Genomic DNA, 72,089 nt, shown 5'->3' on the forward strand with positions numbered 1-72,089 from the left:
GGAAATGATGGTGTAATTTTAAGGGGAATATTTATAGCTATGGGTATTAATTTGTTCTTTCAAACTGGCATGATATTTAGAATTAGTCTAAAATAGATCAAGGCTACCGAATTTATAGTGGGTGATTATTTGTTCAGCTTTTACAAATGTGCAGAGAGGTGAATTAAACTAAACCCACAACTCCAAATTCTTACATGCCTGGGTTCAAATCCCAAGCTTGTTATCCGTCCAGGAAAGGTTGCCTAAACTTTCTATCATTTTCTCAACTATAAAACAGGAATATAGCACTTTCTGTCTCTTCTGAGACACCTTGCGACCTTGAAAACAATTCGAATTCTGCAGAGCAAAGAGCAGGCACTTACTGCTAGCCTTTGAGTTCTTTCTGTTTTTATGAAGCGGTAGCTGCAGGCCTGCTGTTTCTTAAATAACTTACCTTCCCCCCTCTCTGTTCTGAGCCCTTATATCATCTTTCATTTCCAAAGCCATTGTGGTTTTTCCCATAATTATTTGGCTTTTATTTTTGTGTTTTGATTTTTTTTTTTTGGACTTTCATATGTGAGCACATCCTTTTGGTCCCTCCTTCTGATCTTCTAAATCCTCTCAAGAACCTCTAAATTCTCTCAAATTCATAACCCCTTTTTTATGTTTATTATTGTTATATACACTACCACCACCACCACCACCACCACCACCACCACCACCACCAGCTTACTAAGTTCCAAATAGTGCTGCCCAACTGTGCTTCTATTTAGGGTTGACCATCTGGGATTGGGAAACCTACCCAGGATCTCTTCCTTGGTGTTCATGAAAACTGATCCCCCTCCTCTAGCAGTCACGAGTGGGGACTCATTAACTCTCTCTCCTCCACTTCAGTATATCAACTGCAGCTGTGCAGGTCTTGGGCAAGAGCTCTCGTTGAGAGTTCGTGTGTGCACCATCCCTGTCATGTCTAGAAGATGTTATCTTGCAGCATTATTTCTCATTCTTTGGCTCTTAGATCCTTTCCATCTCTCTTTACAGATATTTTCTGAGCCTCTCTAGTTTTCATTACCTAACACACTGACTTCACAGAGGTATTCTCTAACTGCTGGATGAATGAATATATCTAACGTTTATTTGTCTGCAGTCCCCTCTGGCTCTATTCTGTCCTCTAAAAGACAGCGGGCCCTCATCCTTGCTTTATTAAGTAATCTATGTCTGCTATTCACATATGAGGATGGATTTCCTTCCGTTTTCTTCCAATTCAAAGGATTTCCTTTGGTACATAGGGACTGGTAGGCACCAGAATGTGCAAGTTTTTGTATGGTAGTGTCTCTCACCGGCTTCCAAAGAAGTTTGCCACACTATATATAGGTCTGCAAATGTTTGACTTGAATAAGTAAGGAAATAGGAGAGTCACGCTGACTCCTCTAGAGACACTAGATGTTCTCCGCCACTACTCAGGTTCCAGAAATTATAAACAGCACAGGCGAGCTGACCCTGGAAAGCATGGCAGAAAAGCAGCAGCAAAGAATTCTACTTGTTTTTAATTAGTGAAAGAACAGATCATGCAGCTGGAATCTATTGTAGCCCCTTGTTCCTGAGTGAAGAAACTAAATCCATTAGTCCAGATCTACTACATTAAAGAACAATGGGGAAGAGAGCTCAGGTCCTGGTTTATAGGCTATGCTCATTCAAGTGCAGAGATTATGACAATTGATAAATAAACATGTACTGTTTTTTTCTTATTCATTATTTTTAATGAAACCTTTGTTTGGTTATAATAACCTCCCATATGAATTCTTTAACTGCCAACATTGTTAAAGTCATATATGTAGCATTTATTAACAAGTATTTTAAGAGCTTCAGCAGCTTGCATTTTAGAATCTAAGTACCTGCTGGTTTCTCTATCTCAAATCTTTTCCCTTTGTGGGAACCACAGTTGGCTTTCCCATCTACCAGGTTGCATTGTGGAAGTTTCATGGACAATGTCCAGCCTGCCCCAGGCAAAGTGGCCTTGTATACACACTGCAGAAAATCTCTATCAAGAGTAGGGTAAGGCTCACATAGAAAATAATCAAAGCAACTTCACTGCAGTGCGGCTTGCCTAGAAGGCTGCCAACAGATTCCTCCTGCCTGCCTGCCTTCCTCCCTACACTGCCTCGGGATCTGCCCTCCCTGCCTCACTCTTCATCAGCCTTCTCTGTGATTCTGTGAGCTCAACTATAGCCTCCCAAATGACTTGTTTAATTAAGCCAGAGTTTGTTTCCATGGCTTGGAATCAAGCTCTAGAAGTCATCAGGCTTTTAGGTTTCACTGTAGTTCCTTTTTGTGGGTTTAAAGCCTAGTTAAGTTCTGTGAGTAGCAGCACAAAAAAATAAAGGCAGAAAAATATTGTGTGTGTGTGTGTGTGTGTGTTACTTCCTAAGTCTACAACTGTACAAGAAAAAAAGACTTTGTATTGTAATGAATACAAAAAGAAAGACAGCCTTGGCTTTATCATGTAACTCTATTTGTCTTAAGGTGGTCCGCAATTTAAATTATTCAAGCAAATCTTTTTTGTTTGTTTACAGTTGATACAACTGTTTTATGAAAGCAAATACAATATTACTAGGACTCTGTGATTATAAATTTAGGTGCTCTGTGAACTGACGACACATATATTTCCTTTAAAATTTAACATGGAAATTAATCTGTTTATGTAGGTAATGATAAACCAAATAAAAAAAGACCTAATTAATAAATTAGAGAAAACTGTATGTAATTATATTTTAATTTATTCACATTAAGCCATAGATATATTCTGTTTCATGAATACATAGACACATCCTGGGTAAATCAGACGATAATTGTAGCTGTTCTTTAGTTGTAAGCTGTACTTAACAGGTTAAGTGAGAAAATTCATAAGAGGTGTTCATTTTAAAAAGTATGAAACAGGATTTTTTTTTTCTTTGTCTGGCCTGCCCTTTCCAGAGAACTGGGTGAGAGAAGAAACAGACAGAAGAGAAACAAAGGAGAACTGGATGGAGGGGCAAAGGGAAGTGGGGAGGGACTGGGAAAGAGAAGGGATGGAAAATGGGTTGGGATTGAAAATAGTAAACTACTTACTACTGCTGCTACTACTACTACTAATAATAATAATAATAACAACAACAACAATAATAATAATGGGGTAAAAATGAATGAAACATTTTTAAAAATTAACCCATCATAATAATACATTTATATACTTTCTGAAAAAAACAGTCATTTTTGAAAGAATATAAAACAAAAGTTTAATAATATAATATAAAACAATAGCGAAGCTTTATTCTCCCCCACCTTTTTAAATAACAATTCAGGGAGACAAACCCCAGGCTTCATGCTTACCATGCAGAGACTTCCGTAAGTTCCCCGGGGCTGGGCTCTTCAATCCTTGGGCCTCTGCTCTGCAAGTCCCACCCCATGGTCCCCACAGAACCCTATATTCTACCTTTAATCCACCTCAGTGCTCAGAGAATCTTTCTTCAGTCTGGGAGAGGTGGAGGAGCCCTTTCCCCAGAGCTGCTGGGGTTCAAACCTATAACCATGAGCACACTCATGGTCTGCTCTAGCCATGGCCTATTTCTATTCTATTTTTATTTTTTGTTTGTGTTTTTGCACAATATTAGAGACAAAATGCAGGCTTTTCCCATTCTAGGGAACTGTCTGCCACCGAGCACAACCTATAGCAGAGAAACCTTATATTTCATTTGTCTAAATATTTTTGCCAGTACTGAAGCTTAAATCGTTGACACTCAAAAGCAAGGAATTTGGTCTCCGCAGTCCACCGTCTCAATCCTTCTATCAGATATATTCTGTTTCATGAATACACAGACACATCCTGGGTAAATCAGACGATAATGACTACTAGAAATTGTAGCTGTTCTTTAGTTGTAAGCTGCACCTAACAGGTTTGGGCAATAGCCCAAAGGAAAGGGTTCGACATTGTGTATGGCCGGGGCGGGGCCAGTGGAATGCTATCTCATAAAGTCCATCTCTGGCTCACCACCGGAGGGTAACATCTGTTCTTCTAACTTGTGAGGAGGGTGCAGAGCTGCCCTCTCACATTCCTGCCCTGTGACTAACAGTTTTAGTCCTCCAGGACCTAGGAATTTCCTTTAGTTGATGGCAGCTGCCCTTCCGAACCTCTTCCCTTAGGCTAAAGCTTCTAAAAGTTCTTCCTGTTGCAACTCTTTTCACCTGAGGAATTTCTAGATGACTTTGAATATACTGATATAGAAAATAAGGGTTTACACCCGTTACGCCTTGACTGATAATAAATCAAACAAATATTTTAAATTTAGGATGCACACAATTTTAGCATTTATTAAAGATGAAGGCAAATTTGCATGCTAATGAGTCAGATGTGCTTTTTATCCTCACATAAAGAATTAAATTTTAGCTGAATGTTTAGTGGTTCAGGACATTGAGCATCTTCAGCATTTCCCAGGGTTGATGGATATTTTGATGGTCTAATCATCAGTGCCGAGAACATTGCAGCACACGAATACCTACAAAATGGCTCAAATCTTTTCAGGCTTATTTCAGAAATGTTGGAAATTCAGTATTAATCTTATGCCAAATTCATTTAATGATTTTTTTAATGAATCTGAATTCAGTAACTCATATAAAAATTTAAAATCAGACTTTCTAACGCAGTGTAACTCAAAGACATACTCTTTGATGAATACTAAGCAAACGTTAAAGTCTGTTTCCACGGTTGATGCACTGTGTTTTAATAAGAGCATAAAACTTTCAAGAAGCACAGTGAAAGTGTTTTAATCTACAAGAGACAACAGCTCAAATCTGCATCTGTGTCTGCATTGGTACCTGCATCCCTGTCTGCATTGGTGCCTGCATCTGTGTGCTTCAGTATCACCACAGTATCCACTGGAGTGTGTGGTACAACAGCATGTGTGCTACAGCGTGCACATGTGCATACTGTGTGTTCAGGCCTGCAGTGATCTAGAAGGATAAAACTCTGGCACTCCCAGAAACTCCTCAGATGCCTTATGTGTTTGATTTTGAATTAATTTTTGATTCTTCCATATTCAGATCTTTCACTATTGCCAATTTTTGACATCACCAAATTTAGCGACATGATTCCATGTGGCATCACAGGCCACAATTTGAGAAACTGGAGCTTAGGTATCTCACATTTAGAGTAAAGGTTGACTCTGCCCTAACACACAGGTGCTGATGGCATCTTGTAATGTCATCACAGACCATCTTCCTTTTTTTTTTCTTTTTTTTCTTAGATATTTTCTTTATTTACATTTCAAATGTTATCCCCTTTTCTGGTTTCCCTTCTGAAAACCCCCTAGCCCATCTCCCCTCCCCCTGCTCACCAACCCACACATTCCTGCTTCCCTGTCCTGGCATTCCCCTATACTGGGACATCGATCCTTCTCAGGACCAAGGGCCTCTCCTCCCTTTGATGTCCAACAAGGCCATCCTCTGCTACATAAGCAGCTGGAGCCATGGGTCCCTCCATGTGTACTCTTTGGTTGGTGGTTTTGTCCCTGGGAGCTCTGGGGATACTGATTGGTTCATATTGTTGTTCCTCCTAGGGGCTGAAAACCCCTTCAGCTCCTTGGGACCTTTCTCTGCCTCCTCCATTGGGAACCCTGTGCTCAGTTCAATGGGTTGACAAATCCACCTCTGTATTTGTCAGGTACTGGGAGAGCCTCTCAGGAGGCAGCTATATCAGACTCCTGTCAGCAAGCTCTTGTTGGCATCCACTATAATGTCTGGGTTTGGTGACTGCATATGGGATGGATCCTTAGGTGGGGCAGTCTCTGGATGGTCTTTCCTTCAGTCACTGCTCCATACTTTACAGACCATCTTCTTAATGGTCATCCATCCTGCTTCCTTCCTCAGGTGTTGATCCTCGAATAATCTCCAGTAAACCTTTTGTATGTAAATCTTTGTCCAAGTGTTACTTCCAGAAGACATTTCCTATATTAGTTACCTTTAAACACTATAATTTTATACACACACACATACACACACACACACACACACACACACACACACACACACACACACACACACTTTCTTCCCAGGTCCAAGGATCTAGAAATCTAAAACAGTGGGAGAATTTTAGGTTGCTTAGAGGTTTTCTTCAAAAAGTCACATGTGAAAATTATAGGTTATTTCCATTAATTTTAGAATTAGGGAAATTGGCAGGGATGTTGATGAAAGGGATAAGAGAGGACGATGAAGACAAAGCCTCTTATACTCCTGCAGCGAGAACTAACAAGTAAGACAGGTGTTTGTGCCAGCTGGTGGTGGTGCACGCCTTTAATCCCAGCACTTGGGAGGCAGAGGCAGGAGGATCTCTGAGTTCACGTCTGAGCCTGGTCTACAGAGCAAGTTCTAGAGCAGTCAGGGCTACACAGAGAAACCCTGCCTCAAGAAACCACAGAGAAGGAAAGCAAGTTGCTTAATTTTGTCAACTTGACACAAAATAGGGATACAACTGAAGAGGAAACAACTGTCTCCATCAGAAGGCTTGTGGGTTTGTGGTGTTTCCTTGATTGATGGTGGTCTGGGTTGTATAAGAAAGTAAGGCAAGCAATCCATTAGAAGGAAGCCAGTAAGCAGCATCCCTCCACGGTCTCTGCTTCAGTTTCTGCTTTGAGTTCCCAGTCTGACTCCCCTAGGTAACAGATGGCCTGTGACGTGAAAACATGAGTCAAAGAAACCTCCCTGAAGTTGGTTAGAGTCAGTGCCTTATCACAACTGCAGAGAAGCTAACCAGGACTACAGAAAGTAACTTTTAGATAATGTTTAAGTATAAAGAATAAAATTACAGAAATCTCCAATGCACCTACCATTGTGATGATGAACAGAGATGATGTTTGTGTCGCCAACTGTGGAATTCCCAGGACTCTAAGACACTTAGTATTACTCTTCCATACAAAGTTGAAAGATAAATTAAGCAGACAAAAAGGCAACGGTGAAAAAAATTGTTGCCCTTTTCAGTGCAGAAGGATTGTAATGGTGCTTTCTACTAAGGGTTGGAGGCTTAAAAATCAGACAGTCCAAGGCTGTGGCCACTGCTGGATGATCTCCTCTTAGTCTTTCTGGTTTTACTTAGAACACATAATTATATTTCTAGTACTCATTTTATTATCTTTGCTTTGAAGTTTAACAATCATGGCCAAGCTGGAGAGATGGCTCATCTGTTAAGAGTACTGACTGTTCTTCCAGAGGTCTGAGTTCGATTCCCAGCAACCACATGGTGGCTCACAACCATCTGTAATGGAATCTGATGCCCTCTTCTGGTGTGTCTGAAGACAGCTGCAGTGTACTCATATGCATTAGATGATAGATAGATAGATAGATAGATAGATAGATAATTAAAAAATACAATCATGGCCACATATCCTGAGACCTCATACACTACACTGTGTTTTCCTATTCTTTGTGCTAATATTGATTCCTTTACCTATCTTTTATTTAACTTGGCCCTTGGGATTTATTCCACTTAGTTAGGACAGTGTCTAAAGTAGATTAATTGATTTGCTTTTGTCTGCCCTCAAACTTGTACTACACTTAACCTATGTTCATGATTGTGCAGAAGGCTTCTCCTGGCTGAGTGCTATGAAGCTGAGGTGGACTATGTCCAGCTAATGCAGAGTAATAACTCTTGCTCATTGCCTTGTTGTGTGCAAATTATACTCTCAAGAAAACATCTGAAATTTCTTTCTTGGGTATGTGTGTACTACTGAGTTAGAAGACAGAGCTAAGATGCCTACCCTTGACATGTTATTATTTTATTTTGCCTTTTTATGAGCATAATAGAATGGTTTTATTCAGACTATAGACAGTAAGACAAAACAATAGCAGCTCCTTTTTATAAGTGTTTCCTGTGTTCAAGGCCCCATTGAGTGTTTTATGTGTGTCTAGATACTTCAGGCCTCCTACCCAACAAGCAACTATTAAAGGCATTCTGTCAATAAGAAAACCCAGGGTCAGAGAGATTTAAGGAATGTGTTTAAATCACATGGTTGGGAAGTCATAGGTAAGATGTGATCACGCTTAGCAATTGGTTAAAAATCATGATAATTGTCACTTCAGATCTTGTCTGGCTTCAAAAACAGTCTTTTTGTCCTCAACTTTGCCTGATTCCCTAACCCAGTTCCGTGCTGTTTTCCTCCTGGCACAAGTTTCACCTTCCTTTGCATCCACAATCCTGTCATTCTCTCAGACTTCTCTCAAGACTCTGTACTGAATTTCTGATCCCCTCAGGAAGGAGCTGCCAAAATCCACAGGAAGGATCATGCCCTTGGCCTTCCTCTCTAGCCTTGGCTCCACCCAGTTTCTCTCTTAGCATGTGTTCAAGCTCTCAAGGAACTCTCCCCAGGGAGGCTCAGGAGCTAAAAATACCCCACTGAGTGTGCTAGCACCTAGCGGAGTTTCCGGGGCTATGAGAGACTAAACACAACAAATGAGGAAGAATGACTGACTGTTGGGAAAGCAAGAAAGGGGACACCCTACACACCTCTGCTGCTGGGATGGTGGACTCGCCAGGTTCAGTTCTCAGAACTTTTAGTACATTGCAACAGAGGATCTGGTACACTTCCTACTCAGAGAAAATGTACTGTTCCAAGGGCATCAAACAACACAGTAGTTGAGGAAGAAATGTAATTTCAATTGTTATCAGGAAGAAGGCGGAGACACTAAAAGCTCAACTGAAACTGCTCCATTACCATGGTGTAAAGCATATTTAAATGAATACTAATATCACATTAATTTATCTATTTATTTGATAATCTGCTTTATGATGAATGTCTACTATAATAGTTCACTTTATAATTATTTGTTATTAAAATGTTTTGAAAACATAACTAAGCTCATTGCAAGTTATTGGAGGAAAATTTTCTCTTACATAAAATATTTTGGGAACGATTCCAAAAAAGAGTACAATGAAAAATGGATAAATCCATACTCAATCCAGACCATCCTTATTAGGCAAAACTTTTACCCACATCAGAAAGGGCTAGATCATTGTGGTGGCAAGTGGCAATATTAGGAGGCGTGGCCTTATTGGAGGAAATGTGTCACTGTGAGGGTGGGCTTTGAGAGCCTCCTCCTAGCTGCCTGAAGATGCCAGTCTTTTCTGGATACAGTCGAATCAAGATGCAGAACTCTCAGCTCCTTCTCCAGTACAGCATCTTCCTGGATGCTACCATGCTTCCTGCCATGATGATAATGGACTGAACCTCTGAAACTGTAAGCCTGCCCCCAATTAAATGTTTGCCTTTATAAGAGCTGCCTTGTTTGTGGTGTCTCTTCACAGGACTAGAACTCATTACTAAGACTTGCTAACTGTGGTGACAATGCCTGTAATTTCTAAAAATAGCTCATTCGGTGGAGAGTTTGTTTACCCTGTGAGAAACCTTAGATCAGTGATTCTCAACCTGTGGGGTCAAGTGACCCTTTTAAGGGGGTTGCCTAGGACCATCAGAAAACACGGATATTTACATAATGATTCATAACAGTAGCAAAATTATACCTATGATGCAGTAATGAAATAATTTTAAGGTTCAGGGTCACCAGAACATGAGGAACAAAGGTCACAGTGTAGTAAAGTTTAGAACTACTGACCTAAATTCAGTCTTCAGTTCCACATAAAGCCAACATGATAGCACAGCCTGTAGTCCTAACTCTTCTTTTCTTCCTGAAGGCAGGCAGGTCAGAGGTTCAAGATTGTGTTCTGTGTAAGGAAGAAAGTAAGACTCATACAAACTCTTCCATGCTTAAAAAAAAAAATCAAATTGTGAAAATTCCTTTGCATACCCATCCCTCTGCCTAAGCCAGCTAACTCACTCCTTCCTAGCCATGGGGTTCACAGTGAATCTAGCTAGAGCCATTAAGAGTATGAAAACCCTTGCAATGCCTTACCTCAGTCTATTCCCAATATGTAATATATAAATATATAATTAGAGCAATATATTTCATGTCATTTATTATAATATGTACTATATAATATGACATATAATATACTTCATATATTATTGTATGTATAATATAATATAACATATGTTACTTTTTTGAGGTTTTACTATTTTATGTTTTTAAAACTAATATGGTACTTCACAAAGGATAAGAAGTAATGGTTCAATTAGTTTTTCAAATAAATCATTGATTTGCTACTTACTAATGTGTGAATAAAGTGCTTATTTCCTGAGCTACTCTCTCCTTCACATGAAATATGACCTTCAATCTAGAGCAAATTCCCATGCTTACTGCAGTCTTGTTCAGGCTCCTAATCAATCAGTCTATCCCTGAGGTAATACCCAATCATTAGTTATGCTGACTTTGTACGATATTTTAACATTCCGACAAGGACTCTCATTATTTTTCATGTTCACATATTTCTTAGCTTCTTTTGGACATTTGCTGTTCCATGCAAAATGTAGGATAATTCACTTTTCTTATACCATAGAGATTTTCGTTAAAAGTCATTAAATATACATAACAATTTGGGCAGATTGATGTATTTGTAATAATAAGTCTTCTCATGTAGGAAATGGGAGTGTTTTTTTTTTTTTCTATTTTGTTAGCCCTGGTGCAACCCTTGAATAAGATCTTATGACTCTTTTCCCTTGGGCCCTGTACTTTTCTTATTAAATTTATTCATTTATTATTTTACTTTGCAATATTGCTTGTACTTTATTTTGTACTGTTTTAAGTGGATTGCATTTTCTATTCATATCTGGTTATCTCTAGCACAGAGCTGCCCCTTTTTAGATAAGCAGCCCATACATTTAAATAAACATCACAGCCCATACACAGGTGGATTATGGAATTCCCAAAGAAGGCTTTGTAAATGGAATCTGCAGCCGTGTTTGTTCATGTATTTGCATATGGGATTTTTATCATGTTTAGGTGGTTTCCTTCTATTCATATTCTTTGTAGAGTTATTATAATAAGAGTTTCTGTTGAAATGCCTTTTAGCATCCACTGTGAAGTTACTCCAATAACAAAAGTGTATTATTGAAAGGTCTCTGACGCGAACTATATTTAGATCTTGGCAACAAAGGTCATTACTGATACCCTACTGGATTTTGCTTTTAGCAGTTTTTAAGAATTTTACATCATATTTTGATAAGTGAAATTGAACTGTTGCTTTCTTTCCCTGTTATTATCTAACTTTAGTGTTAACATTTTTGATGATTTTATAACATTGTAGTGAGATGGATATTGTTTGCATGACTTCAGATAATTCAAATAGCATTGGATTTATTTATGTTTCAATAATCTTACATGTGGCAGAGGCATTTACATTATTACACAATAAAAGATATAGACAGATTTTTTTTTTTTACAGTTTAGAATACATATACTCCAGAAAGTTTATAGCCAATGTAGAAACAAAAGTGGGTATGTGAACTAAAGAAAACCAAACTAAATGCAAATTAATTTCCAAGAAATGCTGGCTCACAGTGAATATACTTCCACTCATTCCTCTTAGGATACTTCTTACTCTATTTTCCCATCTGTCATTAGTGGTTTTTCATTTTCAAAAACATCTTAGCCAAAGTGGCTGTGAGACTCCTCATTCACATAGGTCAACAAATTTCACTTCTTTGTTCATCTCCTCCTGATAGATTGAGATTTTTTTTTAAATTATTGTTTTATTTTATTCTATGTGTATGTGTATGGATGTCTTGCCTATGTGTATGTCTGTGTGTGTGTGTAATGCCTACAGAGGCCAGAGTTACCGATGGTTGTGAGCTGATACGTGGGGACTGGGAGTTGAACTCAGGTCCTCTGGAAGAGCAACCAGTGCTCTAAACCTCTGAGCAATCTCTCCAATCCTTGATGTAGCTCTTTCTTGATGATGCATTCTCTAAAGCATGTAAAAGGAGAGGCCGTTCAGTTTCTCATGCCCTCTGTCTTGGCTACGAGTTGTAGGAGTGGCTACTGAGCTCTGGAAGCTCATGCCATGGAGTGTCATGAGCTTTTCTCCAAACCTCCTACTCATCACTGGCTTCGTGTTTTCCTCGTCTGACTCCAGCGTCTTGATAGCAGTGCCCACACACTGATCATCCACCAAGATGATCAGAGCCTTTCTGTGTTCACGGCACCTCAACAGCCACATCAGCATACACCCCATCCATGACCGCTACTTGAAAACTTTATGCTGAGTATTACTCTAGGAATTTTAGGAGTCTCCATTCATTTGGACATCTATCATAAAACCCATTGATGTAGGTTAAATTTTCTGATGAAGAGCCTCAGGTACAGGGGGGAAACATCATTAACTAATCTAGGAATAGAAATGCTGGAAATGAAGGAAGTTCTTCTCAAGTACTTCATTACATTTATAGCCTGTCCAAAAATAGCCCATTTCTGCACTCACAGACTGGCCCTGTAATCCCATCAAAATCTCCAGTTTCTTGCAGAGGACTTTGCCTTCCCTTGTTGATTCCATGGCCCTCTGTTTGGACTATCAGTCCCTTTGAGATGCTTTTCCAAACTTCCTTAGTAGTCTAGACTGCCTCTTTGCACAGTAACTTTCCAACCCCAACTACATACAGTATCATCTTTTCCATGTTTCTTCCACAATAGCAAGCACTGCTACAGCAAGACCCCACCCAAGGACAGGGAAAGAAAGTCTGGGAAATTGCACAGGAGCTCTTCAACACTGCCTCGGGCCAGAAATAACACACGGAACATCTGTTCACAATTTATTAGTCCGTAACTTGTCGTGTGACCTGGCCTAACAGCGAGGGAGCTAGAAACAGACTTTTCCTTTTCTGTGGAAGGAACTGTGTTCAAAAGACTTAAGGACCAAGTAGACCTTCTCTGTCCTTTTCTCTCGGGAGCTTTCCAGACATAACTGTTACAGACAGACAGAAGGCTCTCTGTCCTCAATTTGTAAATATCAATTAATATGCATTAGAGAGTGTTATAATTATTTACATAATTTCTTGAGTTTTCATCTAAACCATGCAATATTTAAAAGAATAATTTCATCATACCCATATATTTCACACTTTATACAATAGTGCCTGGTACGCAGAAGTCTCTTGGTGAATGTTTATTGAATAAAAAGCTGAAACAAATTTAAAAAGCTGTATGTAATTATTCACATGAGAGTTTTAGTTGGTAGCAAAAGTAGAATGAATAAAGAATTATAAGTATCATTGTAATATACCACTAAGAGACATTGAAGAAATGTAGCATGACACAAAATACATTCCAAATAACTATTCAATGTGGCGAGTTAAAATATGACTCAGTTTTCATGAGACGCTACCTTAACAGCCAGGGTGCTGCGCTGTGTCACCTGTGACAGGTCAGAATGCTCAGGCCTCAGTAATGGAAAAGCACATTTCTCTAGGTATGCCTGAGGCTTATAAATCAGCATGTGGCCTCTATTATCTAATACTACTGATGAAAAAGAGGTGACATTAATATCAGTAGTAAAACTTACCACAAAGTCATTTAAAGTATCGTTATAAGTTTATAATTACTCATCGAGTTTCTTTACATTTAAATTTTAGATAAATGACAAGGCTTAGGCTGTGAACAAAGCAAATTATTAACCATTATAATACACTGATTGTGGCAATCTGTCATCTGAGCTGTGTTCCTGTACAAACTCTATTATATTCTGTGTCTTTTTCTTTAGTCAATAATAATAATAATAATAACAACAACAACAACAACACAGACAAGGGGAACTTGTCAAAGACAGCAGAGTTTGATTCACTCACATCACACAGGACTTAAGCAGTGAGTGCTAACTTAGCTTGTTAGAAAATGCTCGTTACAAACTAGGGTCCTTTTATATCTGAGGCTCACCACCTGCCTCCTAGATGGAGATCACCAGTTAATATTGTGGTGGGATCACTAAGGATCCTGGCCAGTGACACTCTGAGACAGTGTGGGAGAAGCCAGAGTCATCAGAGGGGCAGCAGCCCAGGCAGGTCCCAGCTAGGAGGTGTCCTGCAATGAGCAGGGATCCAGAAGAACTCAGGAGCAACCAAGTGAACAGGGGAGCAGAAGGAGCCCAAAGGCTAGAGCCAGGCGGAGAGGCAGGTCTGAGACTAACAGGCAGGGGTCCGGAGGGGAAAGTAGAGTCAAGCGGAGTCTAGGAAGTGAAGTAAGAGGACAGGCATGGGACAAAATAGAAACAGTGCGAAAGAAGTGGGCAGGATTACAGAGAGCAGAATAGAGCTCAGGACGCCCGCTCCCAGAAGTTCATCATGCTTCTACTTCTGTGTAGTCCTATTGCAAGCCTTGAGGACACACCACACACACACACACACACACACACACACACACACACACACACACACACAAACCACACCACAAGCCTTGAGGGCACACCACACCACACACACACACACACACGCACACGCACACGCACACGCACGCACACACATACATACACGCACGCACACACACACACACGCACACACGCATACACACACGCACACACCACACACACACACACACACACACACAATAGCTTTTGAGGCTTTAATTATTTCAAATATTTTTTTCTTAACAAAAAAAGCAAGCATCTTAGCATTGTTTAGATCTAGAGGTGAAAACATACAACTGGGAGGTTTGTTTCTTTTTTCTATTTTAACAAAGCGTTAGTCTTGAAAATGCATGGAAGCCTTTCTTCTCTACATGTTATTTCAAATTCTATAGTTCAGGAATATAACTCATATACATATGTATGAATTTGTCTATATCTCCTGGAAGCCAGTGGTCAGACAATTGTCAGTCACTGTGTTTGATTTATTCTACGTAAAGGTTTAATTCATTTCCTACTTGCTACTAGGAATGACTAGAAAGTGCTTTTTTCTCTTTTTTCACCATTCTATTTGGTTAAAAGATTATGGAGACCAGTGAACTATATGACAGTATTTGCCAGCAAGGCTGAAGACCCAAGTTAAATCCCTGGGACTAAAGAAGAAAACTGACTACTGCAAGTTGTCCTCTGACTTCTACACATGTGGCCTGGCACACAGTATGTGCACACATAAACAGACAACTAGATAGATAAAATAGTTCAGCTGGCAAGATGGTGTAGTGGGTCAAGGTACCTCCTACCAATGACAGGGATGACCTGAGTTCAATCCCCAGGATTCATTTGGTAGAGGGTGACAACTAGTTCCAGCAGTTGTCTTCCAGTCTCCACTCACATGGCCAGTTCACACATAGCCCCTAATAAATGTAATCTTTAAAAAGAAAATTACGGTAAAGTAACAGAAAGCACAGATATGTCTACACAGCTAATGGTCCTGGCTTGCAGTTTCTGTCACCTTGTGTGATGCTTACTGCTGTCAGTTTGACAGAATCTAGAGTTACCTGGGAGATAGGCTTGAGAAGGCCTGGGGAGGGGGGTAATCTTGATTGAATTAATTAAGATGGCAAGCCCCACCCACTGTGGGCAGCACCCTTCCCTGGCCAGATCCTGGACTGTATAAGTGGAGAGTGGGAGCCGAGGAGCTGTATGCTTGTATCGTGCTCTGGTTGGTGATTGTGCATGGGATGTGACCAGCGGCTTCAAGGCCATGCTGTCTTCCTTTCCGTGACAGACTACGTTCTTACATCGCTTTCGTCAGGGCATTTGATCACAGCAGTAGGAGAAGAAATTAAGATACCCTGGAAGTTACGGTTTCTGATGTGCTTCCCAGAGTAAAGATGTGCTAGGAATTCTTCCACAGCTTTCTAGGAAAGCGTGTTGCAGGTGAGAAGTATAGCGGTGGGCAGGAAGTGGGCGGGGTCAGCTCTTCTGAGTGAACCAATCAAGTGAAGCTACAATGGCTCCCGCCCCCCACTGAGTATATTCATTACTCTCTGGCTGTGACAAAACATGTGATTAAAGAATTAAATACTTCTATTAACTTGCAGTTTATGAAGGGTTACACCCTGGGCAAGCGACCCAGTTTAGCAGTTAAAAACGATTGCCGTGCAAGTCTGACAACCTGAATTCAATCACTGAATCCCATAATGGAAAGAATCAGCTCCCAAAAGTTGTCCTCTGACCTCCACACGTGCATCTTGTTATCTGCAAGCCCCGCCCCAAGAAATAATTACAGTACAATTCCAATGTTTAAAAAGGGAGCTCCAGCCCGTCTCTGTAGGGAAGACACACAAACAGTAAGACTGCTCATGTTTCCTCCCAGGTCAGAAAGCAGAGTGGACAGGAAGTGGGATGGCCCTCACCAGTCACCTGATTCCTTCAGCAAGGCTTCGTGTCCTAAAGGTTTCATATACTTCCAAAATAACACCACTGTCAGGGTATTATATGTTAAAACACATGATACAGGCCATGCAGTATAGCCCTGAATAAGGTCCAATACAAAATAATGATTGTGGAGTTGGAGAGACAGCTCAGAGGTTAAGAGCCCTTGCTGCTCCTACAGAGGAGCCAGCACCTACGAGGTTGCCCATGACCTTTTATAACTCCAGTTCTGAGGAATCAAATGCCCTCTTCTGCTCTCCATAGGTACCAGGAAGCTATGTAGTGCACATACACATATTTAGGTAAGACATTTATATACATACAAATGAAAATATTTTTTCAAATAGCATCACATTACTAAAAATATTATGATTATTCACAGCCTTTTTTAGTAATCCTTATAAGGGTCTTGAATGTGAACTTTAGAGAGTATTGTTGCACAGTGTCAAATGGTTGGGCCGTCCTGGATGGGGGCATGCACATTCAAACCACACCAGGCATGTTTGGTAGCAAGCATGTTCTTGAGCTTGGGTTTTGATGGTTAAATTAAGATCCTGGTAGTGAGCATCTAATCATTTAGGCATCACCAGCAGACAGGTTAAAATAAATACAAAAATTCAGAAAAGTTTAAAAATTCATCAAAAGAAAACCTCATGAAGCTATTAAATGACCATAGAAGAGTAACCGAATTCAAGGCTAATATGCAAAAGCCAATTGTTTTCTGCATAATAAAAATGAACAGATAGATTTCAATAACAAAAACAAAAACCAAGCAACAACAAAACACCATTTCAGCATTGCTCAAGAACGGTCCCCATTTCTCACAACGCTAAATATACTCTTTCCATACAAACAGTTGTGTTCTTCCACACTTACTCAAAGGAACTGAAAACCATTTCTACCCAAATCCCCACAGATGTTTAAGGCAGCTTTGTTTGTAATTGCCAAAGTTTTGGAGTGATCAAATGTTCTTCAGTAGGCGAATGGCTGTACTCTGGTATATCCTAAGAATGATATAGTACCCCTATCCCTCCCAAAAAAGCTACTGAGCCATGAAGGGTCACGGAGCTTTGGATGCACATGAATAAGTGGGGAGCGGGCATCTGAAAGAGCTGCAAAGTTTGTTTGCAACTATGTGACATTATGAAAAATGTGTTGACATTAGAAAATCAGTGGTTGCCTGGGATTAGTGAAGAAGAAGTGAGCGGGAAGAGCTAGGTGAAATTTTAGGACAGTGAAACTATTCTATAAAACACACAGCGCTGTGTTCATGTCATGAGAGACTTGTCTGGGCTTTGACTGATAAGGATGTGCCACGGCGAGGTCACCAAAGGTGCCCCTCTAGCAGAGTGTTGATAGTTATTTAAGTGTGACAATATTGATGCTAATGAATGTTTCGATAATAAGTTCATGGACAGCTGGGCAGTGATGGTGCATGCCTTTTATCTGAGTACTTGGGAGGTAGAAGTGGGCGGATCCCTGTGAATTCAAGGCTAGCCTGGTCTAAAGAGAGGGATCCAGGATAGCTACAGCTACATAGAAAAACCTGTCTCAAAAAAAAAAAAAAAATTGCAGGCTATTGAGAAGGCTCAGGTGAAGGCACTTGCCAAGAAATCTTTACTACCTTAATTCCCTAAAAGAGAGAATCAGCTCTACAAAGTTGTCCTCTGACCACCACATATGTACTGTGTCGCGCACGCATGCACACATGTAGGCACACACACACACAAACACACACACACACATACAGACACACACACACAGACACATTTTTTAAATAAAGAAATTAGAGTTTTTACTCAATAATGTGATTCCCATACTGAGTAAGTTGTAACCTATTCTGTGCTTTGGTTTACTCTACATTGAAGAAAACCAAAATATCTTTAAATCTAGCACAGATCTTGGAGTATCAATGCAGAGTATCCAGAGATAAGAACTTCAAAATGAGAGCACAAATGACAAATGCACCAGACCTCCTCCAGACAAGAGGAGCACAGGAGTCACCGGCTAATTTTCACAGTAGCAAGGTCTCTCTGAGAGACACTAGGAAGTACAGTTTAGGGCACACCAGGAAAGTGGGAATGTCAACTTCTGCCTCGAGGTTGCTGTGAGAAGCAGGGCGTTCCGCCGGGGCTTCCACACAGTAATCACCGGGATGTGTTTTAAGTGATCGGCCTTTCTGTCATCACTGCAGGAAGGTTCTACAGCAGCCCTGGAGTACAGTCACCAGAGTCAATGATGCTATTGAGATGCTGTCACTAGAAGCTACAATGTCTCTTCTTTTGTTCTGTTGTGTTAGCCTTACTTTTAATCGGAAATAAGATTACTTCAAAGCTTTTTTTTTAATTATACCTATTTGCTTTTTTTTTTTTTTTTTTTTTTTTTGAGACAGGGTTTCTCTGTGTAGCCCTGGCTGTCCTGGAACTCACCAGGCTGGCCTCAAACTCAGAAATCTAACTGCCTCTGCCTCCCAAGTTTAGGCGTGTATGATTAAAGGCATGGGCCACCACCGCCCAGCTACCTATTTGTTATTTTGTGGCCACGCAGGAGACTAGGGCTTGGGTGTGAATGAGGTCAGGATATAACCAGTGTGGCTCCTCCTTCCATTATGTGGGCCCTGGGGATCAAATTCCAGTTATCAGGGTTGCTGACAAGTGCCCTTACCTGATAAGCCAGCTTATTGCCTTCCCCCCTTTTAATTTCTTTGTGTTGAAAACATTAAAAACTCTTTCTAAGAAATATAAAGACATCACCACTACCTATCTTCTTCCTACTGTGCACCAGAACACCAGAAAGTTTCTATTTTAATTAAGCAAAACTTAGTACCTATTGTTTAGTCCCTCCATATCCTTCCTTCTCCTCTCCAGCCGCTGGTAACCTCCTCTTTACTAAGGTCCAAACATCTATCTAGCTTCCTTATATAAGTCAGAAAATAGGATTTTTTTTCTTTTTCTGTGCCTGGATTATTTCACTTAACATTGTGACTTGCACAACTTCCTTCACATTGTTGCAGATAACAAGATTTTATTCTTTCTATTCCACAGTCTATATACACTATTGTTTTTTTTTTGTCCACTTATCAGGTGAAGGACTTTAAGTTCTTCATGTCTTGGCCATTCTGAATAGTGCTGCAGCCAGTCGTGATGGTCTACACTTTTAATCACAGCATTCAGGAGGCAGAGGCAGGCAGACACCTGTGAGTTCCAGGCCTTAAAGAGAGACCTTGTCTTTAAAAAGCAGCAGCAGCAGCAACAACAACAACAACAACCCCAAAAACCTATAATAAATAAATAAATAAATAAATAAACAAATAAATAAATAAATAACTGAAGAGTGCTACAATACACATGAAAGCCCAGATTTAACCTTGGCAAAATCATTTCATTTCTTGGGAGTGTATGTTCAGTAATATAATTGATGGGTTAACTGTAGTTCTAACTGTAATTTTTTGGAGGCACCTCTGTACCTTTTTATAGCTGTGGCATGTTACCAACAGCAGTGTGTCTTTCCTTTCTCTATTTCCTTGTAAGTACTCATTTTCCTTAGTTTTTTTTTTTCAATAGTCCTTCTGAAGGGAGCTGAGACACCTCTTTGTGGTTTGGGTATTAGACTTACACCATGAGCATCTTTTTTTTCCTCCCCCCCACCCCACCCCCCAAGACAGGGTTTCTCTGTGTATCCCTGGCTGTCCTGGAACTCACTCTGTAGACCAGGCTGGCCTCAAACTCAGAAATCCGCCTGCCTCTGCCTCCCAGAGTGCTGGGATTATAAGTGTGCGCCACCACCGCCCAGCCTTTTTTTTTTTTTATAAAGATTTATTTATTCATTATATCTAAGTACACTGTAGTTGTCTTCAGACATACCAGAAGAGATCTCCTTATGGATGGTTGTGAGCCACCATGTGGTTGCTAGGACTTGAACTCAGGACCTTCAGAAGAGCAGTCAATGCTCTTAACCACTGAGTCCCACTGAGCCATCTCTCCAGCCCCACCATGAACATCTTTTTCAAGTTCTAGTGGTTATTTGTATGCCTTCTTTTGACAAGAATACCTTTAGGTCTATGTGAAAATTTTAATAAGAATGTCCCCACAGGCTTATGTATTTAAATGCTTAGTTACCAGGGAGTGACACTCTTTGAAAATGATTAGAATGTGTGGCCTTGGTAGAGGAAGGGTGTTGGCCTTTGGGGTTTGAAAAACCCTTGCCAGGTCCAAGGACTCTCTCTTTCTGCCTGTGAATCAGGATTTAGCTCTGAGCTACTGCTCCAGCCTGCCTGCCTGCTGCTCTGCTCTGTTCTCCCTTGGTTAGAGTGGACTGAACCTCGTAAACTACAAGCAAGCCCCAATTAGATGTTTTCTTTAAGCGTTACCTTGGTTGTGGTATTTTGTCACAGCAACAGATGTGTGGCTAGGACAGTCTGCTCACCATTTTGCAATCTGGCCTGCTGATGGGAGCACTACGCTGATGGGAGCACTACGCTGACGGGAGCACTACGCTGATGGGAGCACTACGCTGACGGGAGCACTACGCTGACGGGAGCACTACTGACTTGTTTACATTGCTCATGTGTTCTGCGTATTATCTTTTCTCAAATGAACAGTTTGCAAATGTTTGCACCCATCCAATAGGTTGTCTCTTCATTCGGTTCATCATCAGGGGATTTTCTTGTTGTTTGACATAATCCTGATTGTGTATCTTTGCTTTTGTTTCTAGCACTTTTTGATGTTTTATCAAAAGAAGAAAATACCATTTCAGTGTCATGATCATTTCCCCCGTGCTCTCCTCTAGCTGTTTCATAACTTGAATCCTATGTTTAAGTCCCATCTATTCTTAGCTGATCTTTGCAGGAAATGATAGGGGTCTAACTTCATTCTTCCTAAGGAAATCCAAGTTCTTCGGTGCTTTTTACTGAAGAGGATGCGCTTTCCTCGCTATGTGTTCTTGGCATCTTCCTCAAAAATCACCTGGCTTTGGATGAGGGAGTTTTCTTCTAGGATCTATATTCTGTTCCATTGCTCCATATGGCAGTTTCTATGTTAATCTCCTGCTGCTTTCATTACTATAGTTCTACTGCATATACATATACATATATATATGTGTGTGTGTGTGTGTGTGTGTGTATGTATATTTACATCCGTATATTCTAACCTATAAATACTTTTTCCCAGTGCTTAGGACTGAATGCACAGCTTAAGCATGCTGTCACTGATGTCAACAGAATTCTACCAGAAGTGTCAGGTAGCATGACTCCCCTTTTATTGCTTTTTTTTTTTTAGATATATTTATTTATTATATGTAAGTACACTGTAGCTGTCTCCAGACACTCCAGAAGAGGGCATCAGATCTCATGATGGATAGTTGTGAGCCACCATGTGGTTGCTGGGTTTTGAACCAGCAACCTTCAGAAGAACAGTCAGAGCTCTTAACTGCTGAGTCATCTCTCCAGTCCTCCCCTTTTGTTCTTTTAGCTAAAGATTGCTCTAGATACTCAGTTATTTTGATTTTTAGCTTTTACTGGTAATTCCACATGTATTTTAGTTTTTCATTTGGAGTTAGATTTTTAGTTTCAGGAAACACGAAAACTATTATCAGAAATCTAACAGGGCAGTTTCACTTTTGATTGCTTGAGAAGCCTCTACCAATCTCCGTTTCTGGGGGGGAGGGGAGGAGCAGGGGGGCAAAACACTAGTGCTTCTGATCATAAATGTTTTTCCAGCTCAAATAAAACAATTGTCTTAAACATGGGATTTAAATTATATAAAATAAAAGCTTTCATCGTGTCTCATTGCCTGGAGAGTTTTGCTTGAGAGGTTCCATATTTCTAAGCGTTTTTTGCCAAGTTACCATCAGGATTCTTGATTCTGAAGATAAGACTGCTGAACATCAGCATGTGCTTGTTGAAAAGGTCAGAATGTCTGGAGGTAGAACAGGACCTTCAAGGCCTCAGCCAGATTTCCCTCCTCCTTTAGACATTAGTGAGCTCTGGGTATCACAGAGCCTGAGAACGCCATCTTCCTTCCATGCATAATTTGGATCGCATGAACCGCGCCCTAAAAAGAGTTAGAAACAGAAAAACTCAGTTCAAAGGGACCCCCCAAAGGCATCATCATCATCATCATCATCATTAGCAGGTTAAGTAGACACTGTAGACAAATGACTTATCTGTGATATATTAAGACGCAACTTATCAGAACTAGGTCAACATACCCAAAGCAAAAATGGAAAATATAGCACGAAATGAGTTACTGATAAGGATGACTATATGCAAATCGAGGAATTGCTGATCAGATGACCCACGGTTTGGGATGGTGTGGTCACAGAGGGAAAGTTCAAATCACATTACATGTGCAAAGCCAGCGGCATTTCATGCTTTAGTGAACAGGAAAAGTAAAACGTTTTCATAGCTCCATCAACCATCCAAAAGATCATGCTCCTACTCAGATGATGGTACTTTCACAAAGATCAAATATGAATATCCTTTCAAAAAAAAAAGGGAAAAATGTAAGTTGTTTGTAAGGGCATAGCATTTAGAAACAACATATGTTCCCTGTAGTCAAGAATAGGTTCCTTACATCAGCTGAAGACATTCACAAAGGCAGGAGCTGGAGGAAATAGTATCAGAAGCAGGCGGGGGAAGTTGTCATCTCTCTTCTTTCTGTTCTTGTCATCTTTGCCTGCCTGAAAGTAATTTCCATTTTGTATTGCTTCAAGATGGAGAGCTTTAAAAATGTTGTCTCAATACGATGTCCTCTGATATCCCTATCTTTTGTGGAGTTTTATGGTGTATTTCTGTTAAGACTAGGTCTCAGAGTCCAGGCTGTCTTAGGTGTTGCTGTGTACCCCAGATAGTACTCAATTCACAGCCCTCCTGCCTCAGAATCCTGAGTACTAGATTTACGAACTATGGCTCATTACTTATTATTATTAATGTTATTGGTGTAGGGGGCTATGTCATCGCATGAAATGTAAGTATGTCATAATTCATTCATGCTGGGGTACCTTTCCTGGCCCAGGTTAGGCCCTCAGTCTTAGCACCTACTTTGCTTTCACGATTATAGCCTGGCTTCAGGACAGAAGACAGACTCAATGTGTTTCTGCATGTAATCATGCTCTCTGACCTCTTCTTAGTACACAAAGCAACCAGAAGATGACCATACTTCCCTGATGAAAGCCTTCATTGTTTCCCATGTTAATGAACAAGCTCCAGACAAGTCACTTTGTTTGATACAGTCATGGTTTGAATATGCTTGGCCCAGGGAGTGGCACTATTTGGAGGTGTGGCCTTGTTGGAATAGGTGTGTCACTGTGGGCATGGCCACATCCTATAAGACCCTCATCCTAGCTGCCTGGAAGTCTGTCTTCCACTAGCAGCTAGAAGAAGATGTAGAACTCTCAGCTCTGCTTACATCTTGTCTGCCTAGATGCTGCCATGCTCCCACCTTGATGATAATGACTGAACCTCTGAATCTGTAAACCAGCCCTAATTAAATGTTGTCCTCTATAAGATTTGCCTTAGTCACGGTGTCTGTTCACAGCAGTAAAACCCTAACTAAGACAATCCCCAACTATTATTCCTCTGCTTCTCCAACCCTGCCCAGTATTCATCCCCTGGCCTTATTCAGGGTTTCACATTTTGCTAGTTTTTCTCTTTTGCCAGAGCTTGGCATGTGTCAATCTTCTAGAACAGACACATACCTCATTCTTCAGGTTGCACCTTACATATAACATCTTGACATACTAACCCTGAAACTAATATGTGGTACAACTCTCTTCACATGATTTCTCTGTTTTCCTTACTATGCTATATTGATTTCCATATCATTGATTTCCATATCATTGGTTTATTGATTTCTATATGTTTTCCCCAGTAGATAATACATGAATTCCAGGAAGATATTAAGAGTAAGTGTTACATCCCTTGTCTTAACTAGATTCCCATGTTTTTTGTTGAGTATTATGAATGGTATGAATGAAAAAAGGAAATAATTGCAAGGCAGAATTTACATAAACAAAATAGTTTCTATATTTCTAGATGTAGATTTTTGGAAAAAGTGATATGTCGGGGAATAGAATTACAGTCAGATCTTCCAGCAGATGTGAAGTCTTCTGGCTTGTCAGGAAGACCTCAGAAAGATCTTCATTGAGTCTCAAGAAATAAAGAAAAAAGTAAGGACTGACTGACCATACGCTGAATGTTCCTGGAGGTAGTTTGACTTCTTTGCTGCTTCAGGTAGGCAGGCCTTCTTTTATATTTGGAGACAATTTATATTTTCCTGTGAGCAATCCAACTATTACAGTTAAGAAACAACCAATGTCTCCTTCCAATTCCACTTCCATTGCTAGTAAACTAAGACTCTCAAACTATTCTTGAACATTTGCCTGTGGGTTCGCCCATACTTACTATGCTTTATTATTTCAACTTAAATGTTTTCAAGTATCTATCTTCTGTGCTTGCTAATCTCCTTGGGGTGGTTGTTGTTATTGTCTTCCTCCTTCTCCTCCTCCTTCTCCTCCTCCTCCTCCACTACCTCTTCCTCCTCTTCCTTTACCACCACCATCATCTCCTCTTCCCCCTCCTCCTCCACTACCTCCTCTTCCTCTACTTCCACCACCACCTCTTCCTCCCCCTTTCTCATCCTCTGCTTCCTCCTCCTCCTCCTCTTCCTCTTCTTCGTCTTTCTCATCTTCTTCTGTTCTTTGTTTTGTGAGACAGGGTTTCTCTATGTAGCCTTGGCTGACCTGGAACTCACTGTAGACCAGGCTGGCCTTGAACCCTGGGGTTTTCTTAATCCAGTTACATTAAACTAAAGATTGACTGGCACACTTTATTAAAATTGAGAAATTTCTACGTTCACTGGGTTTATATTTACTTCTTGTTTTCTGTTTTGTGATCATGGTGCTAAGGAGTAAACCAGGCAGGAGATGTGTTTGTTTTTGTTTGTTTGGTTTTAGTGTTCTTGTTCTTTTGCATTTTGATACCTCTGCTTTCCTCTCTTGACTTGGGCCTGTACTTTTTAAACAGCTGTAACAGTTGGACTTAAATTAGTGATAGTTTCTGTTTTCAAGTCTCATTGGCACTGTCAAGGACTGATCACACTGATCTTAGGCCCCGTTCTGAGCTCTCTGCTCCTTCTCTCCCAGAATTCTTATGACTGTTACAGAAGCGTCTGTACGTTCACCTGCGTGTCATTAAGTTTCTCCTGAAGAGATGAGCATAGGCTGCACACACACAAACTATGTGCTTGTCTTCCATGCCAACAGTATTCTTTTATTTCATTTGCTGTGGTTAGAAAATTTCCACTAATCACATTTTAATTCAAACTTCTAAGAGTAAGTAGATAACTGAATTATAGCACTTTAAAAGTACTTTAAAAAAAAATCAGTTGAGTTAGCACTGGCACTTGCCTCACGTAAGGTTGAATTAGGCCCCATGAAAATTTACTTTACATAACTGCTTCATGACTTTCCATCTAATTTCCAAGCTAATGTAGCGAACTTCTAATGCCAAAAGTATCGCAAAAGTGAATTTATTATTTTATCTTTAGAGAACTCTTTAATGAAAACTGAGTTGCATTACTGTCTATTTATATATCTCATTTCAGCAGCCATTGGAAGTCCCCGTAACAGCTCTCTCCAAGGATTTGAGGTTTGGCATCCACTTTAGTTAAGTGTTGATTCATCATGTAACTAGTTTCCATGGAAGGGATTTGGGGTTTATCCTCTTCTCAAGCCTAATAATTAAGTAAGAATAATGCTACTCTCCATATAATGTATGATTGGGAGAAAAGAAATGATCAATTTTATAAATGTTGGTTAATGGTCTGCTGAGTGTCAACTATTAAGCAAGCTGCATGAGTCAGAATTAAGTAAGAAGGGGGCAAAAGACATTCCAACATCATTTTCAAGAAGAACTATAAAAGAAAAAATTTAGAAAGTACAGGCTTGGCACAAGCCTCCAGGGTCAGTGAGGTATTCTAAAGGGGATTTTTAAGCTATTTCTGGAAGTGAAAGTAAGAATTTACTCACTGAAGTGGCACTGGAGGGTAAAGCTGGTCAAAGGATTGGCATCCCAAGCAGCAGAAACCGCCGAAGTCCCGGGGCATGAAATAACACACTGCACCTTGCTCAGCTCTGTATAAAGCACGGAGTGAGAGAGAATGTCTAACTGGGTATCAGATACCTACTGAGGTGTTCTCAAGACCCAACTCCACAGCCTGGTTTGAGGACTTCCAGAAGTAAGATGACAGCCTGTCAAAAGTTTCCGAATCTCCCGGGGAAACTGATATCCAAAAAAGTGGCTTCCAATGTGTTGTCTTCCTCAAAGAGGACATAGAAGGTGTTGTGAGGGAATGCTGCTAAAATCTAGAACGATTTTGAAACAACGTTCCTCTCCCTTGTTTTTTTCCACCTTTACCTCCCTCCAAGACCATCTCTACCATTCTAAGTCTCCAGCCTCAAAGTAGCTGGTTTCATTGCTTAAGGTTGACAGCATAGAGAAGAGTCTCGAAAGCTGTGGCTGGGTCATCACTGCTATAAGAATCAAAACATGGCAATTGGCAATTGCTCTAGAGAGAGCAAATGGGACAAAGTGTAAAAGCTCAGAGCTTCAGCAGAGAGCTATGCAGGTTGCTCACGGACACCCAAGAAGGAAGAGTGAGACAAAATACTTAAAAGAGGGAGGGCACGAGAGAAGAGGTAGCAAGACCCAGGGTCCAATATCGGAGCATTTAATATGCTACGCACCTCCAGGAGTGCCTTAAAACCCTTCCTATATTGTCAATGGCGACTCAGTCTTTTGTCCACTCTCCTAGGGCTATTCTCTCTTACTCAGTCACCGCCTCAGATCCACCCTCCTTTTGGGCTTGTCAGACTTCACCGTGGGGAGTATGGGGCCAATAAAAAGGTTTTCGATTTTTTTCTTGGATAAACATGCTTTGTGGGTGTTTTAGAAGTGTATTTCATGAAGGTGAAATTGATAGAGTTTGAGTGTGTGCTTCCAGGAACCTAGAAAGCGGAATACAGAGTGTGAGCACCACTCTGCCCAGGTTGGAGCTCTTCCATTCTCACCGTCCTCCCTCCTTTTGCAGTTAACCCTTTCTTTCTAGGCAATCTTGACTAGTTTGCTAGCTTTATGGTTTTCTAGAATTTCATATAATGGCATAGCACAGTATGCAGCTCTTGTGTATGATTTCACTAAGCATAGTGTGTTATGCTATGAAGTTTACGGCATCTGCTAATCTGCTATTTATGTGTACTTGTTGTCAGATAGTAGCCCATAATGTGGACATAACCACAATGGCCTAATTCATTCATAAATTGCTGTTTCCAATCTGAGTCTATTCTTCAAAAGCTTAAACACTCCTGTATATGCCATCACAAATATGTATATGGGGGGGCAGTTTTCTCCTTATGATATATGCTCCGTTCTCTGGTGGAATCACATGGAAAGTATATGTTTAATGTTTATGAAAAGATTGAAAATTCGTTTCCAAAGTGTACACTGCTGCGACCCTCTCCAGCAAGCTGTGAGTTCAGAGCAGCACCTGCACTGGTGTTTGGCCAGCCTGAGGCTGGGTCGTGCTAGCACGGGTGACTTGGACCCACATCTTCATAATAAATGACGGCGTGAGGCATCTCTCTATGATTATTTGCCCCCTACTTTTCTTCCACGGTGAAGCATTTGCTCGGATCTTTTGCTAGATTTTTGAATACATTTTTATTACTACTGAAAGTTAAGAAATCTGCATACATTGTACATATAAGTCCTGTATCAGATGTATGTGTCTTGCAAATATTTTCCTCCAGTTTATGTGTTGTCTTTTTTCTTTTGCTTAACTGACTTTTGGAGAACGGTTTTAATTTGGATGGAGGCCAGATTAACCTTTTATTTTCTTTATAACTTTAGCTTCTAAAATCACTGACATCTTTCTTGTTTTTCATTTAAGTTTATTGTCTTAAATCATATACCTAGATATGTGATCAAATTGAATTGACTCTTATACATAGTATGCGATAATGTCAAAATTAATCCTGTGCATATCTTATAGTTCCTATGCTTCTAATGATTATTTTTCCCCTACTAAATAAACTAAACTAAAGAGTTTTGACTCCTCTGTTCAAAATTAAGTTTTTTTATCTGCTTTGTGTTTCATGATCTCTAAAGCACAATCAGTTGATAATTTGAAATATAAATATATAAATCTGTTCTGCTGCTTCATTTCAAGATTGTTTTAGTTGTTTTACATTCATTTAATTTCTAAATAATTTTTATCAATTTTCACAAAAGTTTGAATGAGTATGCACTGAACCTACAGATTAATTTCAAGAAAATGTATACCTCAACAATATCTATGGTGATGACTTCTAAATTATAATTATCCACTGTTAATGTATAGAGATTAAATAAATATTTCATGCTGCTATTTGAGCCTGTAACCTTGTTAAATTCACTTGTTAGTTCCTGTAGCTTTTGTATAACTTCCATTGAGTTTGTTAAATATGCTATTGTATAATCTATAAAAAGCATTTTCTGTATAATGTATAGTCCTCTATTCATTTTCTTGCTTTGTGATGTGAATTAAAACCTGATGTATTTAAGAGAAGTGTAGAGAATGGATGCCTCAGCCGCATTCTGCAGGAAACACATGCACACTATGAATGTAAAGAATTCATTTGGTATAGTTTTGTAGTTACTTAACAGATTAGGAAATTTTTCTTTCATTGCTAGCTTTCTAGGAATTTTCTACAATGGCTTAGTCTCTGACTTTGTAAAATGTTGTTTCTTTGTCTATTTAAAGACTCATATCCATTTTCTCATTTTGGTTTTTACCATCATGAATTACATTGATTTTTCTGAACCAATTTTGCACTCCCAAGATAAACTTTATTTAATCCTGTTACGTTTGTTTATCCCATACGGCTATATGGGATACATGAGTATTATTCCGAGGATTTTAGTACCTGTATCTCTGAGGAATACTGGCTCCCAGGAGCTCATTTTGTTAAAAGAATAATGCCAGTCATAGTAAGCTAACTGAATTTTCCTCTCCTCTATTTTCCTGATGAGTCTATATGAAATTTGTTCCATTTTATCTTTGTTTAGAATAACATAACAAAGAAGTCATTCGAGCATCTAGATTTGCAGTACTGTGTTTTTTTGTTTTGATTTGGTTTTTTGTTTGTTTGTTTTAAATAGTCATTCCAGGCACTGAATTCTTATGAAAACTTTGATGTTTTGTATCTTTCCAAGATTTTCCAATGTATTAATGCCAGACATAGAGATGAACTTAAGTCTTCATTATACTTTTAATATAAATGTGAACTATGATGATGTCTATTTCATGTTCTGAGCATTTATAACTTTCTATTTTTCCACTGGCCTGTCTTTTCTCAAAGACTCACCCATTATTTCATTGTTTTAGAAATATTTCTGCTTTCCGTTCCACTGACTTATGCTCTTAGGTTTTTTTTATCCCCTTTCATTTGCTTTGGGTTTAATGTGCTCATGTCTTACTCATTTTTAAAAATTATTACATTGATTTATGCATCTGTTGAGGGAGGAGAACATATGTTTTGATGCACATGTGTAAATCAGTGGAGAATTTTCAAAACTTTCTGCTGTATTTTTACCCTGTGTATCCTTGGGATCAAACTCAGGCCATCAAATTTGGCGGCAGTTGTTTATGTAGTCACAGTGGTTTTTCACAGCACTAGAAACTCTCAGACATAAATTGATACCAGGTCATGGGCTATTACTGTGACAGACATGACCGTGTGTTTAAGGAGAGGATTGTGAGAGGATTTTTGGAACTTTGGTCTACAAAAGCCATTGAATGTTCAAAGTTTGATAAGCCATTGTGAGAATTTGGAAGATAATGCTGAGAGCAGTACAGATAATAGAGGGTTAGCTTGTGATGTTTTAGAGGGAAGCAAAGACGCTATCAGGGCCATTTATGCGATATTTTAAAATAAAAATCTATGCTTCTATTCAGCTGGGGCTGAAGAATCAGCTGTGATTAACAAGAGTTCATCACCACTGAAGTGAAACTTTTGCTTTGCTGGGACAATCAGTGCTGGTCAGATGGAGCTGAAGAATCAGTTTTGAACAAGAGAAGAATAGTATCATTGAGGTAAAATCTTCTGGGAAGTTTTTCCTCAGAGTCAGTACACAGAAGCTGTACTGTAGTCCAGAGTGGGCCAAAGCTGAACCTTGTGCTGGTAGCTGAACTTAATAACGTTAGAAGAGTCTCCCAGCTGGTACTCATGAAGAGCTAAGGGTTGGCACTGTCAACGTCAGGAGAGACCACTGATGAAGATGCAACTTCAGTCACAGAAGAAGCCTGGGGATTTACTGGGTCATGGAGAGAAGCTGAGACTTGGCATCCTGTGGTAGAGAGAGAGAGAGGGAAAAGTCCCTAGAAAGAGCCCAGGAGAGGCTATTGGAGAAGATGTAGCCCAGAAGCAGTGCAGAAACCCCCATAATCTGGAGATACCTGTTGTGGATTTGGTTTAATGCTTGTATTATGTTATTTGGGGTCCCAAATTGCAAGAGAATCCTGCACAAAAGACGCTGAGGGTTCCTGTCAGCTTGTTCTGATTGGTGAATGAAGTTGCCAGCGGCCAATGGCTGGGCAGAAAGACAGAGGCAGGACGTTAGAATTCACAGGCAAGGGAACTGAAGAAGCAGAATAACCATGCTATGAAAGGAATGAGATCTGCCTGAGAGAAGCAGGAAGAGAGGCATACTAATCATGTGAGAGCCGTGGAAGAAAACCCCAGCCCTCCCCGCACTACACCCCACAACTGGGTCTAGGGTAGCAAAGATGGAATATAGATTTTAGTAAGTAATAACTCAGGAGTATCAGGGGAGAGGTATTAGCAAAGTGGAAGTTTAGGAATGACCCAGTCATTGAGCTGATTAAGGCATATTAAATATAAGGCTACATGTGTGTGTCTTTCATTCAAGAAGCTAGAGCGTTGGGCCAGTAGTGAGGAACTTGCACTTCCACTGTCAGGGAAATTAGAGAGGATTAATCAACTACAGCTACAGCTGCCAGTACCATGGGATGATCATCAAGAACAGTAAGAGCTGTGGAATGGATCAGCCTGGCCTAGGAGACTCTACAGCATGCCATCTGGAGCCTAGAACTGCATCCCAGAGTCTGACATGGAGCTGTACACAACTGCACTTCAGTTTTGATCACTCTTGGAATAAGAAAATATGTATTATTTATTTTTAAAATCTTTAGAATTTTAGAGAGACTTGAATATTTAGAGAGAGTTGTATATTTTATAGAGCCTTTGGATTATTTGGGGGCAGACTTTGAACATTGAAAGAGATTTCAGAAGTTTGCAAGAGATTAAATTTTTACAGACTGTGGGACTTCCAAGTTATTTGTATTTTATGTCATGATACTGTTATTAATATGAGATATTGGTGATGAACAAGAAAGGAAAGGTTGCCGTTTAACCATTTAACTGTAATGTGTTTGTGTGTCAAGTTGGCAAAAGATCAATTGTGCTGGCTACATTTATGTCATCTTGACAAGCTACAATCATTTGGGTGGAAGGAACCTCAGTTAAAAAGATGGCCCCCACAAGACTGGCCGGTGTGATTGATATATGTGGGAGGGTCTAGCTCACTGTGGACAGCACCAGTGGGCTGGTGGTCCTGGTAGTCCATCAGGCTTAGCAAGCCATCTGGAGCAAGGTATTAATCAGTGCTCTTTCATGGTCTCTGTATCAGCTCAAGCCTCTGAGTTCCTGCCCTGAGTTCCTGCCCAGACTTCCTTCAGTAATGGACTGTGGTATAGAAGTGGAAGTGAAATAAACCCTTTCCTCTCTTAGCAACTTGTGGTCATGGTATCTTATCACACAGCCATAGAAACTTCAACTAAGATGCTAGTTAAAACAATACATTTACAGAACAAAGAGAAGGTATTGAAATCCTCAAGAGAAAAATCACAAGACACATAAAGAGGAAAACCCATCAGAATAACAGCTTAATTCTCAATGGAGACTTTAAAAGCCAGAAGAGCCTAGAGCAATGTACTGAACATCCTGAAAGACAACAGATGCCAACTCATACTCCTTTCCCCTAAAAACTATCAGCCACAGTTGAAAGAGGAAGAAAATCTTTTCATGATATAAACAGTCTAAAAGAATTCACATCCACCAAACACAGCCCTACAGAGAATACTGAACTCATACTCAGACTGAAGAGAAGCAGCACAGCGAAGAAGTTGCAGAAAGGAAACAGTGAAACTATAATTACTGTGGTAAAAATAGGAGTAAAACCACCAGCAGCGGAAACACAACTGCAAAATGAGAGCAACCAACATGCAATTTCTCAATAGTAATTTTAAATATTAATGACCTCAATTCCCAAATCAAAGACACAGGTTAGCTGAATTGAATACGAAACAAATTACACCTCTTTGCTCTCCATAAGAAACTCACCTTGCTCTCAAAGATAAATATCACATTCCAGCAAAAATACAAAACAATATTCAAAACAAATAGGATCAGCAAATAAGCAACTTTCACTATCCTAATATCAGATAGGAGAGCCTTCAAGTTAAAATTAGTCAGAAGAGATAAAGGAGGGTACTCTATTCTGATCAATGGAACAATTAACAAAGAATACATTATAATTTATGCATCAAATTCTGGTGGATCAAGTTTTGTAAATTGTATACTATTGGACTTAGTGACACAGATTAACCCCAACTCAGCAGTAGTAGGTGATTTCAATGTCCCCATTTTCCTAATAGATTAGTCATTGGAACAAAAACTAAACAAAGAAATATTGGAATTAAATAACATTATAAATCAAGAGGACCTTATAGATATTGACAGACTATTCCATCAAAGCACCAAAGAAAATACATTTTACTAAGCAGCTCATGGAATATTTTTCTAAGCAGACAACATACTGGGATACACAATAATTGCTAACAAATAGAAAATTGAAATAGCACCATGCATTTTACTGACCACAGTGCAATAAAGCTTAAAATCAACAGAAAAAAACCTCTATTAAATACATAAACTCATGGAGATTAAATATCACATTACTGAATAATGAGTGGGTCAAAGAAAAAAATCAAGAAAGAAATAAACAATGGAACAGCTAGAAGGAAATATAAGTATAATCCTACAAGATTGAAGGGAAGGACTCTGAATGTCTCCCTTTTTTTTAGGAATTAAGGACAAACATTGACAAATGGAACCTCATAAGATTAAGCTTCTCTATAGCAATAAAACAATCAGTCACATGAAGAGGAAGCCCACAAAAAAAAAAAAAAGGAAAATCTTTGCCAACTATACATCTTATCCAAGGTTGATAGGCAGAATATATAAAGAACTCAGAAATCAAAGGATCAAGAAAACAAAGAACCCAATTTTTAAAATATGCTCTCTTTATACCCACAGGTAAGTATAGCTTTTAATCTGCTTCTTTTTGCAGCAGGTAGAGACTATTACAGAAATCTACAATGGGTCAAACAGAGAATAAGGGACTGTGGAGTACCTGGCTCCTGAGGCTATACCTGCAACACAACTAAAGTTACAACAAAGGGAAAATGAAGTAACAGGCTGGAAGAGCTTAAGAGTTAGAGGAGCAGGACACCAGTTACTTAGACAGTGCCCCCTGGACATGACAAGACAAGTCCACCCATGGAATTTCACCAATATGGCTGCCAGCATAATGGCAATACCAGTTGACATGCCAACATGAACAGGGGATATTCCACGTGGCCCCACTCCTGCATGAAGAGAACTACAGGTGGATATTGGCTTCTGAGTGAGGGAAATTTAGTTTCCTCAAGAGACAAACTTCCACATAGGACATCCAAACCCAAGTGGTTAGTCATGGACACATGTACATACCAGCAAATCTAAATGGATACAGAATATGTGTGTGTGCATATATATTTGTGTATGTATATATATGCATTGTGCATGCCTATAATATGCAACATATGTATAAATATATCTTATATCAGATTGACATACAGAATATATAAAGAACTCAAATATCAAAGAATCAAGAAAACAAACAACCCACTTAAATACCCACAAGTAAGTGTCATTATTGAATATAAGTATAGCTTATATTATATTATCAATACATATTATATATAGAGAGAGAAGATATAAGTAGAAATTAAAGAAGATACCATAAAAGGAACCATATAGAAAGAGTTTGAGCTAGGAAAAGAATGGAAGGAGTGCTAGAAGTATTCAAGTTCAGAGTTTTGAAAAGTTTAAAAATAAATAAACAAAAGTAGTGTCTGGGAATGGTGGCATACACCTTTAGTTCCAGCACTTGAGAGAGAGAGAGAGAGAGAGAGAGAGAGAGAGAGAGAGAAACAGACAGACAGACAGACAGAGAGAGACAGAGAGAGAGAGAGAGAGAGAGAGAGAGAGAGAGAGAGAGAGAGAGAGAGAGAGAGTTGTAACCTATATGCATCATTTATTTTCGTGGTATTTGAGGATTTTTTAGATACTCTTTTGACAAGTTTGCCAACTTCACTGTGGTCAGAAATCACAGCTCTTTGAGATGTTCAGGGTTTGCTTTGCTTTATGCTTTATGACATGGTCCATCTTGAAATGTTTCTCTATACTCTTGGAAAGTACACGTTTGGCTATTTGGGAGTGGAGTGTGCTTTATCAACACTATCAACTTGGTAGGCAACGCTATTCAGCTCTTTCATGTCTTACTGGTGGAATTTAATTATCCTATCAATTACTGAGAAAAATGTCAACACATCTAAATATAATTATGGTTAGACCTAATTTTCTTTTACTTCTGTTGTTTTAGAGATTATGCATTTGGAAACATTAAATACAGAGTTATGCCATGCCTCCCTAGTAAACTACCTCCCTATCATAGAATGAACCCTTTTCATGTTCTGGAGTGTGATAGTAACAAATCTAAAGTAGCTTTCTTTTGGTGAAAGTTTTAATTCCTTTATTTTTAATTGTCCCATATCTTTACATTTAAATTGAGTATTTTTATAAACAGCATTTACTTGGGTATTTTTTTTCTTTCCTTCCTTTTTATATAAAAAGTTTTATTTTATTTTGTAGTATATGCATCTTTGTATGTATATGCACAGGCATATGGATGCTCGAGGAGACCAGAAGAGGGCTTCAGGTTCCCAAGAGCTGGACCTAGAGGTAGTTGTGAACCTCTTGACATGGGTGCCAGGAACTGAATTAGGCCTCTGAAAGAGTAGGGAGCTGTTTTAGCTGCTGAGTATCTCTCCACCACTCCCCCCTTTTATAATGGTGGAGATTGAATATATGGCCTTACATATTGTATATATACCTGCGTGTGTGTGTGTGTGCGTGTGTGTGTGTGTATGTGTGTGTACATATATATGAATGGATTTATTTATATGCTAAAACTATTTTATCTAGGTTACATTAAAATACACTGAGTTAATTTCATCTACTGCTTTAAAATGTGTCTATCAAACAAAAAAACAAATACAATGGCATTTATGGAGGTCTCTTGTCTCATAATATCTTGTCAGAGCTTTTCTTTTCTTTTAATTTTATCTTTTTTTTTATTTTTTATCTTTTTTATTTTTTAATTTTATTTTTCTGTCTTTTTACCCTAGACATCCTTTACATATACATTATGGCTTCTTTTGTTGTTGTTGTTCTTTATGAGATTCCTGTGTGTGTAAAAGAGTTGGTATCTGTGTTGATATCTGTTTCTTGTGTCCTTCCTCTCTTGGGCTCTTTTCCTTCTGTTTGTTTGTTTTGTACTATTCCAATGTGTAAGTGTTAATTTTTGAAAGGCCAAACCTCCTCCATCTTGGGACCAGCCTCTATTTTAAAAGAAAAGAGGCCTGAGAACTTGACCTGCAGATGTACTTAAGCTGCACCCAAGTTCCAGGAAGACCTTGTCCCTGGCCCATACCCCAGAGTTAGACCCTAACTACTTCTCAGCAATGGCCAATCAGGATTAGTCTGGTAGTTCCAGATGTACTTTAGGCCTGTTTGTGATTATTGTTCGTGGTTTTGCTTCAGAGCACCCACCTGTTGGCTTAAAGGGCAACATATACCATAATACTCATCCAATTAGATACTTGCCCTCCCCTTCCTGCCCCCCCCCCCTTAATCGCTGTTTCCTATAAAACCTTGTCTCACCAAGAACTTGGAGCCTCGCCCTCCTGTCCTGCTTTGTCAGTAATGGCAGTAAGCCCAGGCTCAAGCTTGAATAAAGATCCTTCAGAGATTGCATCAAATCGGCCTCTTGGTGGTCTTTTGGGATTTCACAAAACAGGCACAACAATATTATCTTATTATATTTTATTATAATCACTTAGAAGCCTGATTGTTTTCTAATGAAAGACAAAAAGGGGGGTGGATCCAGATGGGAGGGGAGTTGGAAGGGAAGTGGGAGGGGAAGAAGGATATATTATTTGAGTGTTGAATGGTAGTGGTGGCATGAGTCCTTAATCCTAGTATTTCAGAGACAGAGGCAGGCAGATCTCTGTGAGTTTGAGGTTCCCCTGGACTACAGAGATAGCTCCAGGATAGCTACAACTGCACAAAGAAACCCTGTCTTGAAAAAACAAACAAACAAACAACAAACAAACAAACCAAAAAAAGAAAGAATAGCACAAGGTATGTTATATGAAAAATAAATCTATTTTCAATAAAAGGAAAAAAGGCATTAAAATAAAAATTAGTGCTGGGCAGTGGTGGCACATGCCTTTAATCTGAGCACTTGGGAGGCAGAGGCAAGTGGATCACTATAAGTTTGAGTTCTAGGACAGCAAGGGCAACAAGGAGAAACCATGTCTCAAAATAACAAAACCAACCCCCCCCCCCAAAAAAAAAAACAAAGACAAAAAAATCAGTATTTACTTCTCAAGCAACTGGAAACAAACAAACAAACAAAAAACCAAAAAAGATTGCCAGGCTGTGGGGAGGAAGGTCATACATTACATGGAGAGACAAAGGAAGACACAAAGAGTGATGATTTCATACGAACGCGAACGCCTCCCCCTTCAGGCTCATGCATTTGAATGTTTAGTCGTTAAACTGGAACCCTTTGAAAAGATTAGAAGGATTAGTAAGCGTGGCCTTGACACCCCCACCCTCTGTGTGTGTGTGTGTGTGTGTGTGTGTGTTTGCAGGAGATCAGGACGTAGCTTTCAGCTATTTATCCAGCACCAAACTCGCCTACCTGTTGCCATGCTGCCTTCCCTGCTATGATAATGGACTCACCCTCTAAACTGTAAGCAAGCTCTCAATTAAAAGCTTTCAAATATACATATGTGTGTGTGTATACATATGTCATAGTTCCAGTATAAAGCTTGCTGAATTTCATCTTTGTGCATGTATATATATATATATAATGGCATTGAATAAGATCTATTCTGGGAGTCCTCTCTGCATACTTTGATCTTTGGTTTAATATAATCTAGGCTTCTTTATTTTTTTTTTAAAAAAAAGCACTACCAGAACTTTGTTTGCTCGTGTTTCTATTGGGCAGCATTGACTTATATACCTTTCATTTGATTTATTTGGTAAGATGATACATTTACAACCATCCTGTTGGTTAGCTGTGTTCTATCTTTCTTCTATTTCCTTTCTTTGTTCTCTGTTTTGGGATTAATTTATTTCTTACTCTCCTCTAATACTGGCTCATAATTTTTAAACGTTAAGAGGCCCTATGGATTCTTTTGTAAAATTGTAACTGACTATGACCTTTTACATAGCACTGTCATTTGGAAAGAATCTCTTATAACCACATATTTCTAATACTTTCCTATCTTCATGCATGCTACTTGGGTGATACATTACACGTTCACATGTTCAACAGACCCATAGGACATTGCGTCTATTTTTGCCCTAAGTAGCCAGTGTTTCTTAAAATAACTTAGATGAGGGCACTGCATGTGGCTGTTGCTTTGGTGCTGGGGCTTGCATCCAGGGCCCTGTGCAGGATGAGCATGTGCTACTGAGCAACGCCCGCAGTCCAGAAATACCTCTCGTATTTACTTTCATTTCGACTATTTCTGGAGCTCCCCATTTCTCTCTGTTTCATTTTCCTTCTCATGAAGAACTTCCCTTGCCAGTTCTTGTAGTGCAAGCCCACTGGTGATAGCTTTTAACTGGGGGAAAACCGCAAAATTTCACCTTCTTTTTGAAAGGTTATTTTTCTGAGTATAAAAACCTAGATTAAAAGTTGTGGGGTTTTTTTGTTGTTTCTTTTTCCCCTTTAGCATTGAATTATTGCTGTCATGGTTCCAGTATAAAGCTTGCTGAATTTCATCTTTGTGCATATGTATATATATATATATATATATATATATATATATATATATATATATATATATATATATAATGACATTGAATAAGATCTATTCTGGGAGTCCTCTCTGCATACTTTGATCTTTGGTTTAATATAATCTAGGCTTCTTATATGTTTATCCTGCACAATTATTTTGCATATTACTATCTCTTCCAGAGAGATTCTGCTCCATTGTCATTCTCTTGTTTGCTGACATACCAGTGTTGTGACTGGTATGTCCACTTCCCACCACTGACCATTCAGGGCTGCCTCACAGCGTTGACTGTTCTAATGCCCTTACCACTCTTGTCTCCTGCTGTGCTATGGATATGTTTTCTCCAGCTATCTTAAAGTTTGTCGATTATTTCTTGTAATCGATTTAATGAATGCATTGGAATAATTCCTTGTTTGTGCTGCTTTGGATGTTGAATCTTTCTGTAAACACTCTTCAAACCACACTCACAGGTGGTGTTCTAAACACAGTCACTGAGCTCATTAACCAAATGTCTTTTTTCTTTCAACAACCTCTGTTTATTTTGTTGGGAATGGATTCTAAGGCTGCCATTCATTTGTCAATCCTGTCTCTCCACTGTGTGCAATGATCAACCTCATTCACTTTTAGTTTCTTTTCAGATGGTACACTTGTTACAAGTTCAGTTTCCTTTTTTTGAAAAAAAAAATGCTTTTCATTATCCTCATCGTCATGTCTGTGTTCCCTTCAAACCCCTGCAACACCTCGCAGAGAAAGCTCTGTCATCTGTGAGTGACTCTGTATGGATTGGCTGATTTTTCTTTTATGAGGCATGTTTTCTTGCTTCTTTCCATGCTTGAAAATTGTTGGCTGAATGATATTAATTTTTGTTGTACATACATGCTAGCTTTTCTTTCTTGGAATCAGTTTAGTCCTTCTTTAAACACTTTAAGGAGGATAGGATAATATTAAGCATAGGGAATCTATCCCATACACAGTTACCAAGCACAGACACTATTGTGGATGCCCACAAGTGCTTGCTGACAGGAGCCTGACATAGCTGTCCCCTAAGAGGCTCTGCCAGTGCCTGACAAATGCAGAAGTAGATGCTCACAGCCAACCAATGGACTGAGCACAGGGTCTCCAATGGAGGAGCTAGAGAAAGGACCCAAGGAGCTGAAAGGGTTTGCAGCCACATAGGAGGAACAACAATATGAACCAACCAGTACCCCCAGATCTCCCAGGGACTAAATCACCCACCAAACAGAGTACACATGGAGGAACCTATGACTCCAGCTACATATGTAGCAGAGGATGGCCTTGTCGGTCATCAATGAGAGGAGAGGCCCTTGGTCCTGTGAAGACCCAGCGTAGGGGATGCCAGGACAGGGAAGTGGGAGTGGGTGGGTTGATGAGCAGGGGGGAGGGGGGATGGGATAGGGTTTTTTGGAGGGGAAATGAGGAAAGGGGATAACTTTTGAAATGTAAAAAAAAGAAAATATCTATAAAAAGGAAATAAAAGAAAAGAAAAAAGAACAATTTCACCTATATTCTCATAACTTAAGGCAGGGAGTTAAATACACTCACTGATAACTTATAACCTGTAGACATAGTTGTAGCCATTTAAAAGCTGTGAGGCAGACTGAAAATAGTAGTTTATCATTAAACAATTCTAATAGACAATAAAGTATTTCAAGACAGTAACATAGATACTTGAATCAGGTTAAGATGCTAATAGTCCCAGAAAAAGACACCAGGAGAACGAATTGTTATGGTAGACACTGCATGGATAAAATCCATGTGTAGCATGTAATATTTAAAAAACAACACACACTATAGCCGGCTAGGCACCAGCCAGTGGTCTCGGTCTGTTACCAGCCCTGTACCAAAACTGCATGTTTCCCTTTTGCCAATGGTTGTCCCATCGAGGCTGGCTCTGCCTCTCCAGAGCTCCGAAATCGCTCTCTTTACCCCTTGGCGGTCTACTGCCAAGCTTGCTCTGCACCCCCACATTTCCACTGCTAGCTTTAGGTGTGCTCTCACCAGCCCACACTTCTCTCGATACCTTTCCCGGGAGCTCAGTCCTTGCCCAATCCTCCAGTCCCAAAGCCTGGCCGAATTCTGCCTTGGCTATGTTCTTTCGTTTTAGCTCGCCTGAGTCGCCAGGGCATGTAAACACTAGACAACCTTAGTTTAGAATCAACAGGAACACAATCGTTGGGCGCAGAACCTAGTGTCCTAAATTTATCAACTATGTTTAGAAATCTTCTGGTGGGGGACTAAGCCTCCGGCCTACATTGTATCTGCCTTGCTCCCACAGTCCAAATGGAAGATCCTTTCTTCCTGCCTTCCTTAGGCCTCTCGGACCGGAAGTCCCGCCTCCTTTTTACCCAGTGATTGGCTTCTTGTATTTATTATTATAGTCAGGGGAAAATTCTGCTACATCCATGGATGTGAAAAAAAAATATTTAAAGCAACAGAATCTGCTGACTGAATGAATCTGGGGAAATCAGCTGAGATAATAAACACAAAACCTTTTTTTTTAAAAAAAAAAAAAAAAACATCAAGTACTCACTGAATATCTGCTGTGCACCCAGGATGGTAGGTAGGAAGACTGTAAGTATAGATGACATTGTATCTGGTCAAACAGAATTAACAACTATAAGAATAAAATCATGAAGATAAGCATGGAATGTACTCACAAGTGGATATTAGCTATAGAGTAAAGGATGCTACAATCCACAGATTCAGAGAAGCTAAGTAACAAGGAGGGCACGAGGGGAATATATGCCTCTTCCAAGAAAGGGGAAGTGGAAGAGACACTGCAGGTAGACAGGGTGAGGCTTGGGGGATGGGAACAGGAGGGATCAATGGGGGGGGGGGGTTAGGGAGAGAGTACTGAGAGAGACAACTGGAATTGGTGCACATCTCGGGGATAAGCCAGAAACTTAGTGCAATGGAAATACCCAGGAGTCTACAAGGGTGACCCTAGCTAACTCCTAGCAATTGGGGATATAGATCCTGAACTAATCATCTCCTGAAACCAGGAAAGATTTCCAGTGGAAGGAAAAAATAAGAATTTCCAAGTGCAAAGACAGCTTTTTGAGAATGGGATATAGAATATATTGTATGATCAAGATATATACATTTAAAAATGTAACATTACAAATTTAGGATTTTATTATGTCTCCAAGGACCGTTTCTGTAGACACATACATCACGAGAAATGCAAAAATAAGTTTTGGTGATACCACAGTGTGCAAAACAGACTTCGTGTCATCTGTTACATAGTGCAGAAGAAAATCAATATTTATGCCTACTTCCAACCCAGGATGCAAAAATGCAATTACTTTAAAATGTCTACAGTCATGTACTAAGATAATGTTCAAAAAAGCCATGCACTTTAAAAGAAATAGAAATAAATATTTGAAATGCCTATAAGAAATGAAACAAAAAACCGTTACATAGCCTTAATGATTTTAAAGTTGCCTTCATGTGGTTGAATTTCATCACCACATATCAAAACATTGTTCTTTGGATATTTGCCTCCATATCCCTCCGTAGCATGGGAACTCCTTGTTGATATGGCTGTTTTAAGCAGTCTGATGTTGATTTTGACTTAGTAAACTTGTGTTCTGTTTATAATTTCGATCCTTAAGTATGCCTGGCACCCTTTAGTCCAGGCTCCCTGCCTCATCTATTGCTTTGTGGTACAGGGAGATAGTTATTGGGTGGTACAGAGTGGTGGTGGTTTGTAATGGGTGGGGGTATAACTTTCTAAAATGAACAGTGAGCCAAGTTTATTATTGTGCAGCAGACACTTTCCCAGCAGAGGTGCCACACCCCAATCCCTAAGCCTCTCTGGAAGCTGTGGGGAAGATAGGTATGGGGTTCTGTGCTGCTAATCAGATTCCCTCTGCTTTCCCCACAAGCACTTCAACTTGTATATCTGGTGACTCAGTTTCCATTCATCTGTCTCCTTTCAGACATCCTCAACACTGGTGGTATTATTTAGTTTTTGTTCTCTTAGCTCTAAAAGTCCTTGATGATTTATATCTTTTTTTTAAAAAATCCATTTACGATCCCTCTAATACGCCTCCAAGAGGGAGCTGGAAAGTGCATGTGTTCAATGCTTCCTCTAACTGGAAGTCCTGCAGTTCATTGTTTTTTCATATCTATGCTGGTGCATCTTAAAATAGGCTTGATATACTTGCACAATGATATGCATGCACGATTTATGAATTAATGTCTACATACTGCTAGTTTGCATTAGTCCTTTTTCTTTTTACAGGTCATAGAATATGGTTAAAAAGTGCCTGACCACTAAATTATGTTATCTTCTAGGGTTCAGAACTCCACTTTGCTCTCACTTTGTGTTCATAATCCCTCAAAATGAACTTGTTTAGTTGAAATGTTAATCACTTCACTTTTAACCCCAATCTATTCTTTTATCACCAAATATCAACTTTACAGTTAATATTATCACCAGGATCTCATGGATTATCTCCCAAACTCAGCTCCACTATTTTACCCATCACAGACCCTCCCAAATTGTAAGTCACCTGGTCCCATTACTCAGTCCAGAATCTGTATTGGATTAAACTATATCATGATTCCCAAGTCTGGAAACACAGCACCAAAGAAACCCAAAAAGACTGATGGCATACAGAAAATATGCAGACAATATTCCAGGGGGAAGGGCATAAATTAAGTATATTTATTGCTACTTACCTAGGCTAAGTGATATTGAGAAATGCTATATAAGAGGAATGAATAACCCCAGAGTGATATATGTGTACGTGTGCATGTGTGTATGTGCACACACGTGTGCGTGTAGATTTCTATTATGATTTTCAAGGATCACTCATTTGTTTGACCTCAGTGTCTCTTATTATCTTTGTTTTTGTGAGTCTGTGGGATAAGATAATATAATTAACTGCAACTCACTGAGTTGCAGTAGAGAGAAGTGCATTTGCTCAGTTCTCCATCTTTACCTGGAAGTTGAAGAATGCTCATGGGGTGGGGGTGGGGGCGTCTCTATACAATAATATCCAAGAAGAACCCTGAAAGAAGTAAGGAAATAAGCCATATAAATATCTGAAAGAAGAGCATTCCAGATGGAATGATCTATACGTGGAAAGGAGCCTAAATTAAGAGTGTTTTTGATGTGCTCAGGGACAGAGAACCAGCCCAGTGATGCTGAAAAGAGGTTGGGAAATAGATGGAAAGGAAAATTGAAGTGTTGAGGAGGGGCAAGTTATTTGTAGAGTTCACAGTGAGGATTTTTTACTTAGTAAAATGGGAAACTCTTGGAAAAATTTAAATAGACATTATTGAAATATTCTTTAATTAAATCACTCTGCTATGATATCCCATGACAAGATAAAGTCAGAAGCAGGGACACTAATTAGGAGGGTCAAAGCGAGAACTCCTGATGCCTTGGGCTAGAAGAACAGCAACAGATTTATAGAGAAGTGATCCACTGTTATGCTTTGAAGTTAGAGCCACTGGGATTTTACAAGTAGACTGTCCAGGAAGAGAGGCAAGGTTACACCAAGGTTTTGGCTTCAGCAAAATGAAATCATGGTGTTGAGATTTTAAAGGCTGCAGATGAATCAGATTCCTTCAGGGCAGGGAAGCATAGGAGCTTGGTTGGAGACCAAATCTGAAATAACTGCTAAAATTCATCTAGATGGTTATTTCAGGTGGCTGTTGGCTATAAGAGCTTGTGGTTAGAGAGAGAAATCAGATGGAAGACACTAGTGAAAGGGATGAATGCTTTACTGGAGTACCACAGACAGCAAGGTGACTAGGAAGATAGGTGTCGAGTAGAATAATGCTCACAGTTAGACAAGGAAGAGGCATTCAGAGATGAGACAGAGAATGTGTCTTCCGTATAGATCAGATAAGCCATCCTTTGTGATCAGAAGCTTGAAGACCCAGTTTTCAGTGGTTTGGGAGATGTGATCAGAGATGTGGAAATCGCCTTTGGTTGAGATAGGAAACAAAGGTCACTAATAGCTGAGGAAAGTAAAGAGAAGTGAAGTGATGGAGTTGAAAGAAAAGACAAGGTAAAAGAAGTTATCGAGGAAAGTAAGACAGTAAATAAACCTATTAGGAAATTATAGTAGCATTGCACAGCTAGGCTAAAACCACTGAAGTCTTAGATCATAGAGAGCAATCTGTCAGCTTGGGCATACATCGGTGTTTCATTGTTCAGGCACAGTTAAGGAGCTGATAGAGATTTAGGTTTGAGCAGGCTCTGGATTTTTCCTTTCTGGTTTGATAGCGTGTTACATAGGAATGGAAGGTGTGGGGATGTGACCGTGGAGTGATGGGATATCTCAGTAAACATACTCCATCCCTCAGCTGCTCTAGTCAAAAGCCATAAGAATCATCCTGGGTTCCTCTCTTCAGTCCTCCAAACCCATTGCCAGGTCCTACGGCCTCTGTCAAGATATATCTAGGTTTGACTATCTTTATTGTGTCTCCATTGCCACTGTTTCAGCCTAGTTGTTTGGCTCCTTGAAGCCGACATCTTTGCCATGTAACCCCCTCTACCCTACAGATGTAGTAATCCACACAACAACTAGGGAAAGATGTCAGGAAGTTCCTGACATCTCAGTGCATTTGTTTTAAGCCAAACCACAGACACAAAGGCTCTCCTTATTTCTCCAGCCTTCTCTAGCACTGCCTTTTCTCCCAACTGCTCTATCACAGATGTGGTGGCCTCTTCTCTGATTTTTCATCTTCTCAGGTTGATGAAATACTTTATCCCTCTACTTACACTAACCTTCCACTGTCCCCTGCCAATTGGCTGCTCTTACTTCATGTGTCATTCTGATTAGATTGTAACAACTCCAAGAAAGGCTTCCCAGTTTATTGGATTTAAAATTCATCTAGAGCTTTAATCCTAGCACTCAGGAGGCAGAGGCAAGAAAGTGGATCTTTTGAGTTCAAGGCCAGCCCAGTTCAACGTCTGGGACAGCCAGGGTTACATAGAGAAACCTTGTATTACTAATTAATTAATTAATTAAAGCACATTAAGCAACACACTGCATCATAATTCTTTTAATGCTTTTAAATAATATGATTCTATTTTTATGGGTCAAGATATCTGCATGCATCAATTAAAAGAAGAATATTATTTCTCCATGTGTTCTATTCTCAGAGTGTTGTCTTTTATACTCACTTATTTCAAGAAGTCCACACTTGGGACTCAAGCTCTTTTTGTGTGTATTATGTCTCCCATTAATTGCTGTTAAAAATTGAGACAGATTTTGAAAATATTTCTGTATTTTCTCATTGAAAATAACAAAAAAAACCCAATTTCCTATTAACATAAACAACATTTTGTGAAGAATGGTTTTTAAAACAGAAAAAAATATAGAATGGCATTACTGTTCATTTCGCAAATCCTGCCAATGCCTGGTTTGACAGCTGTCCGGATTCTCTTATCTGTCTCCACATGCAATCTGTAGTAATATCTTACCTCTTCTTGTGTAGTTGTTTGCTCTAGATTGAAACATTCCCTCCCAGAGGAAAAGCTCACCAGATTCATGAAACTCAAAATAAAAACCAACCAAACAAACAAAAACAAAAAGCAAAACAACAACAACAACAACAAAAAAAACCCCAAACTACTTTTAAGACTCAAGAAACTGATGAAACTTACAAGACTCACCAGGCATCTTTCTAAGGCTGTGGGAGCAGGGACCAGCACTGGAGGAAAGGACATCTTTGTTGAGTGGGGTAGCTAACTGCCAGGTGTTGTGCAGGGGACTCTAGTGATGCAGGCTTTCAGAGTTGAAAACCATGCTGGGGTGGAATTTTCAGTGATGCTGCAGCCTGAGTCAGCAAGGATCCTAAAAGCAACACTGTAATAGCCAAAGCATTAGTGGTATAGGCTTTAATCCCAGCAACCCAGGCAGTAGAGGCAGATGGCTGTCTGAGAGTTGGACATCAGCCTGGTCTACAGAATGAATTCCAAGGCAGCTAGTTACATGGTGAGAGTCTAGTCTGTTTAAAAAAAGAAAGAAAGAAAGAAAAGGAAAAAAGAGAAGAAAAAAACCCAAAGAACTTGTTGGCTCACCTAGCTGATGTCATTGCCTTCTTTATCCGTGATAAATATAATCCAAGGAAATGTCTAACCTAACACTTGTGTTGCAAAATATATAGGAAATCTGCTAGGCATGGTGGAATATTCTTATAATACACTAGTTGAGAGATTGGAGCAAAAAGATTGTGATTTTGAGGCCAGTCTTGGCTACATAGGAAGGCCATAACAAAAAAAAAAAAATCAAATAAAGAAATATGAAGAATTTTGTCTTCATACTAAATATTTAATAAATGCTTTAGATAATTGCATCTATAGTCTTTAATAGCACACTAATGCCCAAGATGAGTAAGTCTTTAAAGGCTACATGCAAGATGGAATCGGAACCATAGCAATTAATCTTTATTTATGCATAAATCTATTAGTTGATTGCCGTATTTGAACAGGCCTTTTATCTAGCATGATTTTGTAACTTCCTACATTTGCCATTTGAAAAATATTTATTCACTAGTTCATAGAAATTTTTAAATGTTGACATATTTATTTAAAAAAACATACACATTCAGAAGAGTCTTTAAATATTGGAAGCTGTTGAGCTCATGGTAATGAATAAAAATCTCCAAAGTTCTATTTTTTACTTGACAGCTTTATACTTGACTCACTTTAAATTTTTTTTCCCTTTGGAAGCATTTGCAAAGTACCATAGTCCAATGACTGAAATTGTCAACCCGTCATTTTTTTTCATGTAGTAATAATGTTGCGTGGAAACAAATGACCGCCCCAGCTTTTAGTCATGACAATTTTTTTAATGGCAGAGGTGTTTCTCTTAAGATGGCAATCATACCAGGCATGCCTTCTAATTTATCGTAAAAATTTAAAATATTAATAATACAGTTATATATTAACATTTAATAAAATGAGTCATTGTTCAGTCCAATGCAAGTTGCAAGTCTTTGGTCTTTGGGTTTTTTGCTTGTTTGTTTGTTGCTTTGTTCTGCTTGCTTGTTTGTTTTTATAGAAATTCTCATATTTAGCTCAGGCTAAGCTTGAGCTCATGGTATTTCTTGTTCCAGCTTTCTAAGTGCTGGGTTTACAGGCATGTGCTGCTATGTCTGGCAATATTCTTCACACATTTTAACACACACACACACACACACACACACACACACACACACACACACACAGTTTTTGAGACAAGGTTTTACCTTGTAGCCTTTGATGGCATAAAACTTGCTAAGGAGTCCAGGCTGGCCTCAGATTCATAGATATCTACATACCCGTGCCTCCTGAGTGTTAGGATTAAAGGAATATGGCACTACACCCTGCAGAACATATTCTTTACTAAATAAAAGTAACGTTTTAATTATATTTTACTTATGCCATTACATTTTTTGGGTGGGAGTATATGTTAATGAAGGATAAAATGTCTGTTAGTACAGTTTGGTGGTTGCCTTGATTCATCTTTGATTAAAAGTGCAGGCAAGAATCAATGGGGGTGATCTTAGCTGAGACTCACAGTAGTGGGGATATGGAACTGAAAGAGACGACCTCCTATAACCAGGCAGGAACCCCAGTAGCGGAATAGAGACACCAATTCACCCACAAAACTTTCGATTCAAAATTTATCCTGCCTATTAAAAATGCAGGGACAGGGGGATGGAGCAGAGACTGAGGGAATGGCCAACCAATAACCGGCCCAATTTGAAACCTATACCACGGACAACGCACCAATCTGTGACACTATTGATACTGTGTTATACTTGCAGGCAGGCAAGAGTCTAGCATGGCTGCCTCCTGAGAGGATCCACCCAGCAGCTGAATCAGACAGATGCAGACACCTTCAGCTTAACATTGGATGGAGCTTGGGGACCCTTATGAAAGAGTTGGGGGAAAGATTGAGGGCCCCAAAGGGAGTAGGAATTCCACAGGAAGACCAACAGAGTCAACTAACCTGGACTCTTGGGGCCTCACAGAGACTGAGCCACCAATCAATGAGCATACACAGGCTGGGCCTAGGCCCTCACCCCAGCCCTTGCACATATGTAGCAGATGTACAGCTCGGTCTTCATGTGTGTCCCAAACAACTAGAGCAGGGAGCTATCCCTAAAGTTGCTGCTTGTCTGTGGAATCTGTTCTGTAACTTGGCTGTCTTGTGTGGCTTCAGCCGGAGAAGAAGCCCAGCACTTAGCCCTGCAGAGACTTGATATGTGAGGAAAGGGAGGGTACCCAGGGGGAGGGAGGCTCCACTCTCTCATTACATAAAAGGCATGAATTAACAGAACGTTTACATTAAATTACAAATGATTCTATTTTTTACAGGGACAACCACATACAAGGTAATATATCATTTATACTTATTCCTTTTTGGAGACAAATCAGAACCTAGCAAAACAACTTAAAGAAGGTTTGAATACATGGAGTGCTGCCTCAAGATAGGGTGACTTAACAATTAAGGTCAGCTACCAGCCTAAGTGTCAGTTGTAATAGAGAAATAGAGGAATGGTGCACATCAGAAGTGGACAAGGGATAACACCTGTGACTAGAGAGATCAAACCTAGAGTCAATAAAATGGAAAACCCTAGACAGATGGGAAGAAAAATTACAAAGATATGACTTCAACAAGTAAAGAAGAAAACTAGAACTGAGTGACTCTTTTGCTGTAATCACCTGAGGGGAAATCACCCAATTCAGTAACAGTGAGTACAGAGAAGGAAACAACCTTTTCTCATTTGCTTGATACTATTTTGGAGAAGAATCTGGCAAAATAATGAATTGTCCATGTTCTGAATGACTACCTGATCACACTCTGAAGAGAAAAAGAAGCACATAAAATAATAATCCAGCCGTCACACTGAAACAACCTATTAGTCCATCACTAAAGGAACATACAGAAAGGAAGACACAGTGTGTGTGTTATTGAAGGGTACAGAGCTGTGAGAAATAAGCAAGACCTTACAGACCCAATGCTTTATGGAAACGTCAAAAAGCAGTAATTTATATTTAAGTAACTTGAAAACATATATGTTAAAAACAGATGCCACATTATTTCCCAAACTACACATAAGTGCATGGGTATCTATACAAGTAGGCAGAAGTTATCTGCTTAGGTACAAGCATATTAAGAAGAATACATCAATTTAATTATTTCAACTCAAAATACTGTAGAATAGTAATACATTCACATAGTTTGCATTCTTAGAAGAAAATAATTGGAAAAATATACTTTTATGTTAGCCAAGGCAATTAGCCAGATTTGAAAAAAGTTACCAGTAACTTAGCATATCTAGTTCTGTGGTTGTAAGCATCTCTTCATGACCAAACAAAATTGATTTGTGTCCATTTTTCTTTGGAAAAGGAGACTTCCTATCTTTCAATTGTCTGGTTTAATCTTTAACAAACAACTGTACCACTAGTTTCTTATAACTGTACTATATTTCCACAGTAACTTTCAAGTTATTTTTCAGAAAACAGGAACAAAAATTAGTTATACAAGTTACTTTTCTGTTGTTGTGATAAAAGACCCTGATCAAGGTCATTTAGAGAAGGAAGGGTAAATTTGGCTGACTGTACCAGAGGGTTAGGACCATAAAGGCAGAATAAGATGGTAGCAAGTGGCAGGTGTGACCTCTGGATCAGGACTCTGAGAACAAAGCAGAGAGAGAGAGAGAGAGAGAGAGAGAGAGAGAGAGAGAGAGAGAGAGAGAGAGAGAGACAGAGACAGAGACAGACAGAGAGAGACAGACACAGAGACAGAGACAGAGCACACAACTAGAAGTGGTACAACTTTTTACATTTTTCAATATGCCTTCTGTGACATAATTCTTCCAACAAGGCCTTACTTAAATTTTCCCATGTAGCACCACCAAGCGTTAAACACATGAGCCTGTGCAGGACATTCTCAAACCACCACACTGATCTATCTTTTTCTTATGATAATGCTTTAAGTATTAGGAGACAGCTATTGTCTCCAGACTGATGAATTCCAACTCAGCCTATCTTACCTTGTGGGTTTTATTTACTCAATACATTAACTATATTATTAATCTGCTCTGAATTTACCTACTTCATGACATTCTTAGCAAGATAAGATATAAACTTTTAATAACTCAACAATAGTCCAGAGTGTCTAATTAAGAGAGCAATTATTTCCAACTGAGATTCCAACTAGTCCTCAAAGATAGTATCTGTTAACTATGTGATCTTGCCAACCTTTTCTTCCAAGAAGTTTTAGTAACAACAGCTTGTATGTATATTTATGTTGCTATAGAACATTGCCTTTTAAACCTTTCACCATCTCAGTGATGACAGATAGGGTGTCATGATTTCCTCTGCGTGGGTGAATAATATGAACTTAAGGAGATTGAGGTAATCTCAGAGACAGAGCCTGTGGTCACTTATCTACTAGGTGCTGGAGGTGGCACATCTCTTTGTAAGCCTATAGGAAGCACACAAACTGCCTGAATAGAAGGCAGGAGGGAGTAAGAGAAAGAGTAAGGCAGGCAAAGAACATTCATTTAGACTCCAGTTTTGCCACTGGCAGTCACATGACCATATAGCAAAAATAGGATTGATATAAACATTATGATCAAAGTGTAATGAACCGTATAAACTCTGATTTCTGTATTCTCCCTGTTCTGATGATATGAATACATTTGATTTTTAAAATGTGTTCCAAAATAATTTTCTCTGCCTCTTCTGTTCCCACACCAGCAATTTACTCTTTTGAAGTATGTTTCTTCTTCTTTCCTTGGTTTTTTTTTTTTCCTTTTTCTCCTATAGCAACATTTCCTAACTACTCTAGTTTTTCAGATAGTTGTTAACAGAATTATGAAAACGGGGAAACATTCACTCTGTGTTGTGTGACAAAATTTTTCCTAGGGAGACACATCACACGTTTACTCATCCCAGAGAGGGGACCCACAACACCAAAGTTCTGCTTGGTGAACCAATGAGTTTTACTGAGGTTACTTACAGGAATACAGGTGATGAGTTATTTACAGGAGCAGAAATGACTCAAAGGCAGCTGCAGCACCAAAACCCACCCTATCATGGGCGGTCGCTCACAGAGCAGGGAACACATATCACAACTTCCAGGTAGCTCAGCAGTTGGAGTGTGTCATTTTCCGGTATCTCAGTTGCTCTAAACCTCTCCTAGGCAGCTTGCTGGGTTTCTGCTTCTTCCAGGCAAGCAGCCATGTGTCAAAGTCTTCTTTGCACTTCTTTGCTTGAGATTCTTCTTTGCAGGTTGGCTTTGCTCCTTTGAGGGGGACTCTTGGCTTATTACTTACTCTGGAAGGGAGAGGGCCTAGTCAATCTGCTCTATTTCAGGGACTTCCTGAAACTATTTTGAGTTGTTTATCTTCCATTTTAAAGAGTTTACCTGCAAGACAATAAGTTTCCATCTCAGAGGAAACTAACTGTTCAACAGCTTGCTGACATTTTTATCTTTCCTCAGACTATAATTAAACCACTTTCAAAATGTTTACAAACTATATATAAATCAAAAATAGAACATCAAATATTAGTATTACCTTTTATTTTGTGGCTATTCTGTTATAATTGTTGCTGTTTGGTTGGTTAGTCACTGTTTAGAGACAAGATCTTACTATCTAGGCCAGGCTGGACACAAACTTCCTATGTAGCTAGGACTCATTTAGAACCCCATATCCTCCTGATTCTTCCTCTAGGGTGCTGAGATTAAAGGTATATGCCACCACAGAGAGCTATTTGTGTTTTTGAAGTAGTGAGGAGGGAGTAGATAACTACTGAATTGAATTAAAATATTTGAATGGCAATGTCACGTTTATAAACCCCTTGACTACTTAGAGTTTGCAGAGAAATTTTTCAGATGTCAGTGGTATACTACAGTAATGCCTTCATTGATCACATATAATCATGGTACTTACACCGAAGATTTTCCCACCCACAGGTCTTTCTGGATGATGATAAATAATGCTTTTGAAATTCACACAGGTAAGATATCTGTCAGGTATGCAACATATATGAACAAGTCCAGTGGGAACTCTTAAAGCAGGAGTAAATGGCTGATCTAAAAACAAACAAACAAACAAACAAACAAAATCAAAAACAAGCATTATGAATGCATCACTGGATTCATTATTTCATCTTGCCATGAGCCTCAAAGCACATAGTTTTCAGCCTTTACAAAACCAGGTCATGTAAATGTTTGCACATTTTGGCTCATTTCAATCCCAATTGCCCCTAATTTTTATGAGAAATTTAAAAGAGCCACTAAAATGGCAAGGAAACTTCTTCAACATCACTAGTTGCTTTTAATATACACCATGGTGGAAACCTCGCACAAAAACATTGAAGACTTCTTTTATGAAAAATATTTTAAAATTAAATATAGTAGCAAACCTTATATAGTCTTCAATCAACAATGTGCATGAATTAATGATGAATTGGAACACAAAGAATAATATTAGTCACTAAAAAATTCAGTTGAGCCTACTATACTTAATGTAACATTGTTAAAACATATGTTTATTTGATAAACAGAAGTCTAGTCACAGTTAATGACCTGGCAGAAGAAACACACAACAAAATATGGATACCTGGATTGCATGTTGCAAAGCAACTTTGATACATCTCATCCATCTGACTGGAAGCTTCAGGAGGTGGGAAAGGCGGAATAAGGTAAATAGAGATACTTTTAACTGCAAAATAACTGCAAATAATTTTATCTCATCCATATAGCTACAGACTTTTTTCTCTCAGTAGCAAATCCTAACCTAAGAGCAAATATTTATGTGTGATATTTAAGAATTTTAGGCTGTTGTTGTTGTAACACCATGGTAATCTGTGGCGTGTCTAATCCACACTCAAATCCTGACCTCTTCAGTATCCTTAAGCCTGACAGAATTTCTATGCATCTGAGAAATAGCAGTGTCTTTTTCTTTCTTTCTTTTTTTCTTCTATGCATATCCTCTCTGACTAACACCGTACTTCTTTTTTGCTTTTTGAAAATGCCAGCTGGATGTTTTGATGGACAGATATTCAGTGCCTTAATGAAAGGCTTTCATTTCATAAGCAGGATCCCAATTTAACTTCGGAATTAGACATTAGGTAACTGCCAAACAGATTCTTTGTGCACACCGGTTTGCACATGGGTAAAGCGACAATGGACTCCTGCTTTTCTAAGTGGCTGATGAGTTCATAGGTGAACATCACTGCAATGCATAATCCACCATTAGAAACACTGGGAAGCACAGACGACCCGAAATTGAGAAAATAGTATGTCTTAACTTCTCTGAGTATCACTCGGAGTCCTCAAGTCACACTTTTGGATGCCAGATGCTGCAAGGGCAGCAGGTTGAAAGGGTCAAAGACCTGAAACAACACTAAATGCCTCTAGCATAACTGATAGCATCTATATGGCTACATGGCACAGTGTGCTGAAAGCCATCGGTGCACGGGTTCCTCTCAGGTCTTGGTTTCTGATGTCTTGGTTATGAGCACTGTAATACCCACTAGGTGAAATCCTTGAATATGCTAATAAAATATCACCTTTTAAATATTAATTTTTATTATTTTTAATTGTGTGTGTCTGTGTGTGGGTGTATGTGCAGGTCCGTGCATGTGTGTGTGTCTGGGGTGTGCATGGGCATGTGAGTACAAGTGCTTAGGTCAGAGGCATTGGATTCGCCTGGAGCTGGAGTGATGGAGTGACCCAGCCAATGACGTGACTGAAGAGAACTGAACTTGTGACTTCTGCAAGAACAGCATGTTCTCCCGGCTTCTGAGCCACCTCTCCAGACATCATAATGCATTAAAAAAAAAAAGATGTACTTTAATTATTTGTAAGTATGTGTGTCTTTGTGGGTTGTCATATGAATGCAGGTGCCAGGTCAGAGGCATTCCTCTGGAGCTAGAGTTATAGGGAACTGTGATTTGCCCACCTTGTGTGCTGGTAACCAAACTCAGGTCCTATGTAAGGGCAGTTTGTACCCTTAAACACCAAGCCAGCTCTCCACCCCCCATAACACATGTTTTTGGTTGTTTTTTTTAAGATCAGCCATTCATGCCTGCTTTAGGATTTCCCACTGGACCTGTTCAGATCTATTGTATACCTGACAGATACCTTACCTGTATGAACTTCAAGGATTAGGCAGTAATAGACTACCAAACTCAGGAAAAAGATGGATTAGATGGGCTCTTGTAATTGAAGAAATAGTTGGACAGCCAAGTTATACAGTTAGGAAAAGATACAACTTAGTCACAGGAAACCTGGAAATACAGAGAAAGGCCAATATTAGTTACATGGGCAAAAATGAGAATTTTCTACAAGAGGAATGTGAGAAAGACCATTTACAGATATCCACTACATTTCAAAAAGAATGCATTATTTATCATCATCCAGAAAGACCTTGTGTCACTGTAGTGGGAAAACTGGGATGCAAGCCCCACAATAAATAATAAACAAATGATTCATTCCAGTATCAACTGAGCTGAAAGAGAATATTTTGTTGATTTCTAGCCCGTGTTGCACCAGCTTTGAGGTTTTTTTTTTTAATTTTAAAATCTTCCATTTAATTGAATTCCTTTATCTGACCAAAATTTGTGTTCTAGGCAAAAAAAAAGTACATAGCTTCTATCTTTTCATCTTCTATATTTTTTATGAATAACTGTTTCATCTATGTCAATGTTAATGTAATCTTTTATAAAGCACATTTTTATTATGTAAATACACTTAATTTTTAAAAAGTAATCAAATACTTTTGTTTATCAGTGTGCTAACAAGAGGCATCATGGAAATTGTAGTTTGATACCAATGGATCAGTTTCAATTCCTTTGATCTGCTTAGGTTTCAGAGATGGATCTTAAAATAGTACTTATATCATGCTAAGACCTACAACTTGTTATTGCCACCTGTGCTACCAACTGCCTACCACTATTCAAGGAAAGGCACAAGCCAGCATGACCAAACCATATTATCTCTGTCATTAATATAATATACATAAATAAATAAATAAAATATACTGATAGCATTTCATATAATCACATACTACTTCTGAAACTATAACTGTTGCTACTAATTTTTTCTTCTTTTCTCATCCTGACATTTTATATTGATATTACACAGAGAGTTTCAAGGGAAAACTACCTCATCCAGTGCTTACAACAGACAAAGTTAAGGATTACTAAGTTTAGAAAATACAAGATTATCTTTTATCAGTAAAAAACGGGGAGGGGGGCTGGTAGTAAAAACTTAGAATCTGGTTTTATTTATTGGATCACACAAGTGGCATGTCACACGCACCTATGAATAGTAATAATACAGTATAATGCTGCAGTATAATTGTACTTTGGTAGATTAATGACTCTGCTGTGTCAGAGAACTACACACACACACACACACACACACACACAATTTAATTCTTTCATTTAAATGAGAAACTGTCAAAGTAAGTCCTAAGTATAATTTGAATCAGAAATGTGCATGCAAAACTAAGATCATGAGTAGATGAGAAGATTCGTTTTTAAATATTTTATTTTTATATGTACAGGTATTTTACACACATGCATGTCTTTATGCCCCGTGCATGACTGGTACCCATTGAGGTCAGAGAAAGGTGTTGGATCCCCTGGAACTAGAGTCACAGATGGTCATGAGGCACCGTGTGGATGCTGGGAATTGGACGTAGGTCCTCTGTAAGATCAGTGCTCTTAACTGTTGAGCCATCTCTTCAGGCTGATGAGCAATACCTTAAAAGTATGGCTTAACTTGTATTCTTCTCCTCCTCACTGAAGAATCTTTGCCAAATACCAAAAAAATGAAAACTAAAATTAAAAATTAAAGAAATTACATCAAAAGATGTGCTTTCCAGAAATAAACATGTGAATATTCAGTAAATTTTAGAAAGAGGAACATAATGGTGTTGGGGCCCTACTTGAAACAGCATCACTGAGAAGAGCCTCGCACCCAGACTGAGGCAGGTCTGGACCTCCATAGTCCCAAGGTGCAACTAACCCATGATGGAGGTGAGTCAGTAGAATATTTTGCCAGCCATTATGAGAAGTCAAGGCCAGTATTAGATGCAACTCAGATCTTAGATGCAACTCTATCATTCAGAAGCAGTGGTGGTGTACATGTGCGCATCTAGGCCAATTCATTGTCTGCTGAAACACTCAGACAGAATGTGGGTAGAGAGCAGTAACCATCTGTGTCTCACCACATGAACAGGCCAGATTCCTTGAACCTCAGGTCACCTTTTGAGAGACACAGTCCATTGATCCTCTTGTTCCTGGCTCTTGAGGCACTCTCCTCTTTGCCCTTCAGCTTTTCTAAGTCATATCTGTGATGTCTGCTTCATTCCTTTCCTTGGTAGTACAGCTTAAATGGAGACAGGATGGTTAGTATGTGGTGTTGAACGCCAAGTGAAGCTCTAGATCCCATCAGGATACCCCAAAACTCTGGGATACTCTCTCCAATGCCAGCACCTCTCTGTAATCACCCACTTCTGCCACTCTGTCAGATTAGATGACAGAGCACAGTGATATAGGGCTTTGTTTAAAAGTTCTTATGTCATTTTGCAGTTGGAAAACCTTTAGTGACGCTTGTTTTTCATGCCTCATAAAATCCAATATTTTGAAAGTTTTTTGGGGGGGAGGGCTATGCATGGCACAGTGCACACACGGATGTCAGAGGAGTTAGTTCTCTCCTTCTACCTTGTTGAGGCGAAGTCCTTCATGCTTCTATCCATCTCTGTACCCCAGGCTTGTGTCCCTACTATTCTCTCTCTCCCTTCCATCTCCCAGCTAGAGTGTTGAGATTAGAGAATCTAATTTGGCTTTTTGTGGGTCCTGGAATCAGTTGTCAGGCTTGTGTGACAAATTCTTGACCTTGGTCTTCTACAGTTTCCAGAGACAGACTATGCTAATGCCTTGAAACCACCACTCAGTAGCAATATGACCTTGGGGAAAGTCTTTGAACACTGCATGTTATTTGTCTATTGGAAAATGAGAAAAGTGTTGCTGATTACACTGACCATGTCATATGTTCCACATCAGATGCTCCGTGGCACTTAGGAGCCACACGCCCGCAGTTTTGGTTTCTTCCCACCAGACTTGAAGGGAATGCCACAGAACATACTGGTATTATTCCATGTGGCCACAGCAAGCTGGACTTGGAGAGGAACTAATACTCACAGTGTAAAACTTAACTAGTGGGGGAACAGGAGATAGAGAAATTCTGCCTTCTTTTTTTCTTCCCACAAATTGTCACAAGGCATTTTTCTTCCAATATAGCCTATGGGGACATCTTCAAAGCCACCTGTGACACCCCTGTGCCTCTTCAGGGCTGATCATGAAAATGAGAAAGCTTGAAAAGGCATCACCTGAGTCTGGTCCTGTTTTCCACTCTTGCCAACCCACTTGCATTTTGTCACTTCTAACATTTTGTGTTTCAACCTCCCAAATAAAATATCATTATTTGTACTCTACATGGCTTTGGGATAGAAGAAGTAGTCACCGGCATGGCGCTAAAAAGGAAAACTCTAGAATAACACCCCCCCCCATGTAGCTTCATGGATTCCTGGGTGTAGGAAACATTTTTAATTCATTTATTTATTTTGTTTTATTGAGATAAGGTTCCACTATGTGATACTAGGCCTTGAACTCTTTATGCCAAGCTAGCCTTGATTTTGAGCCAATTCTCCTAACTCAGCCTCCCAATTTCTGGGGGTGCGGAGTATAGGCATGAGCAGCAATGTTTGGTTTCAGGTTGCAGATATTAAGGAGTCTCTCCTGCCTTGCTGTCCTTGGGGTAGAGGAATAATGACTGTCTTGTCAATTTATCCTAGAAGTTTAGAGCAACATTTATGGAATCAGAATACAATTTTACTTAGCAGCAAGCTAGTTCTAGGAAAAGAAATCTATATGATCAAGTGATAGAGCCAGGATCAGAACCAGGATTTGTCTGCCGCAAATGTGTGTCTGCTATCATTATTTGTACCCTACATGGCTTTGGGATAGAAGAAGTAGTCACCAGCATGGCGCTAAAAAGGAAAACTCTAGAATAACACCCCCCCCATGTAGCAGAAGGGGTGCTACCCCCTGTAGATGCTGACCTGACCTGAGTCTTGAGACAATCAATGGGGATTCAGGTCTCATTCCTATGTTCATGGCCAAGGGGCCATGATGGGGCAGAAATGGCCACCAAGGTACAGTGGCCACAAGAAAAGTTCCAACAGAAGAGCTTTCTGATTCCAGTCAAGGCGTAACATTTAATAATCCCACAAGTGCTAAAGTAAACAAAGCAGATGAATCAAGAGGCAAAGACATCTCAGAAAGAGAGGATACCAACAGGGACTCAGGAGAGTCAGCCCACAGGCTTCCATGACATAGAATGAGCAAGAATCATCGATACGGCAAAAGGAGGCACCAGAGAGGAAGGTGTTCTTCTCCCCTCCCCTCCTTTCCTCTTTTCTCCTTTCTTCTTCTATCCTTTTTTCTGCTCCCCTTGCCCCGGGCTTGCTGTGTACAACTGGGTTGCCTGGTACCTACGATATAGACTACTTTGGTCTCAGACTCACAGCAATCTTGCTTCAGCTTCCTGAATCACCATTCGTGGTCACAGGCACAATACACCATAGCTGGCTTTTGTCAGATCTTATGCCACAATGAGGAGAAAAGTAATTAATACAGGAACTCCAAGGTGACAGGTGATTAACCTTTTATAGGAAATCATCACCTATCCGTACAGCAAAACATCACACTGTATGCCTTCAACCTAAGTCAGTCTTTAACGCTAAAAAAGGTAGTATTTAGTAAGAACTATTCAGAAAAATCAATGTAAGTTCTATCAGGAACACAAGCTGTTTTCGAGGCTTGGCTTTTTAAAATGGCATAAACAATAACACCCGTTTACAAACAAAAATTAAGACAGAGTGGATTATTTTTAAATGATCAGAGTGACTGTCCTACATTCAGAAATCTGGTGCTGTTTGTCTAGAAAGGGAAAAAGTAAGAAATCATCTGCTGTGAGGAGAGCAGTCACTCATGTCTCACTATAAAGCACAATTAACCTTATCAACCTGCCTTCAAGATTTGGCAGAGGCAGCTGGGAAGCCAACACCTACTTGTTTTTCCTTAAAAGTTGATATGTGTGAATGGGAAATTTTGTCTTTTTTTTTAAATGTTAGTTTCTTAGAAATACATTTTATATTTCTAAGTATGTTTTTATTTATTTTTAATTTAAGAAAGTAAGCCCAAATATGAGATAACTATACTTTGAAGCTACTAAAAGACCTGATTATTCTGGTCATATGCCATCAGCTACAGTTGAGAATATGGCAAGAAATAATCCAAAAATACCCTGGATGCTACTCTTTCCTCCACACTGTAACAATTGTCTGGTCACTCTGTTTCTCTACCCTAAAAAGCAATTCCATGGAGGACAATAGCACCTTAAGGACACAAAACCCTCTTTGAGTGTTTCTATAGCTTGGGGTCTTGAAAATCCTCCAAAGACTCCTGTGTTAATGGCTCAATGCCAAAGGTATGGTATTTGGAATTGGTAGATATTTATGAAGTGGGTTTGGTACATATTCCTTAGGTCATTGGGAGTGCGTTGGTGAATCGGATAATGGTACTTTGATCTCTCTTTCTTCTTGTTTGCCTCCTGGCTGATGAGATGAGGATTTTTCCCTTTCTACTCTGTACTCCTGCATGAGTATACATACTCGAGCATGCACGTGTACACGTGTGTGCGCGTGTGACCGCGCTCGCGCGCGCACACACACACACACACACACATACCAGAATTTACACACATGTGTGCACACATATGTGAGAATACACACATGCCATACCTATAAGTATAAGTATACACACAGGAGCACACACATACATGTACATACACATACATAAGTATACACACATGCCCATGCCCACACAAACACAAGCACACACACATACCAGAATTTACACACATGTGTGCACACATATGTGAGAATACACACATGCCATATCCATAAGTATAAGTATACACAGAGGAGCACACACATACATGTACATACACATACATAAGTACACACACATATGCCCGTGCCCACATAAACATAAGCACATGCACACACACACATACATGATCACTCAGAGGTTATTATTTTTATTTTTTAAGAAACTGTTTTTGCAGCATTCTATGTGCAACGAACTTGCTGTGAGCTCAGGCTTTTCCTGCCATTGAAGTCTATCCAACTCCCATAATGTAATATCTTACTTGCCAGTAGAAATAATGCTTACTGGAAGACAGGTCAGAAGAGAGGAACTTTGCCAGCCTGCAGTTAGTGCCTGGGTTACATATCACCCACAAAGGAGATGATCAAGCTTAAATACTAGACAGCAGTTTGACCCACTGACAGCGTCAAAGTTGTCTAATGTTCAAGTTTTAGTTCTTAAATTTACAAGTTTAACAGATAACCACATGCTTTATACAAATTCATATTAAGAGTTTCTACTTTTCCTTTTTTTGAATAGTTATAAAAATGTCTTTCTGACATTCCAACTTACTGTGGGAAAAATAGACACAAAAGAGAGTATTTGGCTGGTTTCCATGTTTTCTGCCAAGAGTGGTGTGGTAGTGAAGAAGAATTGGGTGCAGCAGTTAAGTCTTTTGCTTGGATTATTTTTTAACAATTAAGGAATGCATTCATCACACAAAGCCTTTCTGTCAAATTGATCCCAATAGCTTACACTGAAGACCTTTCATTAAGCTGGTCAGTGAAAATTATGAGCCAAGCACTGAGCTAAATAAAACAGTAGAAAGTGTGCGTCTACTTTTCCTGGACAAAAGATCCTTTTTTTAATGTGTTAAAATTTGAAGCATTACTAAGAAAAAATTTAACTAAAGTGTAAGAGAGATAAGTTGTTTAGATTTGGGTAAGATAAATGTATTAAAAGTTGAGGAATGGACTTGGGCTTCCAGCCAAGGTGAAATAGCAGAAACTGAATTCTCTCTGCTGTCTGAAGTAAATAACATGTGTAAAGCACTGCTTTTCAAGAAACTGGATATCAGGATGGATTTGGTAGCTCATGTCAGCAATTGCAACACTTGGGAGAACCAGGGCAGAGGCCAGCCTGCCTGGGCTATATAGTGCCATGCTATCTCAAAAGAGAAAAGAAAGCAGAAAGACAGCAGGCACTGAACCACCATGACTTACAAGACCAAATACGAATGAGATGAACAGCAACACTGTGTTAGGTTGTGGTCCAGAACCTATTTCCAGACGGTGTTGCTGAGCAGAGGAATCCAAATGGACACTGACGTTGTCTCTTTGAGTAAAGGCTAGTGGGGGATCCCGGGGAGCCAATGTGCTAAAGTCTGCAGGGCGTGGAACTGTATAAAAAGAGGTTGTCTGCATATAATTATAAAACTCTTTCAGGAAATAAATAAATAAATAAATACATACATACATACATAAATTGGTTGTTTAAATTTCAGGTATCTGTTATATAGACTAAATTTTTAATTAAATTTTTGCATAGGGAAAATAAAGTCTAGATGGCTCTCTAGGTGAATTCTGCCCAAACATGCAAAGAAGAGAAAAACAAGCATCATTTAGTCAGACAATTAAAAAGAAGCACAGAGTTCCCAACTCTTTCTGAGATCCTAGTTTAACTGAGATGTAACAACCAATCTAACACTGTACAAGAAAACAAACAGGGAACATTATTTTTTATGAGCTTAGAATGAAATTTTCTTTTTTTTCAGATTGTTGTTGAGTTCACTATATTTTATGAAGCTGTGGAGAACATCCTAAGCCACTCCAACCTTATAATTTTCTTTCTTTATTTGATATATTCTTTATTTACATTTCAAACGATTTCCTTTTTCCTGGACCCCATCCCCAAAAGTCCGATAAGACCTCTTCCCTCCCCCTATTCCCCAATCCACCCCCTCCCACTTCCCTGTCCTGGTATTTCCCTATACTGATGCACTGAGCCTTTCCAGGACCAGGGTCCTCTCCTTCCTTCTTCTTGGGCTTTGATAGGTGAATTGTGTCTTGGGTATTCCAAGTTTCTGGGCTAATATCCACTCATCAGTGAGTGCATACCATGAGTGTTCTTTTGTGATTGGGTTACCTCACTTAGGATGATATTCTCCAGTTCCATCTGTTTGTCTAAGAATTTCATGAATTCATTATTTTTAATGGCTGAATAGTACTCCATTGTGTATATATACCACATTTTCTGTATCCATTCTTATGTTGAGGTACATCTGGGTTCTTTCCAGCTTCTTGCTATTATAAATAAGGCTTCTATGAACATAGTGGAGCATGTATCCTTATTACATGCTGGGGAATCCTCTGGGTATATGCCCAGGAGTTGTATAGCATGGTCCTCTATATGGGGGGGAACATTATTTTTTATGAACATAGATTGAAATTTTCAAAACAAAATCTTATAGCAGTTCAGACCAAAGGGTGTATTTCAAGTGAAGCTTTTCTCAAGAATGCAAGGTTAGTTTAACTTTATAAACTTCATCAGTGTTAGTTACCATACTAACAGACTGAAAGTTAAACCTCAGCTATCCTCTCACAAAGTACAAAAACAAAAAACAAAACCAACCAATCAACCAACCAACCACATAAAACACCAGAACAAAATTTGTAACACAAAAATGCAACAAAAGAAAGAAAGGAAGGAAGGAAGAGAGAAAGAAAAGAAAAGAAACAAACAAAAAGTATACCTCAGCAAACTAGGAAAAGAAGAGAAAGTAGAGAGGCAACAAGAGCTTACCAAAAACAAGACTCAATGGTAAAAGATTAAATATTTTTCCTCTGATATCAACAGAAAGGCAAGTTTGTTTGCTCTCAGTATTTTTATCCAACAGTTTGATGAAGCTTAGAGTAAGAAAAAGAAATTAAAGCAGAGATGAGAAAGAAACACATGGTCCTGATTTTGTTAACATGTTTATTTAATGTGGAAAAAAATTGGAAATCACACACACACATACACACACACACACACACACCTATTAGGATGTCTACTGTTGGCAAAGGCAGGCAGCAGAAGCCACAGTACAGGCTGACCAACTCAGCTACCATCTGGGCCTCGATCCAGCACTTTGAGTAGTACCAACCTAATATCTACTGCATCTACAAGATGCTGGAGCATGCTGAGGAGTTGATCCTGCAGAAAAGGAGGTCATTGCTAAGTGTGAATGGTCCTGTGCTGCTGGCAGAGGCAGTCCACTCAGTTTTCCCTACTGGAAGACAAGGAGAGCAGAGAGTAGTGCTACCTGTAGGCTACAAGCACAAAGATGGAGCCCGGTGAGCCTCGGGATAGATGACGCCAAGAGCGAGAACCAGAAGGTGAGATTGCACAGAAGCTGCCCTCGGGTCCTCTATCCACAGGATGGCCTTGACTCTGGGTGACAGCAGGATATCTAAGATGAGTCTCAGCGAGGTTCCAGTAATCGTGGTATGCTGGCACCCAAGGACCTTGAATCATTGCAGTGAATGTATCCTTGTAAAGCTGTTTGAGCAAAAAAACACACCCTAGGGGCCGCTTCCCTGACTGGGTCTGAGTTAGCAGAAATGGAATATAGATTTTAGAAAGTAATAATTCAGGAATATCAGAGAAGAGAGTGTGCTAGCTTCGGGGAGATTTGGAAGTGCCCAGCCATTACTTTGTTTAAGGCATATTAAAAATAAGGCGATCTCTCTCTCTCTGTGTGTCTCTCTCTGTCTCTGTCTCTCTGTCTCTCTCTGTTTCTCTGTCTCTCTCTCTCTGTCTCTCTCTCTCTGTGTCTCTCTCTCTCTGTCTCTCTCTCTTTGTGTGTGTGTGTGTATGTGTTTCTTTTGGGAATCCAAAACATCTGGGTGGGTGTAGAGGAGGCATGGGCATCCTTCGGGAAGTAGAGCAAATTAATAGTTGCTTACTACTATATCTACATTGTATTTTCTTTTAATTTTTCTTTTTCTTTCTTTCCTTTCTTTCTTTCTTTCTTTCTTTCTTTCTTTCTTTCTTTCTTTCTTTCTTTCTTTCTTTCTTTTGTTTTGTTTCTCAAGACAGGGTTTCTCTGGGTAGCCCTAGCTGTCCTGGTACTCACTCTGTTTGCTGGCCTCAAACTCAGAAATTCGCCTGCCTCTGCCTTCCATATGCTGGGATTAAAGGCTTGCGCCACCGCTGCCCGGCTTACTTTGTTGTTTTCTTATTTTTTTACTATCTCATAATCATGAAAATATCATTGGACTTTTAAAAGAGGTTTTATTGCTTATCGTTACAATATATATATTTCTATTACAATAAATTTAATTTAAAAACTCAATAGCATCAGAACTATTTATTGTGAAGAACACTTTTTCTACTGTAGCGATTGGTTAACATAACTGACAAAAATCAGGAGAGTACACATTAGGTGTCCCATCTGGACTTCATTGTACCCTGTCCTCAGGGCAGTAGCTATAGGGCAGTCTTTTTGTCATTGTTGGTTGGTTGGTTGGTTGGTTTTTCAAGACTGATTTCTCTATATAGTAGTTCTGACTGTCTTAGAATTCACTTGGTAGACAGGCTGGTTTCAAACTCACAGAGATCCTACTGCCTCTGCCTCCCAAGTGCTGGGATTAAAGGCATGCACCACCACAGCTGGCCTAAGGCAGTCTTAAATATGGTAGTATAAATCTTTTCAGTTTTACCTGCTTCTTCAATATTTTTATGACTATCCACATTGTTTCTCATATATTCAGTATTGAGTCTTGAAATGTCTCACCAGGGAAATGCAAATTAGAACTCTAATGAGAATCCACTACCCATCTGTGCTGACTAGTTTTATGTCAACCTGACACAAGCTATAGTCATCTGGGAGGAGGGAACCTAGAATGAGAAAATGCCTCCAAAGATGGGACAAGTCTATGAAGTATTTCTTAGTGATTAATGAGGGAGCACCCAGCCCACTGTGGATACTGCCCCTAGGCTATGCTCCTGGGTTCTAGAAGAAAAGAAGCCAGTAAGCAGCACTCCTGCATGGTGTCTGCATTGGGTCCTGCCTCCAGGTTCCTGCCCTGCTTGAATTTTTGTGCTGACTTCCTTCAATGATGAACATTGATGTGAAAGTGTAAGCCAAATAAACTCTTTCCTCCTCAAGTTGCTTTTGGTCACGGTGGTTCATCATAGCAATAGTGACCCTAAGACAACACCCCAAAGTATTACTATAATAAAATATTTTCAATAAGGATGTGAAACAATTGGGAATTGATAACTGGGTAAATGCTTTAATTAAAAAAATTAAAATACTTGGGATTATCTACAAATGTCAAAAATATATTCAACCTATAATTCATCAATTCTGTCCTGATATATATACTCAAAAGACTTGCACATAGTAAACATTCATATGATTATGTTCATGCACAATAGTCATCTTATTCCTACTAACCACCAGCTATAAGCAAAACAGTGTTTCTCCCCAGGCTAATGCGAAATTACACCATAGAACAGTCATACTCTGAAATAGTACTCAACAATATATAGTTATAAACTATTCTAATCTTCTCTTAAATGATGCCACTAGCTCATACTTTTTGCTTATAGGTTGCAAAGTCATTTAAATTTTAATGAGTTTAAACATAGTTTAGTTTAAACAAAGAAGGATTTATAATATTAATACTGCTCTGTCTTGCTCAATGCATAGTTAGGAACCCATTTTGATAAAGAGAAACAGACTTGGAGAAATGTTTGATTTCAAAATTTTTTACCTGGAAAAAAATTTAGTAAAGCATAAACATGATGAAGCAAATGAACCATTCTATTCTTGAATTAAGTAAGACTTTTCTTTTGTTAGTAATTACAACAATAAATAATTCAAACTGAAACGTCTTAAGGACGTTTATTTTTATTTTTATTCTTAAGTGTTTGTGTGTGTGCACATGCATGTGTGTGTGCATGCATGTGTGCCTTTCCCTAAGTGTAGATGCCCACAGACACCAGAAGAGGACATTCAACCCCTGAAGCTGGAGTTACAGGCAGTAGTGAGCTGATAAACATGGGTAATGGAACCTGAATTCCAGTCTTCTACAAATGTAGAATGTACTGTAAACTCCTGAACTATCTCTCCAGTCCATAAACTGAAACTTTATAAAAATCTACAAATACTCATAATATGGAAGATAGGTGTTATCATTTCCACCTCACAGATGTGAAAAAATAATAACCTAAAGGATTAAAAGTATAGAAAAGTGGTTGGACAGAAATTTAGTTTGTGAATAGTGGTGTTGATTCTGAACCCTCTTCTCCAAAAGATGGTGTCTTCACCTGAATTCTAAAAGTGCAGTTAGAATCTGTGTCAAAACACCTAACAGATTACAGCTTGATTTTGTATGTATGGCTTGGATTACACTCTTTCTGTATCCAAAAAATCCATTATTATTTTATTGTTTACCATATTGCCCACATATGTCAGTATAAATAAATGTATTTGGAAATTTTGGAAGTTAATGATGCTCTGTATATTTTGTGTGCTTCAAATCTACCTGGGATTGGGGGACTTTACTCAAGGACTATATATATATTCAAGGTCACTAGAAATATAGGTTATTTGGGATTGGATATTGTTGACTATAAATTCTACTCTCTCTCAAACATGTCTTCAATTGCATTCTAAAAGTATACTTAGGATCAATGTTGAAACACCTCACAGAGTAGGATTTGATTTTGTGATGGGAAGAATATTAGAAAATACCATATTTTGTCAAGTTTGTATAGCACTCTGTTTATGAGAGTAATAATGTGAAGAGATAGTTGTTGAGAACTCTACTTACCCCTATAATGCTACCTGCCAAAGAGGTGTTTGTAATCATTGCATCATTCCTTACCAGAGCTAACTCATAGATTCTGCTTATTTGGCATATTTTTAAATCATTTAAAACTATTTAATTTATTATTATTTTGTATCAGTATGTGTTCGATCTCTCTCTGTCTCTGTCTCTGTCTCTGTCTCTGTCTCTGTCTCTCTCTCTCTCTCTCTCTCTGTGTGTGTGTGTGTGTGTGTGTGTGTATACTTTCAGGAGTTAATTCTCTCTTTACATTATAGGTTCAGGAGATCAAACTCAGATATGTTTGGCTAGCATTTTTACCCTCTGAGCCAGCTCATCAGCTCTATTTAAGAATTCTAAGCAAATAATACACTTTCTTGGTCTTCTCTTAAAATTAGCAAACACCCTTTGAAATATAACAGGTTGTCAACAGCTTAGAATCCTTCTTAGTTCAAACTTTAAGAAATGCTTAATGGTACAATACTTAAGCAGTGGTCTTTCCAAAAATTTTAACTTTAACCACAAAGAAACAATTAGTGAAATTCAAGCTGAGAAATATTTTTCTATACTTTTTTTGGGTTCTTGAAAACTATCAATAGTGAGATCCTATATCAAAAGTCCAACGAAACCAGATTTGGAGATAGCTATGTTGGTAAGTTCCATGTAAGCTCTGGAAACTGAATATAATCCCCAGACTCCAGAAGCCACATACGGTGGGGTGTTTATAATCCCAGCACTGGGGAGGCAGAGACAGGCCAATCCCTGAGGCTCTCAAGCCAGCTAGCCCAGCCTACTTGGCAAATTACTGGACAATTAAGAGACCCTATTTCAAAATACAAGATGGCTACTTCCTGATGGATAATATTAAGATTGACTTCTGGCTTCCATATTTGCACAAATATTTGCACACCTGCATACATGTGTGCACCTGTATGAACATAAATTAACAAACAATACAGAAACACCAAAACCCCACAAAACAATCTGTCATGTCATGAAAGGTGTGAAAGGCTGGCCAACTTGTTCCAGGTTAAGGTAAAATAAAACACTGTATCAGGTCAATGCAATATGAGATAGGCCTTCACTCAATGGGTGATTCTTCTTCAGATAAGAAAGTATGAAATAGTAAGAGCTAGCATTTATTAAACTCTTATTATGTACCTAGTTCTGTACATTGAAAAAGATTTGGGCATACTAATAACACAGGAGTCAATAATATTATTGGCTCAGTAGGGACTCTGGGGCTGGCTCTCCTTGCAAGATTTGTTTCTCAGATTTTCAAGTTACTAGCTTGACACAGAAGACACCATTCTATACCCCACTTCACTAATTTTCAAGGCAAGGAAATGATAGTAGTACCTTCATCATGGGGTCTTGTGAAGATGAAGATAGCATTTATTAAACATTTAGAATAGTGTCCGACCATTCTCAATGCTCAGTACTGTTTTAAGTGCACAGTGTTAGCTTTTTAGTATGAATAGTATTATTTAATTCAGTCCTCATGATGACCTTATGAGTTAGGTAAATATCTCTATTCTTATATTATTTGTAGGAAAGTAATGCTAAGTGTGGCTAAATCCCCTAAGGCCACTGATACAACTCCCGTCTATGATATTTTAATTCTTCAGATCTTTCCTTGTTTCTCTCTAAGCTTGATCTTTCTCCTTGTCTTCCTCCTCCTCTCCTTTTCTCTCTCCTCATCTTCATCTTCCTTCTCTACCCAACCTCTGGTTTATTTTGCCTCATGGTTTCACAGCATATAGTCAGTCCATAATATAGAAAGAGACTGGCAGAATACAAGGTAAATTCTCCTATATCAAGCAGACAATGAAATCTCCAGGATAAATTATATTGGGGGTTGTTTAAATAGTCTTTGATTGTCTTGTTGAAACCATTTTTGAAAAGTGGAATATCAACTTTCTCTCCAGATTTCTTAAACAATGTTTGATTATCCCCTGACACAACTCCAGTGAAGTCAACAAATGTCATCTCTCTTGTAGACATCATGTTGATTGATTTGTGATAAACTATTCTCGTTTGATGATTCTGCTCACCTACCCTTTAACCAAGCATAGCAGAAGGATTTCAGTGTTGATCAAAATTTGAAAAAGAGAATATGGGTTAGGGTAAATGATTTCAAATTATTTAACATCTTTTAAGAGGCATTTGAACCAAACAATCCTCAAAGATTTTTTCCTCCTCTATACTGCAATACTTTTTAATAGATGATGATGAAGACAACAACAACAAAAGTTGGAGCTTTCACCATCGCAGATTTTAAGATATACTATAGAGCACTAGTAATGAAAACAGCATGGTACTGGCAAAAAACAATCTCTAGACCTGTGTAATCCCCCATTTCAATCAGACAGCCTTTCCAACAAATGGTGCTGGTCAGCCTGTATAGCTATTTTTAGAAGAATGAAACTTAATACTTACCTCTGACCCTGAACAACAACAACAAAAAACAAAACAAAAACTCAAGTCTGAATGGATCAAGGACTTTAACATAAGACCAGATATCCTGAATTTAACAAAGGACAAAGTAGAAAATACACTCAAATTCATCAGCACAGAAAAGGACATTTCCAACAGACCCTGTTAACACAGTCATTATACCCAACAATTAATAAATGGAAGCTCACAAAGCCAATGATTTGTGGACAAAAAAGACACTCTCATTAGAATGAGCAGAAAACCTATAAAATAGGGAAACATTCACTAGTTACACATCTGACAGAGAGCTTGTATCTGGAATATATAGAGAACTCAAAAAAAAAAAAAGATATCAAGATAGCAAACTCTCCACTAAAAAGTAGGACATGGAACTAAATAAAGAGTTCTCAAAAATGAAATAGAAATGGCTGAAAAAACTTAAAAAAACATGTCCAACACCTTTATCCATCAAGAAAGTGCAAATTAAGATTTACTTTTATATTTCATCTTACTGCAGACAGAATGGCTAAATAATTAAAATAAAATAATTAATAAAAACCCCATAAAAAACATAAAAACCAAACAACTACAAATACTAGCCTTCATGGAGGGAAAGGGGAACATTTATTCACTGTTGGTGGGAGTACAAACTGGTTCAGTACTATGGAAATTAGTGTGGAGGAGCATCAAAAATCTAAAACTAGATCTACCATATGATACAACTATGCTTCAAAGATTCTATCTGCTAATATAGAGATACCTATTTATTCTTTTTCTGTTGGAGCTCTATTCACAATGTCCAGGAAACGGGGATAGTTTAACTGACTGTCAACTGATGAATGGATCATGAAAATGTGATATATTTACACATTGGAATATTACTCAGCTATCTATGTTTCATTTGGAATACCCAGAGAGGTCAGGAAATCGCTAGGGGTCAGTGGGAAGAGCCTTTCAAGAGAGAGAAAATGGAATGCATGTAGGTCAGAAGAGACATCAGAACCTCTGGAACTGGAGTTACAGATGTTATGAGCCAGCTTTCTTGGAAACAAGGAAATGGACCTGGGTTCTGTGGCTATGTTGTGGGTTCTTTCTTCCACCTTTTCAACTTCCTAACACTAGACAAGAGAGAAAAAAAAGAGAGGAAAGGAACAAGATTCCTGAATAGAGAGGGAACAATGTTATTGGTAGACTACTTGCTGCTGATTAGGGGCATTGAGTTCTTTAGGACAAGTTTAATCTCTGATGTCAAGATATCTAGTTTCTTCTTGTTTTGTTTTTGTACACCACTACTTAACAAACCCAGACCAACAACAACCAAACAACCAACAACCCTTCTTGGGACCCCAGAAATCCAAGTATCACACAATTGCAGGAACTACCTGCAGCTGGCAAAACTGTGCCTCTATTAGAGCACGAGGCAAATCATAGTCAGCTGCTTTGAAGCAGCCCCATGTTCTTAACACCTGGCATTAAAACAAAATCATATTCTTATAAAATTTCCCCCAAACTTGTCACTACAGGGTTCTCTACAGAAGGAGCAAGTGCTCTTAACCTCTGAGTCACCTCTCCAGGCCCTATATACCATTTTAAATGTGGAACAACTGAAGTGTTAGATGACACAACTCACACTTTATTTTTCACTTTGTGTCTAGACAAATACAAAATGGTTATAAAGACATTTAAGAAAATTATACTATAAAAGGCACAATAAAGTCACGTGGCAAAAAGACAATAAGGGGGAAAAGTTATGTTCAATTTAAATTAGGCTTGTTTTGTATTCTGTGGCTTTTATAAGTCATATAATTTCTTCATTTTATATTCAACTAATACTGTTATAAAGACTTGGACAGGGCAATGCTGATATATAAATGTTACATGATTTTCTGCCGTTCCGTTTAAGGACCTTGTTTCCTTCCCTCAACAAGTAAACTACCAATGGTTTCATATGCTTATGAAACCATTGCCATTTATTTAATACAGATATCCTAATAAAAATATCACAAATTATTGTCTATTGTGTATTTTGAATTGTGTACACAGTGAAGATGCAGAAACCCAAAGTTCAGGGAATATCATTTAAAAACATTAGAAAAGTAAAGACAAAAACAAACAAACAAAAAACTCCTAGTATAGTGTTAGGTTTCACTGTTAAATTTGGAGCAGCCAGAGTCACCTGAGAAGGAAGTCTTAACTGAAAACTGCCCAGATCACATTGGCATGAGGGACTCCTCATGGTAGCTTCTTGATTGTTAACTGACATACAAGGGATCAGCCCTTTAGGGGCAGCAGCATTCCAGAGC

At 39.0% G+C, this 72,089-nt stretch overlaps 1 long non-coding RNA gene across 2 annotated transcripts; it reads right to left on the bottom strand.

Moving 5' to 3' along the window:
• Positions 1-21,530: 21,530 nt before the first annotated feature.
• Positions 21,531-54,815, bottom strand: LOC127688770 (uncharacterized). 2 transcript variants are annotated; one of them, XR_007978753.1, is made up of 5 exons: positions 54,680-54,815; positions 53,149-53,202; positions 52,477-52,619; positions 51,543-51,950; positions 21,531-22,275 (listed from the first exon to the last, which is right to left on the bottom strand). It is a non-coding gene; the product is annotated as an uncharacterized LOC127688770 (long non-coding RNA). The 2 variants fall into 2 exon arrangements; XR_007978752.1 differs by lacking the exon at positions 53,149-53,202.
• Between the last annotated feature and the right edge of the window lie 17,274 nt (positions 54,816-72,089).

Source organism: Apodemus sylvaticus, chromosome 7 (assembly GCF_947179515.1).
Source record: "Apodemus sylvaticus chromosome 7, mApoSyl1.1, whole genome shotgun sequence".
In the NCBI taxonomy this organism is placed as follows: domain Eukaryota; kingdom Metazoa; phylum Chordata; class Mammalia; order Rodentia; family Muridae; genus Apodemus; species Apodemus sylvaticus.